At 43.9% G+C, this 61,979-nt stretch overlaps 1 protein-coding gene across 1 annotated transcript; it reads right to left on the reverse strand.

The window, feature by feature from the left end:
- Window positions 1-11,450: 11,450 nt before the first annotated feature.
- KRCC1 (lysine rich coiled-coil 1) lies at window positions 11,451-41,505 on the reverse strand. Its single transcript, XM_073649146.1, has 7 exons — window positions 41,329-41,505; window positions 19,374-19,480; window positions 18,631-18,732; window positions 16,897-17,080; window positions 14,924-15,181; window positions 14,015-14,108; window positions 11,451-12,688 (listed from the first exon to the last, which is right to left on the reverse strand). Exons 1-7 carry the CDS (start codon window positions 41,456-41,458, stop codon window positions 11,950-11,952), a joined length of 1,614 nt encoding a protein of 537 aa, XP_073505247.1. The 5' UTR covers window positions 41,459-41,505; the 3' UTR covers window positions 11,451-11,949.
- Window positions 41,506-61,979: the final 20,474 nt, after the last annotated feature.

Here is a 61,979-nt window from a genome sequence, read left to right on the forward strand (position 1 = left end):
GGCCCGCCCGTTCCCCAGACCTGAATCCGATTGAACACATCTGGGACATCATGTCTCGCTCCATCCACGAACGCCACGTTGCACCACAGACTGTCCAGGAGTTGGCGGATGCTTTAATCCAGGTCTGGGAGGACATCCCACAGGAGACCATCCGCAACCCCATCAGGAGCATCCCCAGGCATTGTAGGGAGGTCATACAGGCACGTGGAGGCCACACACAATACTGAGCCTCATCAGGAGCATGCCCAGGTGTTGTAGGGAGGTCATACAGGCACGTGGAGGCCACACACAATACTGAGCCTCATCAGGAGCATGCCCAGGCGTTGTAGGGAGGTCATACAGGCACGTGGAGGCCACACACAATACTGAGCCTCATCAGTAGCATGCCCAGGTGTTGTAGGGAGGTCATACAGGCACGTGGAGGCCACACACAATACTGAGCCTCATCAGGAGCATGCCCAGGCGTTGTAGGGAGGTCATACAGGCATGTGGAAGCCACACACAATACTGAGCCTCATCAGGAGCATGCCCAGGCGTTGTAGGGAGGTCATACAGGCACGTGGAGGCCACACACAATACTGAGCCTCATCAGGAGCATGCCCAGGCGTTGTAGGGAGGTCATACAGGCACGTGGAGGCCACATACAATACTCAGCCTCATCAGGAGCATGCCCAGGCGTTGTAGGGAGATCACAAAGACATGTGGAGGTCACACACTACTAAGCAGCATCTCCTTGTCTTGAGGCATTTCCACTAAAGTTGGATCAGCCTGTAATTAGATTTTCCACTTTTGATTTTGAGTATTATTCCAAATCCAGACCTCCATGGGATATTAATTTTGACATTTACATTGATAGTTTTTATGTTTTATTGTTCTCAACGCCTTTCACTATGTAATGAATAAAGATACCTTTAACCTCTTTGCGCACCGTGCCATACATATACTGGTGCACGTGAATAGAGCAGACAGGATCCTACTTCATACATGGTGGGTGACTGCTGTTATAAAGTCGGCACCTGCCTTTGACAGCAGCGATCGGAGATAGCTCAGATCGCTGCTGTTTAACCGCTTAGATGTTCAATCACTGACGGAAGCATTTAACTGATTAGTTCCTTTTCCAAAGTCTCCTCACTCTGACATGCCCAGGCTGGCTTGTCATTCTCAACAAAGAGAAACCTTTCCCCTAAGATTCCAATCTTAACCTCTAACCCAGCCAAAACAGGTGTCATGCTTTGCACTGATGAGGGACAACACTCCAAAACACTGTGTCTGCAGATTGAGACTCTGGTTTGGCTTTTATACTAAGTCACATGGCAAGGCTCATTAAAGGGTTGATATTGACTTGTAGGATTGCTACTTCCAATAGGTGGCGCTAGGGTTGTAGTCCTCTTCCTCTCTGAAGAGGCAATTTGCATATTTAATTTCCCAGAGGAGCATGCATAGCGTATAAGTCTCCTCACTCTGACATGCCAGGCCTGGCTTGTCACTCTCTACAAGGAGAAACCTTGTCCCATAGATCTCATCTCTCCCAACTCAACACACTTGCATGGTGCCAATTGGTAGAATGGCAGCTGAATTTCTACTGAAGGCCCCCGTCACCGTCATCTTCATGTTCCTATGAACTCCAGCTTGCAACTGGGCTTTTTATATATTGGTAAACTGGCGATATACTGTGTATTGTACAATTGTTCAAACAAAGGATCAAGTCCCCTCGGGGGAGGGGAAAGGTGCTACAAAAATGTGAAAAAAAGTGTTAAAAAAAACCCCTTCACACCAGTCTCTTTCTATCCCCAAAAATAAGCATATTGAATATTTCTGTGAAAATCAAAAAGCCAGAATTATATTGTTTTGGTCATCTCATCCTTCCCCAACTCTCATCAAAAAATGGTATAAAAAGCTTTCAAAAAGTCGCATGCATCCCAATAAAAACGACAGTATGGCACAAAGTCCTAATACAGCTCCATTGTCAGAAAAATAAAAAAGTTACGAGAATTGGAAAATGGCAACTGATCAAATTTTGTTTTTTACACACTTCTGAAATATTTTAAAGCACTAATATATATAAAAGAAACTATCCAAGCTTGGTATCGCTACATTTGTACTGACCTGGAAAATCAGGTTGCTAGATCATTTATCATACAATAAACGTAAACCTGAAAAAACACAAAACGTAATAGTGGCTGCTCAGCAGACTAATTTTTTTTTTTTTTAGTTCACCTCTCCGTTGAGAAGGTATTAGCAATCAAAGTATTTGGCACCTAATGAGTTAAAACCTTCTTGAACTTAACAAAAGTTATCAGACAGTTTTCTCTGGGGGTGTGTACTTTTCCCTGTATGCTGCTGACCAATCAGGAGCAGGTAGGCACACTGGAGAAAGGACACGCCCCCCACCATAACTTAGAGCAGGTCTCTCAGTGTGTGAGATGTAATGATACAGCTTTGATCTCCTGGTCTAACCTCCTGCATGATTAGAAAATGACGGGAGAAGAGCGCAGAAGGCTAATACTTTTCAAATAAGTTCCCTGTGGGGGAGGGGGAGCCGAGTTTAGCTGTGCCACATTACAAACCCTTCTATCAGCTCTCCTCTGAATGCAATGTCAGCTTTGCTGTACTGCTGCTTCCCCCTCACTGCCTGTCCCGAGATGAGCCAGTTTGCACTTACGTCTGTTTTGCACACAGCAACTTGTACTTACACTGTAGTGAGATCAGAACAGTGTCATTATTTCATCACTGTTCTAACTCCTCCTGTGTGAAATGTAACAACAGCCCTGATGTCACTGCAGAGCAAGGGCAAGTTGCTTGAGCACAGCAGATACAAGTGTGATTACATCTCACACATTGAGAAAACTGCTCTAAGCTATGGTAGGGGGCGTGTTCTTTTTCTACTGTGTTGCTGCCTGCTTATGATTGGGCAACATTATTCAGGGGAAGAAGTACACGCCCCCCAGTGAAAACAATCTGATAATTTTTGTTAATTTCAAGTGGCTGTTAAGTCATTAGGTACCAAATACTATGATTGCTAATATCTCCGTAACAAAGAGACGAAATTAAAAAACAAAAATAATATAATATATATAAATATTTTTTGTTCTGCAGCCACTATTACACCGTGTGTCCAGTTCAACATGAAAAATCTGGTAAAAGCTTTATTGTGCTGTACACGCTAGCAGAACTGCTTAGGTCAGTGATTAGCTGCAGTGGTTTACATTACATTCAAAATATGAAAACCACAGGAGAATGGACGCTGGAGAAGGGGGTGATTTAAAAGGTGAGTATTGATTATTATTTTTCTTCTTATTAAAATTCCTGTTAGAATATTTTAATCTCCTGGATAACCTCATAATTACTAATAAAAAAAAAATAAAGATAAAAAAAATAAGAATAAAATGGTAAAAATAAATATAAAAAACATTAACATTAATAACAAAGAACAGTCATATTTTACAGGAAGAAAATTATAACTGTACAACAAATTTCAGGCTCAGATGGGGTGTATAGGAGTTGTGTACATGGCAGGAGATGCAGAATGTTGATAAACTAACATGCTGATTGGCCTAACCACAGAATTCACCACATTAACATCCTATCTAGGATACATAAACTTCACAGCCTCTGCTAAACCGCTTAAAATGTGCTAGAAGTAAAATGTCTGTACAATTACATCTAGATACTAGAATTAGAATATATTAAGCTACTGCATTTAATGTTTAATTTCACATTCCCCTTTTCCTCACGGAGGATCATGGACGTATATGATAATCTGTATTTCATTAATGTATTTGCTTTTTCTAATACTTTTCTTCTTCTGCACAAAAGCTACAAGCTCCATGCAAAATAAATGAGAAAAAAAAGGAAGTGACTTGAGTTGAATGATTACATTTTGTCTGTCTGCAGCCACCACTAGGGGGAGCTCACTGCATATTGAACTCAATAAGCTGCTGTATACATCTATATGCAGAGAGCTCCCTCTAGTGGTAGCTGTATGTAAACAGAACTTTCCCATGATGATGTATAAGGAGCTGTTTTCTTGAATACCCTCTTACCATGAGCACATACAAACAGTGAAGAAAATAATTATTATTTGATCCCTTGCTGTTTTTGTAAGTTTGCCCACTAACAAAGACATGAACAGTCTATAATTTTAAGGGTAGGTTAATTTTAACATTGAGAGATAGAATATCCCCCAAAAAATCAAGAAAATCACATTTTATAAATTAGATAAATTTATTTGCATTTTGCAGTGAGAAATAAAGTATTTGATCCCTATGGCAAATAACACGTAATACTTGGTGGCAAAAACCATGTTGGCAATCACAGCAGTCAGACGTTTTTTGTAGTTGATGATGAGGTTTGCGCACATGTCAGGAGGAATTTTGGTCCACTCCTCTTTGCAGATCATCTCTAAATCATTCAGATTTTGAGGCTGTCGCTTGGCAACTCAGAGCTTCAACCCCCCCCATAAATTTTCTATGGGATTAAGGTCTGGAGACTGGCTAGGCCACTCCATGACCTTAATGTGCTTCTTTTTGAGCCACTCCTTTGTTGCCTTGGCTGTATGTTTTGGGTCATTGTCTTGCTGGAACACCCAGCCACGATTCATTTTTAATGTCCTGGTGGAGGGAAGGAGGTTGTCACTCTTGTCACTCAGGATTTTACGGTACATGGCTCCATCCATTCACCCCTTGATGCGGTGAAGTAGTCCTGTGTCCTTAGCAGAGAAACACCCCCAAAACATGTTTCCACCTCCATGCTTGACAGTGGGGACGGTGTTCTTTGGGTCATAGGCAGCATTTCTCTTCCTCCAAACACGGCGAGTTGAGTTAATGCCAAAGAGCTCAATTTTTGTCTCACCTGACCACAGCACCTTCTCCCAATAACTCACAAAATCATCCAGGTGTTCACTGGCAAGCTTCAGACAGGCCTGCACATGTGCTTTCTTGACCAGGGGGACCTTGCGGGCACTGCAGGATTTTAAACCTTTAAGGCATAATGTGTTACCAATGGTTTTCTTGGTGACTGTGGTCCCAGCTGCCTTGAGATCATTAACAAGTTCCCCCCGTGTAGTTTTAGGCTGATCTGTCACCTTCCTCATGATCAAGGATACCACACGAGGTGGGATTTTGCATGGTGCCCCAGATCGATGTCGATTGACAGTCATTTTGTATTTCTTCCATTTTCTTACTATTGCACCAACAGTTGTCTCCTTCTCACCCAGCGTCTTACTTATGGTTTTGTAGCCCATTCCAGCTTTGTGCAGGTCTATGATCTCGTCCCTGACATCCTTAGAAAGCTCTTTGGTCTGGCCCATGTTGTAGAGGTTAGAGTCTGACTGATTAATTGAGTCTGTGGACAGGAGTCTTTTATACAGGTGACTATGTAAGACAGTTGTCTAACTGGTCTGTAGGAGCCAGAACTCATAATGGTTTGTAGGGGATCAAATACTTCTTTCTCGCTACAAAACGTAAATAAATGTATCTAATTTATACAATGTGATTTTCTTGATTTTTTTGGGATATTCTCTCAATGTTAAAATTAACCTAGATTACAGAAATAGGATAACCTCATGGGTATATAATTATATCTCACATCAAACAACCCATAAAAAAATAACCTTTACTAGATATCATTAAAATATTGCCTTAAGGCACACAAACAAATACTGTATAACATAGAAATAGACATAAAATTTGTGAAAAGATGATCAAATGCTGTTAGCTCAGATGGATATATAGAAAGACATCAATCTATAGGCTATAACGTCTAACAAGACTACATGTAGTCCAGAGAGACCCAACCATTCAGAGTCTCTCACAAAAGCCTATTCTTATATAACAGTCATAGATCATAATAGTAAGATTAGCCACTAAGAGTACCGCTAGAATATATTACTCATTTATTTTGATTCAAAAAAGATCCCCGGTGGAGGCGACATCAGTACAATATAAGATGATTCCTGAATCCTCTAATTCATCTCAGCATATCACCTGTTAATGTGAATATGCTTAATAACTAGCTGCAGTTAGCAGTATAATCACCAGGCGATAGTAGCACTCCAAAATTACAAACTAATATATAGATAAATAACTTCCCCAAGCTGGGATATAATAATAAATTTTGTCCGTGGTTAAGACCATGTAAAAGCTTTACTGGGAGTATGGGGGGGGGGGGGGGAAGGCCTTCTTCATGAGGGATTTATAGCCTATAGCTTGATGTCTTTCTATATATCCATCTGAGCTGAGCTAACAGTATTTGATCATCTTTTCACAAATTTTATGTCTATTTCTATGTTATACAGTATTTGTTTGTGTGCCTTAAGGCAATATTTTAATGATATCTAGTAAAGGTTATTTTTTATGGTTTTTTTGATGCGAGTTAAAATTAACCTATCCTTAAAATGATAGATTGTTCATGTCTTCGCCAGTGGGCAAACTTACAAAAACACCAAGGGATCAAATAATTATTTCCTTCACTGTAAGTAAACCATGGTTGTCCGAGTAATGTTCTGCCACTCTAAAAGCACATTGGCAAATCATCAAGATCGGCTGCTGGCAGCTCCCTGTGTAATCACCACAGATCTGCTCGATGGGAGACATGTCCCAAGACACTAATAGCTGTGGGAGCAAGTTTAGGCCACGCAGTCGGCCCAATGTATCACGAGCAATATGCGGCCTGGAAAAATGGCTCCTGGCTCACTATGGAGGGATCTACAGGAAGTGTATGTATATTTTATATGTTCAGTGAAGACAGCAGGAAGTTGTACAATTAGGAATGGGCCATGAAGACTCCCATGTCATGTGCAGAACTGAACAGTCAGGTCACTTACATGCAGGGCGACCTGATGCTTTATATGTACAGATAGGTGTCTCGGATTTGGCTGATGACCCTCGACAGGTTTCAAGCTCTTTTAATGGGTCACACAGGGCACTTAACTATAGCTAGCACAAAGAGGAAATCATTAAATTGGCACATAAAAGTCACAAATTTTTGCCCAACATTTTCTGGAGGGACATAGTCTTGCACCTGAAAGAGGTGTAAATGATAGCAGAAGTGTATTACAGCGCATGATTGGAGTAACTCTTCTGATTTAGACACACAAGCAGTCCAAAAGATATGCCAAATAAAAATGTAAATAGCCTCTTCACCCAGCCAAACAAGTCCGCTACATTGCACTGACGAGGGGCAATAACCCCGAAACAATTGTCGACAAATTTAGCTCTTTTCTTTTCCGAGAAGATTTTGGTTTACCTTTATATCCTAAGTTAGGGGTGTTTTTAAAGAGTTGATGTTGACTTTTAGGATTGCTACCTCCATTAGGTCATGCCAGAGTCCCTAATCTCTTCTTCCCTGAAGAGGCTCTTCCCAGGGGAGCATTGCATGGTCTGAAGATTTCCCTTTACCAGTTTGGTGCTCTCTTCAAAGAAGACCTGCCACTAGACCAAAACTGGCCAGTTTTTGCTCTTATTTTATTCCCCCTGCTTCCCTGGGTATTCTACCTTTTGTTTTTATAACATACGACAACACAGGTCCAGAGAGATGGGGCTTTTATATTTGATGCTAATTTTTATGGTCTTTACTAAGTGGGCCGTGCTCTCAGGGTAATAATGCAGAGCAGCCTAGAGACACGTGGTTGAGGATTTGAGATCCACGACCCCTTGTAAAGACCATAAAATTAGCATAAAGAACAAGCACCATCTCTGGAACCATATGGCAAATTTTTTAAAAAAAAGAATAGTCAGGGAAAAAACAGTAAAATAATATCTAAACCTGGTCACATTTGACCTGGAGACAGGTCCCCTTTCATCAAAAACATGTCACCCTAAATCCCAAATCCATCAACAAGCATGCTCCTCTTAATGAACGCATCTTAAAGACTCCTTAATCAAGATACAATAGTGTTCAAAATAATAGCAGTGTGTTCAAAAACAAGAGTTAAGCACAAAATCCTTACACTAGTTTTTATTTCCATGCATTGGAAACATTGCACACTGTTCTAATTCAAAACATGGAGAGAAATGTATAGAATTTTTAACTACTTTACAAAAAAAAAAATGAACATTGGGCTGTTCTAAAAAATAGCAGCATCTGCATTTGTCTTTACAAACTCACAATATGTCTTCTCTTTTTTTTTTTGAGGATTTAGCATTCTGGTGAATCACTAACCTAATATTTAGTTGTATACCCACGGTTTTTTTTAGAACTGCTTCACACCTATGTTGCATAGAGTCAACCAACTTCTGGCACCTGTTATTCCAGCCCAGGATGCTTTGACTACATCCCACATTTATTCTGGCATCTGTTGGCTTTGCCTCAGAAACGGCATTTTTGATGTCACCCCACAAGTGTTCTATCGCATTAAAGTCTGGGGATTCGGCTGACCGCTCCATAACCTCAATTTTGTTGGACTGGAACCAAGATTTTGCTCGTTTACTGGTGTGTTTAGGGTCGTTGTCTTGTTGAAACACCCATTTCAAGGGCATATCCTCTTCAGCGTAAGGCAACATGACCTCCAAGTATTTTAATATATGCAAACAGGTCCATGATCCCTGGTATATGGTAAATAGGTCCGGCACCATAGTAAGAGAAACATGTCCATATCATGATGCTTCCACCACCACGCTTCACTGTCTTCAGAGTGTACTGTGTCTTGAATGCAGAGTTTGGGGGTCATCTGACAAACTGTCTGTGGCCGTTGGACCCCCCCCCCCCAGAACAATTTTACTTTCATCAGTCCCCAAAATGTTTCTCCATTTCTCTTTAGGCCAGTTGATGTGTTCTTCGGCAAATTGTATCCACTTCAGTACATGCCTTTTTTTTTTTTTAAACAGTGGGACTTTGTGGGGACTTCTTGCTAAGAGATTAGCTTCACACAGGCGTCTTCTAACTGTCACAGTACTCACAGGTAAATTGAGACTGTCTTTGATTATCCTGGAGCTGATCATTGGCTGAGCCTTTGCTATTCTTCGATCCATTCCAAAGGTAGTCTTACGTTTTCTTCCACGTCTCTCTGGTTTTGCTTTCTATTTTAAAACATTGGAGATCCTTTTAGCTGAACAGCCTATCATTGTCTGCACTTCTTTAGAAGTTTTACCTTCTCCAATCAACTTTTTAATCAAAGTACGCTGTTCTTCTGAACAATGTCTCGAACGACCCATATTTCTCAGGCTTTCAAGGAGAAATGCATGTACAACATGTGCTGGCTTCACCATTAAATAAGGGCCACCTGATTCACACCTGTTTGTTCCCAGAATGATTGACCTCACTGATTGAACTCCACATTGCTATTATTTTGAACACACGCCCTTTCAATTAATTATTCAAATACACAGCCTCAAGAACATGCAGATCATGAATGCTGAGTCAGGTGGCTTTCTTAGAATCTACGGCACCAACTGGTAAATTGTTTGACATGTGGTAATATAACTTATACCAAAAACAGTGATTAATCTGGTTAGTCATATTGGACTGCTATTATTTTGAACACTACTATAGGTATATAATCTCCCCTCCCCCTAAGTTTTCTTATTTCTTGAAGAGAGCTAATTTACATAATTTTTCCCAGGGAGCTTTGTATGTAAGAGATGGAAGAAGCATTAGGATAGAAATCTTTGAAGGAAATAATAAAAATGTAAAGGCATGAAGACATGCCCTACTCGATCAAATCTACTCGGTGACGGCAGTTATTCTCGGTCAACAGAGTTCCAACCATTCTACTGAGAGCAAAGAACACCGTCCCATAGTGAAGCTGATAGGAAAAAAAAATAATGAAAAGAACCCCAAAGAGGTGACCATTTCTGCCAAAAGACAACTAGTAGATGGTGTAAACTTACACTATTGACGCATTTTTACACTATTTAGTCTAAGGGTCTATTTAGATGAACCGACTGGCGACACTCAATAACCGCTGACTGGTAAATATCTACAGAACGGTGGTTGTTTTATAGCTAAATGATTGTAACAGATCGCTCACAGTGCATAGGCTGCCACTGATCTTGGCACCACAAGTCCTGTTTAAACAGGACGATGCGCTCCCCAGAACGATGATTTTTACGCAAGCTTAAAAATCATTTCACCTGACGATCGCGCCTTCTGTTTACACGGAAAGATTATAGCGAAACGAGCGTTCCTGGGAATGCTCGCTTCATGATAATCTATCAAACGAAGCTCCTTATGTCTGCACTATGACACCGTATTGATGTAATAAATGAATAATATCATGAAAAAACCCCATTGTGTGAGAATTTAGCTTTATATTAGGATTCATGCATATTGCTATGCCAAGTGCACTTATGGAGCATGGTGCATCAAATACCAAACAATATTTTTCTGCTGTTCCACTATGGCCTGACTCTAGATTTTCTGTACACCATGCACTGAAACGTGTCGGGGATGTACTGTACATGGCCAGGAAATGAATGGTGCTGTGGAGAGGTGCCCAGTGTAAACTGTGTATGTCGGCCACCTCTCCAAAGACACCAGTGGTGGTCGGTACCCTTGGCAAAAAAAGCAGCAAATAAAACCCAAAAGATGAGACAGCAGGAAAATAGGGGCAGGTAGAAAAGGTAAATACATTGCAGACATGCTTATTTTCACACTGCCTACACCCTATTTAACAACCTTTTAGGTTTAGAAGTCGTCCATGGTGAACTATTTTTGTAAAAAAAAAAAAAACAGATAGATCCCAGGGTTTCATGGGTCTTGGATCCTCAGCAATCAGTTGTAATATCTATGGGAACACAATTTCCTGCATCGGCACCAAAGGGTAAAATAAAGGATTGCACAGATTCCGTGAAAATGAATGGGTGGTGTAATGCTGGGTCCTCCTGAAAAACGGCTTCTGATTTGGGCTAATACATGAGATTCGTGAAGGACACTGAACGGCACATGGAAACGCCAAGTATTACAAGACTAAGCCGCTTCAAAAAAAAAAAAAAAAAAGCCGGCGATCATTTTTCGGAAGCGGCTTCGCTGGCGATTTTGCTACCATCTTGGCGGCAGCTTTTAAAGGTGGCTTCCAAATGAAGAAGCCTGAAGAATGAGCATGTAACTTCTTTTATTTGCTTCTAAGTTTCTGAACCATGAACCAAATAAAAGAAGAGACACAAGACTGAGCATGTGCATAAGGCCGTTATGACATTGCTGTCTTTTTTTTTTTGCGGCACTTTTTGCAGGCGGAATTCGGCTGAAAAAGACACCAAGTGCACGTACCCCGACGGGACATCTGAAAAAGGGTTTTGCAAATCGGACAACTCCTTTCAAAAAGGAAGAGGTGAAACAGATTGGCTGCAATTTAATTGAGTAGCCAATCTGCTATTTTACTGAGGAGCCCACGCAAACAAAGAACATAGGAGCGCGGATTGTCGAGGAATAAAAAGAATACCAAAGTAAGGAAATAAAACAACCAATTTATAAAGTTTAGGAAAACTTACGACTTTTTGTTTCCAGTAATTATTCCACAGGTTTCGATATCCAGAACTCAACCGAATTATAAAAGCCATTTAAACCGAAACGATGCGTTAACGGGCAAAAAAAATAAAAAAATCCAATTCAATAAAGTGACAAGGTCAAACTGCAGACGGCTCTAGGTTTACTCATAGAAAAAAAGTCACTCGTCATCACAAATGTATAAATCCCCCTTTTATGTAGTAGCAGCAGCAGCAGAAGACAGGGTGAGCCTAAACAAAGTGTATCGGAAATATAGATATATGTCTCGGAAAGGAAAAAGAATCGAGCCCTTAAATCTGGACTATATTAGATAAAGGAAAACAAAATAAGAAACAATTAAAAAAATAAATTAGAACTGTAACTCTGTGTGAGAAATCCTCTCTAGAGGCCAGGTCTCCTCAGTGGCCTCCTCCCATGGGGCGTTACGCCCTGATCTCACCCCATCTTACTGGACCCATGATTTACCATAGTATCTTAATATACTTTTATCTCTTATGCTATGTGCTCTCAGAACCCCAGTATGGACTCGTCCCACAACATCTCCTCTTCCGTCCTTTGGTCCGCAATCTTTTTAGTCTTTTTGTGTTTTTTGCCCTCTTTGTCGGCGATCTGCTCCTCTTTCTTCTTCTTGTCTTTCCGGTGTTTGGACTTATCCGCTGAACACTCTTCTGCTTTCTTCTCCCGCTCGTCGTCTTCTTTCCCGGAGTCGGACTCTTCCGTTTTCCGTTTTTTCCGATCGCTGCTGCCGTTTTCTCGTCTGGCTTTGCTGTGGTGAGGTTTCCGGTCTTTGCTTCTGTGATCTTTTTTGTGTTTTTTCTCCTTTTTGTGGGAATCGTTGCTTTCGTCTGAGGAGGAGAAGTCGTCGCTGGAGTCTGGGCTGGAACGAGGGTGTTTTCTGGGCGGGGCGGTTGGTTTGTTGGGTAATTTTGGCATTGGCTTTGCATGCCAGTAAGGCTTATCCCAGCTTGGCAAACGCGAGTCAGGTGGATGATGGGGATTGTATGCAGGGTATGGCTTGGGGTGAGGAAGAGGGGGATACTTGTAAGGGGCAGCGGCACTAGCTTTCGGATGAATTGGTGCAGGTAGGGGCTCTTCTTCCTCACCGCTATCAGACAGATCTTGCCTGAACTGAGTCTTGGGCTCCAGTCCTCTCGCTTTCTGTACTTTTATGTAATCTGCTAATTCATCTTGAAAAGAGTCGTACGTCTTCTTAGTAGTCTTCATTAGATTAGCCACAAGAGTCTCTCTGAGGAAACAAAGTGATAAATCATTGTATGACTATGGGATTGTATCACAGAACTATACGTATATACTTAGAGGGGTATTGCCATCTCTCTCATCTTCCAAGATCCTATGCCAATATGTAGTAGGTGTAATAATAATAATAATAATATTAGCAAATACATCCAGTTAGAAATGTAGCATAGTTCTTCTGATTAGCTATACCCTATGCACAGGGCATCACAGTAGCTTAGGTTGCCATGGTTACGACCATTAGCAACTAGCTAAGTAACTGTCACTATAGCAGTGGCTGTAACTATGGATACCAAAGTTACCGCAATGCCCAGCACGGGGGGTAAGCGACAGCTTATCAGGAAAACTATACTACATTTCTAATTGAAGGTATTTGCTAATATTATTATTACAGCTACTACATATTGGGATAAGATCTTGGAGATGAGAATACCCCTTAAAGTATCGTACTAAAGAATATCCGAGTATGTCACATGCATCCATGGTACGACCATCAACCGCTAAGATGGCGCTTCAGTATTTGATGATTAGCTGTTAAAGGGAGCCCTCTTCCTTTGTCTACATCCCTTAGGTGCTGATTAATGAGCCTTGATTGGCGTTATCACTAATCTCGGCTATACCTCGACTGATGTACTGATCATGTGTCGGGAAGCATGACAGTAAGTGTTAAGTTTCCCTGCAGCGCCACCACAGGTAAAAGTAAGTATTACACGGGTCCTCCAGAGACGCTTTTTGTCTCTCTCTGGCCATGAGATGAGGATCCTGAACAGAGTCCCCCCTCTATTAATTCAGACTGACCTTATATAGTGTACGGAAATGGCTTTTCTATACAAGACAGCTCCCTTTACAGGGTGGTCCGAGCGCTTGTGTTTTTTGCACGGTGGTCAGAAATTGCCTAGAGCAGCATGGTTGTGCTTGTGCCTTTCCATCCAATGTCTATGGGACAGAGAGACGCCGCAGCACATTGCTGAATGCAACAGATCAGTAATGGGACCATCACTCCTTTCGAATGGAACAAATACATACATTTATTATCTACTCTATCACCTCGATAACGAAACACATTTGTTTCTCTAATCTGATAGGGACACAGACATATGTGGTATTGGTCCCATAGACTGGAGAGGACTCATTGACTTCTATGGGGATAGAAGTCAATGCCAGGCATGCTCTGTCCCCTGTGCAGCGGTGATTGCGCAGGGACAGGAGGAGGTGAGCTGAATAGTATAGATAGAGGATAAAGGAAAAAAATACACAAAAAGAAACCCCATCCATAGAGTCCATTGTCAGGAGGTGACTCCTGATGGCTGTTACATACTTGATTTGGTGCTTGTTTCCTTGCATGTGGGACTGGTACATCTCTATGGAGGTGAGGGTAATGCTGCAGATCGGACACACAAATATTCCTTCGCCTGTAGGTGGGAAAGATGATAGGATTACATATCACAGGACACACAGACACTGAGTAACTCCAAAACTGGAACTACGGGAGTTAATATTTCCAGTTCTCTCAGAAAGTCAGGCTGTACTTACCAATGCCGGGTCACAGCACCGATGTAGGATGCCGGCAGACCCAGGGGCGGACATATCATTGGTGCAGCTGCACAGGGGCCCAAGGAGTAAGGGGGCCCATTTTGACCTCCAAACCAGGTGGAATTGTGTGTTATAATGAGCTATTGGACTGGAAAGGGCCCATATATTGTTCTTGCATAAGGGACCTTTTAGGTGTATGCCCGACAGTGGGCAGACCCCAGTGATAAAGGAGGAGGCAGCACTGAGTGTCCATGACGCGGGGGAACTCAGCACCCTCCAGGTAGTGGATTTTATTTTCTGGGATGTCCGGTTATTCCCCAAATAACCCTAATTCATCAGATACACTAGAGTTGGAGCCATAGGGCCAATATAAAGGAACACTACGGCCACAGCTGATACAAGGTGTAACACCCCGTGCAGAATCGGAGGGGTCCCGCACTAGATATAGCCCCGTATCAGTGTTGCCTGGAGAGTTATATTGGCTCTTGTAGGGTCTAGCATCTTACAGGCCACCCAATTCACTGCATGTGATACTTTAGTTCCCCTGCAGAATCTGATTGGTTAACAAGATCCCCCCTACGTATCCTTTCCCACTGGCAGGGGGTTTGGGCAGTTTTTAAGTCATGTGAAGACACAATCGACATATACAAATTCATTGCAGATGGTGTGCTACCTGTCAGTCATTTGTTCTTACCCCCAGAGTCCATAGGGACCCCGGTCTCCCCCAGCTCTGCCATCATCTTCCGGCGTGCTTCATTGCGGGCGTGCTTTTTGCCGCTGTAGTGCTGCTGGGCCACCTGGGGCTTGTTGAAGGTGGCGCAGCACAGCTTGCAGTACTTGTTCGGGTCACTCAGGTCAATGGCGTTATCACCACAGGAAGGATCCGCGCTCGCGTCCTGCTGGATGGATTTCTCTGCCGGAGGAGACAATGTGGGATCGGACTCGGTGACAGCTGCAAATGGGAAGAGCAACAGCTTTGACAACAAATGGCAGCACAGCTGTGCAGACAAGACGGCCTGTGTGCCCCGTAACCTAGACTGTACCAGATGACATCCTTTATTAACAGATGGTAATGTCCACTGCACAAAGTTATCAGACTTACCGATAAATTAATAATTTGTGCTCCCATCTACATGTCAAGTTCAAGTGAGCGCTGCGAGCTATCAGTTATCTGTACGCCCCATGCTCGCCAAGTACACAGGGCATACAGGCACCAACGTGGAGGGGGAACGCTACAAAATGGTTATTACTGCTTAGTATGAAAACTTTAAAAATAAATATATATAAAAAATAAATAAATCATGAGGATGCATATTTTTTTTTACTTTTTCTGGTTTACTTTGCACTTGTTTTTCCATTTACTGCGATCCTTTGCGATTATATGTGAAATCTGATATATACAAATCATGACCATTTGTTATTTGGAATAAAAGCATTGCTCAAATAAAATAAAAAATAAATAAAATGATAATAATTATCTGGCAATAAAGCTCATCTGGGGCTATGACCTCGCAAGGATGCAGCCATTTTGCAGGGACAGCGGTTTTTCTTTTATCCATTTTTTTATGGTTGTCAGAGCGGTTTAATTTTTCACGTTGCCATATAAAGTCATGTTTTTTTTGCAGGAGGAGTTGCATTTTATTTTAATATCACATTTGGGGTATATACGATGTGTTTAAAACCTTTTATTGGTGGAAAACAAATATTTTTTTATTTTTTTTACACTGCTTACCGTGCAGTAAAAGTGACTTTTCTTCTACGAGTCAGTATGGTTATGGCGAAACCAAATGTCCTACTTTTATGCAATAAAACCTATTTGTGTCGCCATATTGTGAGAGCTATAAACTTTTTTTTTAATTTTTCTGTCAACACAGATGTGTGATTATTGTGGGTTGATGTCTTCATTGGCTTCATTTTGTGATTTCTGTTTTTTTTTTTTTATATTACAAAATTTTTATTTTACATATTATATTATGATGTTTCAGAGAAAATATACTTTGAAGAATCGGCTGGGAACTGTAGTAGGCGACGCTCCCGGCTGACTCTTACCAACGTTGGTAGAGGTGACTGACTGTTCTCTTGCTACGGGAGAGACCTGTCAATCACCTCCAGCAGCGCTGGGAAGAGCCGGCCAGAGGCGGTGCCGGGCTAGTCTTCTCTCTGTGCCGCTGATGGGTTTCTTGCTATGTATACACACAGCAAAGACCCATCAGTCATCTGGAGTGGCGGCAGAAAAAGCTCTCTTCAAACTCTATTTTCTCTGAAACGCTCTGGCAATCGTGCAGCCGGGCTCTGATTCGTGTTGCCCGTATTTTGGGCAGCATGGACGAAGTGGCAGGTTTCCTTTAGGCCTATGGTTGGGTAAATAGGCCATCCAGAAATCAGCACTGAAGTGGGATTTAATAGGGGCTCCGCTCGGTGCTCTTGTTACCAGAAAAGGAATGGGTGGCCCTGCATTAGGGAAAGAAATGGAAGCTTCTTTTGGATGAAATAATAATTAAAAAAAAAAAACAACAACGCCTACTGGGTCTTGTAAGCCAAAAACAGGCCACTCCGTCAGAGGGTAAGCCACTGGCTGGCCGGTGGAGCGGTACAGCATGCTGTCAGGCACAGGGTTACATGTGTCCCTCTGCGGCGCTGATGTCCGTGCTGCCCATGTGTCCTCACCTGTTTCTGCCTGGGCGTTCTCCTCAGGGCCCGTCCACCACTCGTTGTTCTCTCCGTTCATCTGCCGCAGCTTCTTGGCATGAATCTTCCCTATGTAATGTGACTGGGCGACGACTGGGGAGCTGAATACCATGTTGCAGAGGCTGCAGAACTTGTTCTTGTCCAGAGAAGAGTCTTTCTCCACCTAAAAGGATATAATGGCATCATAACGGGGCTGTTCGTATCATCACAGCTGACGTGTCGCCGGATTTCGTAATACAAGCTCCATATGTTATTAAACCGATCTCTTAGTCCTGGTGAAGCCAGTGTACTTACTTTGACAGAATGGCTGTAAATTCCATTTTTGAAAATCTTCCTGCCTGACAATTCAAAAGAGCATTTAATGAATGCAGCCATTCTGACCTACATTTGCAATGCAAGTACACCAGCCTCATCAAGTCGAAGAGATCTATATAATAATATGCAGTTTGTATTGTGAAAACTGGTGACAGATTTGTGCTTAAAAAAAAAATATATACAAAGGAGAACATTGTTCTCCTGTTACATTGTAACATTGGAACAAGGTACCAATGTAATGATAGAAATAGACACGGCCCTTGTGCACTGAAGTCACATATTTATCACTGATCCTGTCTTACTGCAGGAACTCCCATCATTTGCAAGCACGACATGAAAATATTCATATCACTGAGTCGACAAATGGTATAATTAAGGGCAGGGGTGATTAATGCGCAACTGATCATCTTGTCTCGTCTTTTAAAGGGCAAATAATCTCTGTGATTGGTAAGCAAGTGATAGCATGAAGAAAAGTTCCTGAGTCCTCTCCAGGGTGGCTGTTCAGGAAAGAAATGACAGTAACAGGCTGAAATACATAAGAAGGGTGATAACATGATAAAAAGCTCCTGAATCCTCTCCGGGGTCACTATTCAGGGAAGAAATTACACTAACGGGCTGTAATACATAAGAAGGGTGATAACATGAAGAAAAGCTCTTGAATCCTCTCCCGGGTCACTATTCAGGGAAGAAATTACACTAACGGGCTGTAATACATAAGAAGGGTGATAACATGAAGAAAAGCTCCTGAATCCTCTCCAGGGTCACTATTCAGGGTAGAAATTACACTAATGGGCTGTAATACATAAGAATGGTGATACCATGAAGAAAAGTTCCTGAATCCTCTGCAGGGTGACTGTTTGGGAAAGAAATGAGAAGGGTGATAAAGAAAAGTTCCTGTACATTCTCCCTGGCGTCACTGGAGGCTGTCCAGTGAAGAGGTGACAGTAACAGGCTGTTATAGGTAAAAGGCGTGATAACATGAAGAAGAGTTCCTGAATCCCCCCCTCTGAGGTTCCTGGAGGCAGAAAGGGAGAGATAATACCAGGATGTGATACATAAGAATGGTGATAACATAAAGAAAAGCTCCTGTTACCGTTTCCCTTCCCCCATGGTAACTGCATCTGTGCAGAAGAGAGGTGACACTAACAGGTTACTATAAGTAGAAAAGGTGATAACACCACTGCTGGTGGTGTCAGTTATCGTCTGCCGCCCTGACGTTGTGTCGACAGCGCTGCACTCTATTACCGAGCTCAGTGGTCCTCTGATCGGCTGCAGCGGTCGATGTGACATCAGCGCTGCATCCCTTTAACATCTGACAGTTCTTTCATGTCCGCAGTTTATAAGTCAGTTCTCTTATAATAAATTTTTTTTTAGAAGAGGCGTAAAACAAAAACTTACATGAAACTCCACATGATCCACTTTGTGTTTCTTCTTATAAGTCAATTCTTCCAGCTCTTGTTTCAGGAAATACAAGCGGACTTTCTGAGCGTGCCTCTTACCCTGCAGCAGAGAAGACATCTTATGTGCAAGCCAAAGGGAATTAATGGGGGCTACGCATGGAATGGAGCTGTTTACATCCAGCGGTACTAAGTGTCGGGACCCTTCACTCTCAGGATCGGTAGGGGTCACTGTGATAATCCTAGCGATAGGACATCACTTTATAGGATTAAAAAACTCCTGGAACCATTCTATAATGAAGATTAGGCTTGCTGCGACTACTGGTAAATCGGAAGGGAACTGCTGTGACTACAGGGGAAGTGGGGTGAGGAGGCAAGCTGTGCCGACTGCATTAGTGAGGAGGAGTATGGGGTATACAATATTTTAATATTATATGGGAGAAGGACGAATTGGTGCAACTACCAGAGGAAGCTCTGGTCTGACTACTGGGGGGAGAATAAAACCTACAGTGGCATATATTATATATATATATATATATATATATATATATATATATATATATATATATATATATGTATATATAATATATGGATTATTGGACCCTTGATTTTTGGGTGCCAAATTTAAGGAATTTTGCCACATTTACAGCGTTATAAGTTCAAGTTCTTGTTACAGAATTGAAAAAAAAAAAAAAGCGCCCAGGAAACGATCGGAGGGAGAAGCATCAACCGTGTAGACCGTACCTCGTAATGCGCGTTCCTGTGGGCTTCAAACTGTAAGACCGCCCCGCACACCCGACAGAAGGTGTCTGTAAAAAGTTCCTTTTTAGTTTTTTCATCCAGTTCTATTTCTGTGAAAAGAAAATAACAAAGACATTCAGAAAATTATCGCACAGAGATCAAAAATAATATGCCCCCCCCATCCACTTCATTATATACACGTGGTCAAAATTGTTGGTACCCCTCGTTTAATGAAAGAAAAACCCACAATGGTCACAGAAATAACTTGAATCTGACAAAAGTAATAATAAATTAAAAATCTATGAAAATGAGCAAATGAAAGTCAGACATTGCTTTTCTGCTTCCACAGAATAATTAAAAAAAAATTAAGCTCATGAAATAGGCCTGGACAGAAATGATGGTACCCCTGAAAATAATGTGACAAAAGGGACATATTAAATCAAGTTGTGTCCAGTAATTATCATCATAGGTGTCTACAATCTTGTAATCAGTCAGTGGGCCTGTATATAGGGCTACAGATACTCACTGTGCTGTTTGGTGACGTGATGTGTACCACACTCAACATGGACCAGAGGAAGCAAAGGAAAGAGTTGTCTCAGGAGATTAGAAAGAAAATTATAGACAAGCATGTTAAAGATAAAGGTTATAAGACCATCTGCAAGCAGCTTGATGTTCCTGTGACTACAGTTGCACATATTATTCAGAAATTTAAGATCCATGGGACTGTAGCCAACCTCCCTGGACTTGGCCGCAGGAGGAAAATAGATGACAAATCAAAGAGAGGGATAATACGAATGGTAACAAAAGAGCCCAGAATAACTTCTAAAGAGATTAAAGGTGAACTTCAAGCTCAAGGAACATCAGTGTCAGATCGCACCATCCGTCGTTGTTTGATCCAAAGTGGACTTCATGGGAGACGACCAAAGAGAACACCATTGTTGAAAAAAAATCATAAAAAAGCCAAACTGGAATTTGCCAAACTACATGTTGACAAGCCACAAAGCTTCTGGGAGAATGTCCTATGGACAGATGAGACAAAAATGGAAGTTTTTGGCAAGGCACATCAGCTCTATGTTCACAGATGGAAAATGAAGCATATCAAGAAAAGAACACTGTCCCTACTGTGAAACATGGAGGAGGCTCTGTTATGTTCTGGGGCTGCTTTGCTGCATCTGGCACAGGGTGTCTTGAATCTATGCAGGGTACAATGAAATCTCAAGACTATCAAGGGATTCTAGAGAGAAATGTGCTGCCCAGTGTCAGAAAGCTTGGTCTCAGTCGCAGGTCATGGGTCTTGCAACAGGATAATGACCCAAAACACCCAGCTAAAAACACCCAAGAATGGCTAAGAGGAAAACATTGGACTATTCTGAAGTGGCCTTCTAGGAGCCCTGACCTAAATCCTATTGAGCATCTTTGGAAAGAGCTGAAACATGCCGTCTGGAAAAGGCAACCTTCAAACACGAGACAACTGGAGCAGTTTGCTCATGAGGAGTCGGCCAAAATACCTGTCGAGAGGAGCAGAAGTCTCATTGACAGTTACAGGAATCGTTTGATTGCAGTGATTGCCTCAAAAGGTTGTTCAACAAAATATTAAGTTAAGAAGAACCATCATTTCTGTCCAGGACTATTTCATGAGTTTAATTTTTTTTTAATTTCTGTGGAAGCAGAAAAGCAATGTCTGACTTTCATTTGTTCATTTTCATAGATTTATTTCATAGTTATTTCTGTGACCATTGTGGGTTTTTCTTTCATTAAACGAGGGGTACCAACAATTTTGACCACGTGTGTATATCACTTCTTTGCAGGTTTCCATCCAATCTATGGCTGTCTGGTTGCCCTTGGAAACAGACAACAGCTTATTCCCCCTCTGCTGTCAGACATGTGATCTATGTGCTGTCATTCTGGTTCCCATAATGGACTGTACCCCAAAAACAAAGTGAGAAAAAAAAAACAGAGAACTTTGCTTCTTTCTCCACTTATGAGCCACTTCTTTTCTTCCCCCCAGAACTCATCATTTACTATAACACACAGCCAAAAATTCTTGAAAGACCAGACAGTCCTTCCCCTACTGAGGGATCAGATTACATGCTGACCATATAAGACTAGGGAGAGAGGAGGTGGTCACAGCAGAGACACAGACAGTGCTGTTCTAGTCAGGGTTACATCTCAGCCTCACTGCGCGGTACTGCTGTATAACGTCGTGTTTCGGACCATGTGCCACATAGAGGCAGGAATCCCTCACATCTGTGTGTGCTGTGCATTGGAGACCTCAGCAGCTTTCAACACCCACCAGCTGAGAGACAACTGGAAATAGGAAGCATAGTCTACAGAGGGAAAAACCAGTGATGAATGCAGGATACAAGTCATATAATGGTCCGAAATAGTGTTATTCCTCATGTACCCACACAGCAGATTACTCTGAAAAGTCACCTGGACCTGTCAGCTATCCTTGGGTTGTTCCTCTGTTATTCCTTCTAGAAATGCATGAATAAATAGGAAATTCTGTGTCACCAACTGTGTGGTGTGGACGATGCATGGTGCTGCGCAACACAACAGTCACAAAAATATTTAGACTTATTGGAAATTTTGGTCACAGGTTGTGTGCGGCGCCATTATAGACCGCGATGCAAGTCGGGTGCAAATTTTTTGCAATTTGGCCATCATTTTAAAAAGGCAAATTGCAGCTATAAAATAGATGTAGGACATGAATTTTCCATGGATCTCCTGACCTGAAATTGACAGCCTCATTAGGCAAATATTTAGGTTGGGAGACCCATGTCCGGTCCATGCATCCTGGTCCCTACAACAAAGTCTATCCAGGCTCGGACTGGCCAACAGGGGGACAGGAGAATCCTCCGGCAGGCCGCCCCTGTGAAGTTGTGCTATGAGTAATGCTATTACACTTGATTCACAATTTGCAGAAAAAGGTATAATCTAATCATTCATTAAACAAGCTAGCCAAATTAATATTACATGAAAAGTAAATTTGTGTAGTAGTGTCAGATTATTTTTGCATGTAGCTGAACAGTGGTACCCAAGAATCAATGTTAAGAGCGGGCCTTTGTCAACCCAGTCCGACACTGAGTGTCTAAGTAAAGGAAGGTTGACTATGCTGCATGGTGTCCTGCTGGTTACTGGACAGGACGACCTCTGGAGGAGGACTGGTAGGATCTACCAGTTAAAGGACAGTATGGCAATGTCTGTGATGGGAATACCCCTCCACAAAAATATATATATATTTTTTTTCCATCATTCATTTTCTTCCTGAGTGCAAAGTTATGTAACTTTCTAAAAAGTCTAATGTTCTACCATTTTCCTTCTGCTCTTAGTTCTGATTTCTCCCTCATCTTGGTGTTAGGCTATGTGCACACAAAAAAACACCTGAAAATCACTTAAAAAATAAAAACCCGATAGCCTCTTCCTATTCATTTGTAATGAAAAAACACTTTGCTGTTCATGTTAAATGTTTTCAGCAATTAGAGAGAGTGGAAAAAAAAGGATTTCACAAAGGGCAGACAAACCGGGCCTTAGGAAAGCAGGAAACCACATGTAGAAGAAAAAAGCGCAGGATAGAAGCTGTGCTGTGAAGACACAGACATAGCATCCAGCCTATATTACTGGGAAAAACGCTCCCAGAGATGAAAAATCTGAAATTTGGATAAAGCTCCAAACTGCAAATCAGGGGAGGAGAGGGGCTGAAAATGAATGAGGATTGTATATAGGCTTAGTGTAATTGTATTAAAGGGTAGCGGACAGAAGATTCATGAATCAGAGTGTATGTTATTCTCTGAAATGCTGAAGGCGATAAAGGAGGGGGTCACACCAGACTGGTTTAGAAAAATTCCCCAAAAACAGTCCTGGAGCATCTTTTGTAAGTCCTCTATTGTTCTTCCTGGAAAAGTATGGAAAACTTACAACTGGGTGTTACCTTTGTACCCCCTACATACTCTGACACTTAGCTAATCGGTACTAATGTGGTTTGGAAGTAACCCCTATTGAGTATGGGGACGCCCAGCTGTCCCTTTATTTTTATATTTTCAGGAGGAACATCAGAGTTTTCAGAAAAGATGTTCCAGGGGTATTTACCAAGACAGACATGTCAGAAAAGGAACCTTTTTGCTATATCTTTCAGCTTTTTAGAGACACAATAGATTATAGCTCTGCACGAGGCAGGCAGAGGGCTGTCAGGAGTCTCCGGTGCCATCTGTACCCAGCTGTTGTAGCCTTTTTAAGCTTGCAGTATACTCCCGTGTGAGATTCCCGGTTCCCCAGGTACAGCAGACTCTAGATAGACCTCTGGGTAGATAGTATGTCACGGCAGCACGAGCCTGGAGACAACTACATGCACATAACGCTGGATAGTCATGGCACGATAGCCCGCCACTTGTCACATATGCAGGCAAATATTGGGACTACAATCCTGGTCCAGAGGCCAAGTCAGTGTTCAAAGTCCTGCAAACCGCATCCTAACATCCGCGGCTCATTACATTAGCCGGACCGATGGCAGCATGACGCAAACATGATAGCTCACCCGACCGCCTAGCCAAAAGAGGAGCCGCGAATGTTGGCAGGTAGGAGGCGTCCAGTGACCACAGAATAAGCAAATTTAATTGCACAAGTCTATTAATTAGCCAAACCACAGCACACAGTGTTGAGTAAACCCCCAAAAATTACAAGAACTCGTGTAAAAATGCTGCAAAAGCCATAATGAATTGGTTGCAAAAACAAAAATGTCTCAAAAGCAAGCTTCATTCAATTGTCTAGATTATCCAAAAATCTACACTACAAGAGCAAATTCACATGTAGATATTTTTTATGCTGGAGTGGCAATTCTGTATTTTTTGTGTGCTTTTTTTGGGGGCTACATCCATGAGATCTGCTGCTGCTGAACTTCCACAGGAAATCCACAGTTGTTATTTCCACACGCAGAGTTTGCGGTAATTTGACTGAATGTGTGATCGATAAATTAGCAAACTGTGCGTATGAAATCCTAATCAATTTATTCTGAGCATTTTGCACAGTTTTGCTCACTCTTGTGGCATTTGCTGATTTTTTTTTTTGTCAAATTCATGAAAATGACGCAATTTTGTGAAAAAAATAAATAAATCACATCATCCATTTGACGCGCACAACTGTAACATTTGCCCAAAAATATCTGTCGAACAATAAAAGAAAAATATAAAAAGTACTCTGGGAGGAGTGGGGGTGCCTAGGTACACATGAGCAAAAATTTGGCGACCTTTTTTTTTAAAAAATTTGCAAATAATGAATACGCTGCAACAATTTAGATGAAAAAAACTGTGAAAAAAAACTAAACAAAACAACAAGTAGAAAATAGACTTCAAAGTAAGATTAAATGAAGACTTTGGCACAAAAAACAGCCATAACCAGGAATCATAGACAAAAACTGGCTACAAATAATGGGCAATAATGGAGCGGGCCCTATATTTTTGGCGAATGCATTGTATAGAGGGGACCCTGACTATATAAAAACAAACAGAACAGAGGACAAGGGGTTATTAGAACTGTTAAAGAGGTTGTCCACTACTTTTTCATTGATGGCTTATCCTTAGGAAAGGTCATCAATGTCTGATCGGTCGGGGTCCGACACCCCCCTACGATCAGCTGTTATCGGCGGCCACAAATACTCACTTGCAGAGTTGTCCGTCTTCTGATAGTGGCCACGTCAGGGTACTGCACATCAACCTGATATTGATTTGAATAGGAGGCAGATGTGTAGTACCAAGCCCCAGCCACAATCAGAAGACTACCACTATCTCCGCAAGTTAGTATTTTTGGCTGGCAGCCACCGCCAACACCAATAGCAGCTGATCGGCAGGAGTGCCGGTGTCGGACCCCAACTGAACAGACATTGATGATCTATACTAGGAATAGGTCAATGGAAAAGTAGTGGACCACCTCTTTAAATACTGTCACTGAATTTAGAATCTGAAATCCATTTGGGTCCTCCGCTAGTAGCCAGAAGAGCAAGCCACACTGGCGGACTTGAAGTGGCCATACTACTTGGTTGCCTTTTTATTTGGATGGATACTGAGTAATCCACTAAAGGGTGGATCACATTATAGATCCATGCCAGTTCTAAGTGGTTTTAACTTGTAATATGGAGGAAGTGTCCTCACCACTCATGTTTTTAGGAAAACGTTTCACCAAGTCGAGAGTAAGCGATGGATGATCCGTCTCTATAGAGCTTATTAAAGGTAGACAAACGTGATGATTTTGTCTCACCGTCGAATTTGTATGAAATACTTGGCCTATGAATATTTGGTAGACTTGGGAGTGAAAAAGATCGAGCATGATGAATTGCAACATGTCCGATCATTGATGGTTAAGAGACATAAACTGACATTAGAGGTGTCTGACAGCGGCTTAAGGTGCATTTACACTGGCCAATAATCTGTAAGATCCTAAAGGCAACGACCCTACGTTCACAATAAATGTGTAATGTGAATGGGCTAAGCCAGTGTTCCCCAACTCCAGTCCTCAAGGCCCACCAACAGGTCATGTTTTCAGGATTTCCTTACTATTACACAGGTGGTGGGATTGTTGACTGTGCAGGTGATGGAATTATCATCTGAGCAATACTAAGGAAATCCTGAAAACATGGCCTGTTGGTGGGCCTTGAGGACTGGAGTTGGGGGAACACTGGGCTAAGAGACATAATGATGGTCCAAGAACGTTCGTTCATTGTGCGAGCGAAAAGATTCTTGTTCAGTCTTTGATAACTGAGTAACGTGAATAGAGCTTGATCGCTCGTTCAGCAATTAGACTGTCAAAAGTCAGAAGCGGAGCGGTCACTATTCAACCATTTCCTTCATGATTCTCGCCCTGTATAAACACTTGTCCGACATCGTTGCTCGTCGCGAGTTACGATCGCTTCGTCCATTTGCTTGAGTGACTTCTTACTCCCTGCTAAGAACACATGCATGCTCACCAAATGCCACCTAAAGTTTACGACCAACTTAAATGCCCCCAAAGGCATCAGAGAAAAGCCTGTCTGTAATAGACGATTTTGACGATGACGAACAATTGTTCATTTCACCCGACAATCAACCAATGAATGTCCGTTTTGCTCAAAAGACCGATCGCAACAATGGTTGTTCGTCAATGAACAATACCAACTGTTCGTCGGCCCATATCTAACTCTAAATTGTGTAGGAGAATTCACTAACTTTCCAAATGGTGTAAAAGGTGCCAGGCCGGAGCATTTACTCCACACATTGAAAAGCGTTGAGAAAAAGACCACACAGCCTTCTATAGGCACCTAATTTTTGGAGTGCTTTGTATTGATATATGCCATGCTTATTGCCAGATGATTAAAAAAAATCAATTTGGCTACCATAGCTGTCTAACTGGCTATTCACCTCTGCAATATTTCCCCCATGCCTGGACTTACCGGGGATGAAGGGAAGTTCACGTTAGTACACTGCTGCCCTTAGAAGAGTATAACCATAGTTTAGTAACTGTAAAGGCCCATTTAGACAGGCCAATAATTGGGAATGAACGTTCCTGGGAACGCCTGCTTTCCGTCTATCTTCCTGTCCAAATAGGCTATTAATCAGCTGACGGATGAGCAAGACACTCGTTTACCTGATGAACTCGTTTACATGTCCTGTAAATAGGACATGTGCTGATGACAAAATGATGTTCTACGCAGAACGATCGGATTAACAATGGTCTGATGGTCTACCGGAGACCCACTGCTTGACGGAAGGACTCCATAATATGGGGACGCCCAACAGAGGAAAATATTACTGTGCCATGTGGACTCCATGCACTTTATGCAGAACTCCCCCTATTCCATAGCAGGCGTTGCGTAGCACTACAAGCCTGTATAAACTATTCATGACTTTAAGATCTCTGCTTGCTGCCATTCGTAAGTTCCTTCTAGTGGGTAACAAAATATCAGATGATGGCCTGACCCCACCACCGATTAGCTCTTACCATGTTCCACAGCCACAGAAAGTGCACAAGGTATGAAGCCGGAAAAGCCCAGCTCCGTACATTGCTGCAGAATAAGTTAACTAAGGATCAGTCAGTGAGCTCCTTCTGACAGATCAGTAACTCTTATCTGTGTTCCTCTCAGCTTATTTAGGACGATAGACCACATCAAAGTTGAATGTGAAGGAAAACAAAGAGGATGTGAAAGCCAAAAGGAGCAACATTTTTAATGAAACCCAACTCCAAAAATTGTGGGTATAGGGGCTTCACAACAGCAAACGCTGGGGGACAGTTGTTAGGTTACAACTGGTCAATCCTTTTATTCTTGGTGAGATAAACCACTGCCAGGTCTCTCTGCATCTAACTCCCTCTGCCTACTTGATGAAGCAGAGTGTGCATGTGTACCGGGCATTTCGGAGAGACAGTATTCAGCCAATAAAATGTTGGGCAAGCTTAAGCCTCCTCTTACAAGGACAAATGTTCTGCCCGAGTCGAGCAGAGCTCATTTGGCTGCATTTCCATGGAGCGATCATCTGCAACGTTTACCAGGGACAATTTTAATGTTCATACAAAAACCAAAATCAAACCACAAGTGTTCCCTCACTTGGTTGACGATCATGTTTTCATGGGCCAATACTTGGCCGATCATTGACCAGAGTAAGAAGACCTCATCAAGAAACAATTTGCCCCAGCTATAGGGTTTCATCTTCCAAAAATGATGTACCGTGAGTTGGTTTGGGGTCTCGTTCACTAATGGGTACTTGCACGTGGTGCCTCGTAACCATAGGTTGTGACCTACAAATCCACTTTAAAAATTTTTTTTTTCCAACAAGCAACCGCAGAAAACGGACAGGGAAATATTCTCAAACTTTCCTCCGGGAATGCTGTTTTTCTACTAGAGTACAATGTCATTTTCAACAAGGCCTTTGCCAAATCCATGGAGGAGCAATATGCCGTGCGTTAATCCACCCTTAGATTTATCAGTTGATAGTCTCCAGAAGGCAGTGTGATGTGATCCACTCCTGACCATTCACACTTCCAGAATGTCAGAGGTCGGGTTATTCTATACAGAGGACACTCGGCACTACGGCGCTGTCTGGATGGACCACCAACTATTGAGTGACTCATCATACACAAAGGCTACAAAAACATCGATTTTGGTGAGACTGGACAACTAACTTATGAGTAAGAGAATCTCCCAACTGAGGATGTTGGGGGGAAAGAGGAATCGGGCACTCAATCCTTTTGTTTTTGGAAGAGATAAGCGGCCATGTTGGAACAGCTGTCGGCTCAATAAGTGTTTGCCCAACATATATATAAAAGCACCCATGAATATTTGAGAAACATTGGCCGAATCCCCAATTTCAGCGGGACTATTTTATGGGCTCGTACACCTTCTCTGACAGATGATGTATGGGGAAGAAGGCTCCGGCGTGATTTCAACACTCAATCAGATGTACTAATCAGTGTTGAGCGAGTATGTTCTGTTCCGAGTATACTCGGGCGAGCACCGAGTATTTACAGCTGCTCGGTGATATGGTTGAATCACTCCCGTGTGCATGATTTGCAACTGTTTGGCAGCTTTATTACATGTGAGGAATGTGTAAGAAATAGACATTCCTCACATGTAATAAAGCTGTCAAACAGTTGCAAATCATGCACACGGGAGCGATTCAACCTTATCACCGAGCAGCTATAAATACTCAGAGCTCGGCCCGAGCATACTCGCCAAAAGGGTTAACAGAACGTACTCGCTCAACACTAGTACTAATACAAAAGAAAATAGTGGCGCTCACTGAACGATTCAGAACTTCAGTTTTTAGGCACGAAGCCTAAAAACTAATTCAGTAGTAGGAGATGCACAAAGATGACGACAGCAGTTTCGCAATATACAATGCTTCCTCTAGCCTCTTGAGGAAGCGTTATATTACGCGAAATAGCCATTGCCAACTTTCTGCACCTCCTCTTGCTGAACTCATCTTTATGAATGCCTTGAAAAATTAAGTTGTTCGGTGACACTTTTTCTTTTGGATTAGCATGAACTTATATCAACCTGTATTTCTTGAAGTATGAGCAACACGGAAATCAGTGTGGACCACCTGTTTATACTGTACTCGGAAGAAAAAGTGGAGTGGTGCCGAACTTTTTCTGCTTTGGGACTGATCAACACCCAACCATTTTGTTCCCATGGTAGATAAGCTGCCGCCAGAAGAGTCCGGCTGTGACTTATTTCCATTTCTATTGGAAACACATGAATGCTCGCCAGAGTGTGTCTGTATTGGTCGGATCATGAGGGATCGTTCCTGAATATATATCGACGCCTTCACTGGGAATAGAAGTGTACTAGGGCACTGTCTATTGAGATGATCATATTTTCTGGAGCAAGGGGTATTGGTGAACTCTCTCGCTCAGGCAATGTGTATGCACGGTGGAGGCACAAGGGATAGGGGACCTGCACATGTAGGCATTCTCCGGTCCGGCACTGTGCATGGGAACCATCTTTAGCAGGAGTTGCCCACTAGATATTGATGACCTATACTTAGGATAGGTCATCAATATTAGTTCAGTGGAGGGTCTGAAACTTGGCACCACAGTGGGATATAAACCATGTACCGAGTTGAAACAGCATAGCTCCGTTCACTGAGTAATTGCCACTCCCGAGTACTGCAGATCAGTTCCTATACAAGTGAATAACACCTAAGCTGCAGTACCCGGGAATGTCCGGTAAGTAGTGTGCAAAACCATGCTGTTCTACTCCATATAAGGTTTACATCCAACTGCTGCCAGAGGTCAAAAAAGCTGATCGATCGGGGGCCACATGGATCTGATACTAATGACCTATCCTGACGGTGGGTTATCAATACTGAAGTAGTGGACAACCCCTTAAAAGGAACCTGCCAGCAGGTTTTTACTATGAAATCTGAGAGCACCATGATGTAGGGGCAAAGACCCTTATTACAGAGATGTGGCACTTTTTAGGCTGTGTGCTGTAGTTTCAATAAAATCAGTGTTTTATCAGCAGATTATCACTACGGACTAGGTGTCTCGTGCCCCCTTGTCCAGTCTTGCCCACAGCACTGATTTGATGCTTTCTGTCAATATACATAGCACACAGCTGCCAATCAGTGGTATGGATGGGGTTATACACAGAAAACTGCCAATCAGTGGTTTGGGCGGGGTTATACACAGAAAGCTGCCAATCAGTGGTTTGGGCGGGGTTATACACAGAAAGCTGCCAATCAGTGGTTTGGGCGGGGTTATACACAGAAAGCTGCCAATCAGTGGTTTGGGCGGGGTTATACACAGAAAGCTGCCAATCAGTGGTTTGGGCGGGGTTATACACAGAAAGCTGCCAATCAGTGGTTTGGGCGGGGTTATACACAGAAAGCTGCCAATCAGTGGCTTGGGCGGGGTTATACACAGAAAGCTGCCAATCAGTGGCTTGGGCGGGGTTATACACAGAAAGCTGCCAATCAGTGGTTTGGGCGGGGTTATACACAGAAAGCTGCCAATCAGTGGCTTGGGCGGGGTTATACACAGAAAGCTGCCAATCAGTGGCTTGGGCGGGGTTATACACAGAAAGCTGCCAATCAGTGGTTTGGGCGGGGTTATACACAGAAAGCTGCCAATCAGTGGTTTGGGCGGGGTTATACACAGAAAGCTGCCAATCAGTGGTTTGGGCGGGGTTATACACAGAAAGCTGCCAATCAGTGGTTTGGGCGGGGTTATACACAGCTCAGCATTCTATCAACTGCTCCACCTAGTAAACTAAGTGATACATCGCTAGAATCGGGGTCTCTGACCCGACATCCTGCTGCTGTCAGATTACATAGCAAAAAACTGCTGACATTCTCCTTAAAGAGGTTATCTGGTGCTTTGAGAAGTGAACAGTGCCTATGACGTCACAATGTTGCTCATCCATTTTCAGTTCTGAAACAGGAATGGTCAGACTATGTGCACACGCGGTCTTCATGCAGAGATTTCAGAAACTTCAAGTTTTTGAGGAGTTTTGAGATGGAGTTTCCGAACAGTTTCTACCCCAAAAAAGTCTAAAAAAAAAAACTCTGTGCACATACCATCACATGGGGAAAAAAAACTATCCCACTCAGGAGATCCCGAGCTTTGTTGAGTGATTAAGAATGCCCTTGAGGGGGAACATCACATATGCTCAAGATATTTGTTTTCAGTGGGGAGAACTTGGACATTTTTTGGAAGATTCCAGATCTCATACAATGTGATACGTAGACCCCCGTCACTTATGCTTCAAACAAACAGGTGTTGGTGCTCAACATGACTGGCTCATGAGTTTCATATCAATGTATGCATCATCATCATCACAAAAAAATAAAAGGCAAAAATATCAGTATATCATCTAAATAAAACACCAAATATCTATATTTTTATTAGAAGTCAGGCAAACACCGCTTCCATTTACGAGCTGTTATGTGGGGTACCGGGTTATCTGTAACATGTCCTATGTATGACATCAATGTAAAGCAAGAATCACAAACCGCAGAAAATATAAAAATGTCATAGCCCATAGTCAAAAGTGGAGGGATGGTTTTATTACACCATATATAGATGTGACGGAGGGGGCTCCCCAGACCCAAATCATACAAAAAACAACAACTAAAAATTGGATCCGAAGGGCTCCCAAATCACATCATATATGAAAGGAGTAAGCCTATACCATTGTTCAGCATTAATGGACTCTGAGGTTGGAGAAAACGTGGGCTGAAGACACTCCGAGGTCAATGGACGAGGTCTCCAAGGCTCTAGGTTTTTAGGCTGGAGCTAGATGATCACTTAATCACGTCACGTACCAGAGAACAGTTTGGGCACGCCTGGTAAAAATTACTGTTATTGTGAACAGTTAAGAAAGTTGAAGATGAAATGATGTCTAGAAGGCCTAAAGTTAAAGATGACACATCCCCTTTATATTTTAGGCAAAAAAAATAAATATTGTCATCTTTTACATTTTAAAATTACAAAAAGTTAAAATGGACCAATGCAAAAGTATGAGTACCCTGCATGGTTAGTAGCTAGTAGCGCCCCCTATTGAAACTATCACAGCTTGTAAACGCTTTTTTGTAGCCAGACAAGAGTCTTTCAATTCTCGTTTGATGGATTTTCACCCATTCTTCCTTGGAAAATTATTCCAGTTCTCTTAGATTCCTGGATCGTCTTGCGTGCTCTGCTACTTTGAGGTCTTGCCACAGATTTTCAATGATGCTCAGATCAGGGGACTGTGAGGACCTTTGTAAAACCTTCAGCTTGCGCCTTTTGAGGTCATCTCTTGTGGATTTGTAGAAGCCATCCTCTTCTCAACTTCAGCTTTTTTACAGATGTTGTTATGTTTGCATTAAGAATTTGTTGAAATTTCATTGAATCCATTTTTCCTTCTACCCATGAAATGTTCCCCGTGCCATTGGCTGCAACACAACCCCAAAGCATGATTGATCCACCCCCATGCTTAATGGTTGGCGAGGTGTTCTTTTCCTGAAATTCTGTGCCCTTTTTTCTCCACACATAACTTTGATCATTGTGGCCGAAGAGATCTATTTTAACCTCATCGTCCACAGGACTTGTTTCCAAAATGCATCAGGCTTGTTTAGATGTTCTTTTGCATACTTCAGATGCTGAATTTTATGGTGAGGACACAGGAGAGGTTTTCTTCTGATGACTCTTCCATGAAGGCCATATTAGTGCAGGTGTCTCTGAACAGTAGAACAATGTACCAGAATATACCTCCTTTCTGAAGGTCTTTTGCAATCAAACGGGGGGTTCTGAATTTGCCTCTCTAGCAATCCTACGAGCAGCTCTCACTTAAATTTTCCTTGGTCTTCCAGACCTTATCGTGACCTCAACTGTTCCGGTTAACTGCCATTTCTTAATCACATTTCGAACTGAGGAAAGGGCAACCTGAAAACGCTTTGCTATCTTCTTATAGCCTTCTCCTGCTTTGTGGGCCTCCACCATTTTTATTATCAGAGAGGTAGGCAGCTGCTTAGAAGAACCCATGGCTGCTGTTTTTTGGCACAAGGTTAGAGGAGGCTGGGTTTTTATAAAGCTGGGAAATTTGCATCGCCTGGCCTTTCCTAACAATGGTGAACAAGCCATAACCTTACCAGGCTAATTGAGGTCTGAAACCTTGGTCAAAGTTATCTGAGCACACATATCTCCAAGGGTGCCCAAACTTTTGCATACAAAGGAAATGTGTCATCTTTAACTTTAGGCCTTTTAGAGATTATTTCATCTTGAACTTGCTTAACTGTTCGCAATAAGTCATTTTGACAAGGGGTGCCCAAACTTTTACATGTCACTATACATAATGTGCCAAACCATGACATCAAGATCTTACTAACTGCATCTCGAACAGTTACGTCTGGCACAACTTCACTCTACAAGTGACCCAAAATGCCAGGACAACTGTCTTACTTCAGCCATAAAAAACTAGTTCTGACCTCCGATCTCCTTTTGGGTTCCGTGAGGGCATCTCCCACCATCTTATAAACAGCTTTACCTTTAGGCAATGGAGGTCAGGAAACATCCCGTTTACTTCTATTCCAGAGATGTCATATCTATATTATAAACCTACTTACATGTGGTAGATGTCTCAGAGGAATACTGCACACGAGAGGGGTTTGGCACAGGTATTGTACAGACACGGGGACCTAGAGGACAGGCTATACCCATTGTGTACCCTACCTGTTCAATCGCCCACCTAGAACATTTATTAATCGGTTCACGAGAATTCCCATGATATGGCTGAAGGTGAATGTAGATGGGGAGACCTGAACCAACCTACATTACTGGCTAACCCTCGCACTACTACTCATACTTTGGGTCTAATCTCCTATGATTCAAAGGTCTAGGATTTAATTTCTCCACTTCGGACCAGCAAGACACGTCATGGGAGAAGATTGCTGATGTAGTTCTCGCTGGTCGTATCCTGGTGAATCGACACTTATGTATTAGGGAATTGCTAATTGCCTCGGCTAATGGGCCAACAGGGAAGCGAAAGGGGACCTGAAATCTCTGTGGTTGTCCTTATCGGAAATCTCATACCAGTTTACACACGCTGTTATCCAATGCTCATTTCACTACATTACAATAACCAGAAAATTTTGACTGACCATTGGCGTATGGGGCCTCCGGATTCTCCACTGTCAAAAGTTGGGGGAAAAGGATCAGGCAGTTGGATTTTGAAAAGAAGTTTTCACTGGATTTTTTATTAAATACAGATCACCTCCTCCAATTGTCGCTGCTTCACTGATTCTGGAAGTTTTTTTTACTTTTCTTCTGTGCCCCTCTAGTCCAATATAACGGCTCCCCGGAAAATAAAGATGCAAATGTTCCCTTTAAACATTGGGCATATACCCCAGAACATCTCTGTAGGGGGCTTTGTGTTTTAATTGACCAGCATCAGGGCTCATGCAGACTACCATATTAGTTCAAATGTCAATCGACAAAACATCGGATCACACCCGGACCAACGTTATTCCACAGGGCCATGCGTATGTCCAATTCTTTCCTTGGACTGTCTCTATCCAAGGAAAAAAATCGCAGCATGCCCGAGTGGAAACCAGCGGACTGCACTCGGAGACATCAGAGTGTGGTCCGATTTCCATGGACACTCTGATCACACTCTGATCACACTCTGATCACACTCTGATCACACTCTGATCACACTCTGATCACACTCTGATCACACTCTGATCACACTCTGATCACACTCTGATCACACTAATCGGTCCGATCCTCTCGAATGAGAGAAAATACACTTGTGTGACCTTAGCCTCACAGGAATGAAACCAATTGCCTGTCATATACACCCAGATACTTATATGGAAAATTTGCACCATTGCTACCGGGGGGCATAACTTTGGAACTGAGGGGCACAGAAGAAAAGAAAAAACTGTTCCAGAATCACTGGCACCATTTGGAGGAGAAAATTCAGTGAAAGGTCCTCTTTAGCCCCATATTGTTTTGGGGGAAATAAGCTACCACCAAGTGTGGTAGTGGCTGACTCCCCTCAACCTACTGAGTGCTTGGCTAAAAGTACATGTATATGAAAGGGTTTTGGCTGATACCTATCTAATGTGTGTAGCCAGCCTTAGGGCTCATTCACACGTCTACTTTTCACGAACGAGCTCTGTGTTTGTCACGGATAGCACTCCTTCCTATGATAGCCTATGGGGCTGTTCACATGTCTGATTATTTATGCGGACCAAGTGGGCCGCTGTGCAAACTCGAAGAGCCATGTCCAATATTGACCCGAGTATAGAAACAAAATTTGCAACTCAAGTCTGTGAAAAAAAAAACTGGACATCACTCGAAAACGGACCGGCCATGTAAAGGTATTACTGGACTCGTCTTAGGAAGAGCTACATGTGCATACAAATAGTTAAGAGGGTGAAATCCTGCTGTCAGATTCCCTTTAATCTCTGCGTTTTCCAAATGTGATAGCCGGCAGCCATGTCAGCTCCTACAAACGGTGTCACCCATTTTTCCAGATATGTTGATGATTTGCACGGCTCTTTATCACTGAGTGGCTTGACAGATAAGTCACTCAAGAGTCCGAAAATAGGTGACGACTAGTGATGAGCGAACATGTTCTGTTAACCCTTTGACGAGCATGCTCTGGTGCTCGCCGAGTATTTGCGGTGTGCTCGAATGTTATGTTTGAGCCACTCCCTGTGCATGAATTGCGACTGTTTGACAGCGTTAATACATGTGAGGAATCCCTAACAAACAGGCAATCCTCACATGTATTAAAGCTGTCAAACAGTCGCAAATCATGTACAGGGAGTGGCTCAAACATAACATTTGAGCACGCTGAAGATACTTAGAAAACACCGGAGCACGCTCATAAATCTCAAGTAACGAGTATGCTCGCTTATCACTAGTGACGACCTCTAGTAGCCGACATTGCCAGCTGTCAAATATGAAAAAGAATTAAAAAAAAATAATAATAAAAAAAAAAAAAAAAAGAGTAAGAAATAACAATAGAAATTGTGGAAAGCTTCTGGAAAGTGCACAAGTCAAGGGTTAATAATTCCTGGTGAAGAAATAGATCGACAGACGCCTAATGTCTGGCCTGAGGTTTGTTGGAAAGCCCAAAGTGGACTGATACTTGGCTTCTAATCACACCCTAAATCAGGGATTTTCTCCGTGGTGGAAAACTACAACTCCCAGCATGCACTGAGCGCCAACTAGCTGCAGTTTTGCAAGAAAGCGCTGCCCTACAGGAGCAAAACATTTGGCGCGTTGGGGAATAACCTTCCCTCCAGTCAGTAGACATAGGAGGCTGTTTTATGGCAGCTTGTACCCCACTGATGGGGGTCAGTGTATGGTGGGAGCTCTGTGACACCGGAGAGAAACCGCTAAAGGTATCGCGCATTGCTAGAAGGCCGCAGTCACCGCCTGCCGGATGACTGGCGCGGCTACTGTCCTGGCCGGCATGCGTCACTCCACTCCGATGTCAGGAGAGCACTGCTGTACAAACCCTTAAAAGAGGTATCTAACATCACTAGAATCAGGGTCTCTGCCTCTGCATCATGCTGCGCTCAGATTAGGTGCCAAAAACCTGGAGACAGATTCTATTTAAAGGGGGAGAATTCAGGGGTCTGATTGATATTGTGTAAAGATTGGGAAAACTATATCTGATCGCAATCCTTTGATAATTTGCTGAGTTCCCATAGGACATGAATGTAGAGGGCTTCAAAAATTGTAAGAGCAATAGTCTCCAGAACGCATCGGGGACCTCATGTCTATACTGTGGCTGTGCCATAAATGTCCCAGATATAAGTAACCCTTTACATTAAAGAGGTTGTGCACTACTTTATCATTGATGCCCTATCCTTAGGATACTGAAGGTCATCAATGTCTGATCAGTCAGGGGCTGTAATCCGGCACCCCTTGCCGATCAGCTGTACTTGGTGTCGCCGACCGGAAATGCTCGATTGAGGAGCTGCTCCACCTTCAGATAGTGGCCGCGGCCAGTTACTGCACGTATTGATTTGAAAAGGAGGCGGAGGTGCAGTACCCGGCGTCAGAAGACGGAGCAGCTCCGCAATACAACAGTTCTGGCTGCCGACACCGAGAACAGATGATGGGCAGATCGGGTCCCAATTGATCAGACATTGATGGCCTACCTAAGGATAGGTCATCAATGATAAAATAGTGGACAACCTCTTCAATTTGTCTTCCGTTCCCTGCAGAGTGCTGCTCTAACCACGACGTCCAGACCTCCGATATTTGACTCCAACTGAACTTAAAGGGGTTTTCTAGTTTCGAACAACCCGTCCCCGGGCTGCATTTTATTTTAGTTTTATTTAACTCTGCTTTACTGCCCCTCCAGCACTGACTTTCCACCATTGCTCCTGATGCCTGTTATTATTTGCAGCGCTGTCAAAGCAGTTTGTCTTTTCTGAAACTGGAAAAACCCCTTTAAAAAGGGTCAGAACAGAATGAATGTTCAATCCAAGCACAGGCGCCTGGTGCTCCCCGGCGGGGGCAAACACCGTAAATGCCCCTTCCCACCCATCTCCATCCTCTCCCTCCCTTTGATTGACAGCTCTGGCTTCATAGAGTCAGTGAAGGGCAGAGACAGATGGAAACCAAACATGTGGGAAGGTGCATATAAGTTATTGGCCCTGCTGGGGAGCACTGAGCGCCTGTGCTTGGTTTGAACAGTCATTCTCTGCTTTAAGGCTACGTTCCCACGATGAGTTTTTGACTATGGGTATTTTTGAAAATAATGCAAATAACCTATTTTACTTAAGGGGTGCAGAAAATGTGCATCATCACAAACTCATTGTGGGATCGGAGCCTAAACCCCCACAAGCCTGAGCGCATCCCACGCACATAAACGGGGTTTCTGCAAAGCTACAGCCTCGGATCGCATTTTAACCAGACATGTGAACATACCCCACTGACCTACAGGGAAAACCTGCAAGTATCAGGTGCAGACTTGGGCTGAGATCTGCGCAATTCAATTTTCATGGGCAATGCTAAAGACTTCAGAGAAGGGTTCAATCACCCCAGAATCTGAGCACAAAGAGGTTATCCAGGACCAAGGTTTTTTTTTTTTAAGGGGTTATTGCCAGAAATAAAGATATCCCCTATCCATAGGATAACAGACACCTCGCTGATCACTGGCGGTCCGAATGTGGAGACCCTAAATAGAGCTGAAATCAGACACAGCTCAGGCACTGCTCCACGAGACTTTCCGGTCCGCCATAGACAATAACTGGGGTGGAGGTTGTGAATGTGCAGCTGTAGAGCCCTGACCTTGGGATCGCTGAGGGTCCCAGCTGTCAGACCCCCCCCCCCAGTGATTAGCACGTTTTCCATTATCCCAAGGATAGGGGATAACTTGTTTTTATGGGCTCAACCCTTCTTAACTTTACGATTATTCTGAAAAAAAAATAAAATACCCTTCGTGGATCTGCCTTTCCCATTTCACGTTCACGCTGAACTTTCCTCCCATTTCTCATCTAACTCTCTCTTCGACAATCAACAATCCAGCTTCCGCCCCCACCATTCCACCGAAACTGCCCTGACCAAAATCACCAATGACTTACAGCCAAAGCTAACAGACAATTCTCTGTACTCCTTCTTCTTGACCTGTCCTCTGCTTTCGATACAGTTGACCACTGCTTCCTACTACAGATCCTCTTTTCCTTTGGCGTCAAAGACCTTGCCCTATCTTGGATCTCCTCATACGTTTCTAACCGCACATTTAGCGTCTCCCACTCTCACAGTACCTCTTCACCCCGCCCCCCTCTCTTTTGGAGCCCCTCAAGGCTCTGTCCTAGGACCCCTACTCTTCTCAATCTATACCCTTGGCCTGGGACAGCACATAAAGTCCCATGGCTTCCAGTACCATCTGTACGCTGATGACACCCAGATCTACCTCTCTGGCCCAGACGTCACCTCTCTGCTGTCCAGAATCGCAGCATGTCTAGCAGCCATATCCTCCTCCTTCTCCTCCCGCTACCTCAAGCTCAATGTGGACAAAACTGAACACATCATCTTTTCCCCATCTCTTGTATCTTTCCCACCTGATGTCTCTATCACAATAAAAGACATCACACTTTCCCCTGTACTGGCAATCTGCTGCCTCGGATTAGCTCTGGACTCTGCCCTGTCCTTCAAATCCCACATCCAAGCTCTCGCCACCTCCTGTCGCCTCCAGCTTAAAAATATTTCCAGAATCCGTCCTTTCCTCAACCCTCAATCTACAAAATTGCTTGTGCATGCCCTCATCATCTCCCCCCTGGACAACTGCAACATCCTCCTCTGTGGCCTACCTGCTAACACTCTCGCACCCCTCCAGTCCATCTTTAACTCTGCTGCGTGACTTGTTCACCTCTCGCCTCACTACTCCTCTGCTACCCCCCTTTGCAAATCCCTTCACTGGCTTCCATTTCCCCAGCATAGCCAGTTCAAACTACTAACACTGACCCACAAAGCCATCCATAACCTCTCTCCTCCGTTCATCTCTGAACTAATCTCCCAATATCTTCCCTCAAGTAACCTCCATTCCTCCCAAGACCTCCTTCTCTACTCCACATGTATTCGTTCCTCACGCAATCGCCTCCAAGATTTCTCTCAAATATCCCCCATCACGTCCGATTATCCGCCACACTCGGATCCTTCAGACGGAACCTGAAAACCCATCTCTTCAAATAAGCTTACAGCCTGCCATGACCCCGCTGCCACCTCAAAACCGGAGCTACCGCAACCCCCCAACCTACTGTCTCCTTCCCTGTTCCTGTAGAATGTAAGCCCACAAGGGCAGGGTCCTCTTCCCTCCGTACCGTTCTATCATTGTTAGTTTGTGTACTGTAAGTGATGTCAGTATTTGGTATGTGGCCCCTTCTTAAGTACAGCACCGTGGAATCAATTGTGCTATATAAATAATAATAATTTTGGATATGAACCTGTTGGTTATCAACCTGCAAAAGTGCAAAATGATTATTCGTCGAATATATCAACTAGTGTACTAAGGAAAAATAAAGACCACCTGGCGGAAAAAGGGGCCGGGCTGCCAATAACCAGTACTGTGTACGGGGGGAGCAGCCATCGTCGTCCGTTCTGTGCAAACAAGCACGGAATACAGTCGCTCATTACCTGCCGCTCCACCCCCTCTCCCGCCGACATGTCTGACCATGTGCTGGACATAATGGGAGTCTCTCTAGCTTAGGGTCACCCCCCTTACATATCTGTGACGTCGCTTATCACAAGAACCCTGGAGAAAAATTAGATTTTAAAGGGATCAAAAAAATAAATCTTGGTCCCAGACAACCCGTGTAAGGGTCAGACAGTCACATTTTTTTTTCCTTTTTTTTTGGCCACAAATTAAAAAAATAAACACAGGCATACTCGCCCCCCTCCAGCACCCTCGGGGGATCAGGCTCGGGCCGCAGCGATATCTGACCCATTCATAAGCCAGAGCACCGCTGCTGCCTGTGATTAGCTGCAGCGGTCAGGTGACTAATAGAGTTTTCCGCTATTAATCACCTGACTGATATGGCTCTGTGGCCGGCGCTGGATCCAGAGGGGCCACAGGAGGCGAGAAAACTCAATGCACTGTCGGACCCCCTTCTCTAAGCCCCACAGCGAGGTTTCGCCCATGTGGAACACCCACAGATGATACCTTGTGGCTGTGGCCGCCATGGCGGTGTCACATGAGCGCGGGGTATATGAGGACATTACCAGACGCGACATTTTGCAGCATTGTTACCGGTGACCTGATCTCCTTACACACAGTCCTGAGCTCTCGGTCTCTTTGGCTTCCTGGTGTTTTTGTGACGTCCCAGACATTCCCTTTAATCAGCTCCTGGCCCCCAGGAGAGGTCAGCACTACAGGTGCCAGCATGCCCCTGCCCTGCACGGAGGAGCCGCTGCCAGGGAGAGGCCTGTGTGTCCCCACCACCCTCCTCCACGGTGTTCGGGGCCTGTCCCTGCCGGGGTCACTCACACTCACCTGTCTGGCAGGGGATGGTGGTGTGGGCACTACTACTAATGTCCCCCCCCGCCATGGGCACGCTAGAGGGGCTGCTGCTCTGTGTTATACTCTCCACTAGCTGCGGGATGATCGCACCCTCCGTCGCCATGTTACAGGCACTCTCTGAGCTCTCCCACTTCCCCCACCCTCCCAGGGACTGACCGCACCGGGGTGTGGACACCTACGTCACGCATGACGCTCACGAACGCTCTCACAGGCGGTTATCTGGGGACTTCCCAGGGGCCCTTTCGCGCTCTGACCGGAAGTGACGCGACGTTACTTGCTTCCGGCGGCCATGTTGCTTACTGGCAAATTACAGTGTAATAACGACATTACTCCTCACAAATCATATCGCTTCTTACTAACAGCGGAACTCAGCTTCGCTCTGCAATGTCTTCTGTGACTCGTCTAGATCTTTTTTTATTTTTTTTAGTGGGGTCGATTTTTTTTTGCATATTTCCCTCTTTTTTCAAGGGTCATAACTTTTTTTTAAATTTTTTTTCTTTTTTCAAGGGTCATAACTTTTTTTTAAATTTTTTTTCTTTTTTCATGGGTCATAACTTTTTTTCTTTTTTTTTTCTTTTTTCAAGAGTCATGACTTTTTTTTTCTTTATTCAAATGTCATAACATTTTTAAGTTTTTTTTTCTAAAGTCACAACTTCTTTTTCTTTTTTTAAGGGTCATAACTTTTTTTACATTTTTTTTTCTTTTTTCTAGGGTCATAACTTTTATTTTAACGTTTTTTTTTTAACTTTACATTCTACAACGTTGCATTAGGGCTGCTTTTATTTTTCTAGTTTTGAATGACACCGTTCACTTTATTAGAGATACTAAAAAAATGTGATGAAATGGTGAACAAAAAAAAAATAAAAAATTCCGCCAATGTTTTTTTTTCCAGGTTTTGCCTTTTACAGTGTTTGTTGTGCGATAAAAATAACCCGGCAGCGCTCTTCTCCACGTTGGGACGATTACGGCGAATACTAAAACTTGTTTAGGTGTTTTTAATTATTTAAAAAAGAATTTTTAAAATATTTGTAAAAAAAAATAAAAATAAATAAATTGGGGTCAGATTGATGAAAGATTTCACTCTAGAAATTCTGGCGTAAAAGCTTTAAAAAGTAGGAAAATACTTTAGATGTTGCTCCTAAATCTTGAGACTTTTGGTGCCTTCACGGCAGGTTCTCCCAGCTCCGCTAAAGTGGGCAGAGCGGGATTGGGATCAGATGAGGGACACGGTGACGCTCCAGACTGGAGGGAGATTTCTAGGGTAGCCCACGGAGTCGTACGCCATTCTTCAGATGCTCAAGATTCATGAAGAGACCTGCACCTTCAGGACTTTTGACCAGCGCCGCTCTTGATGAACTGGGCCCTTTCGACTCCGATTTGTCATTTGCGGGTTTTTTTGTCTTGTTTTAGTTGTCATTTTTGGCGCTAAATTCATCAGAATGGCGCCCGCTATTTTTTGAATTTGGCGCAAAATCAAAAATAGTCTTGAACTGCTTTTGCGACTATTGTTGTTTTTTTTGCGGGAAATTGTTGCTGTACTTGGAAATCCAGCAGAGGGGAAACTGGAGTGAAATTGACACCAAATTTTGCGACTGTCACAATTGATGAATCAGGCAAAAATATCTCGAGTCACTAAACTACACCCGCAAAGCAGAAAACAATGAAAACCAGCGCATATAGAAAGATAGTGCAAATAAAATAAAAAGCCGTAAAAAGCCGCAGTGTGAACATACCCTTACACTGTTAAATACGGACTGCACATTGATGGCACCTGTGTGCTGGCTGTGATTTTCATGGACCAATAAACTAGCATTGGCAAGTTTGATCCATGGTTTTTATTATGAACATTCATGGCTCCGTTATTTTTGCGGCCCACAAAAAAATAATGGGTCCATGTTCTATGTGTAGAAAAAACACAGAACACATAAGTGAAAAACGCACGTCTGAATAAGGCTTTAGTGGCAGCTATGTAGGTGGTTAGCAGACAGTAAAGGCCTTCCGACTACCCCCTCCTCCACAGTAGCAACTCTCACAGCTAATAAGCAGAGCAATGGGAGACTCGGTGTCATATGGTTTCCTTGGCACAATGATAAATTACGTGGCCAGGTGGGTGGCTTGCCACCTAATTCCTTCTAAAGCTCAAACCTGTTGTAAGGTGGCTAATGGTGGGGTAGTCGAGGGGAGGTATGTATCACAGAAATGGCTGTCCTCTGTGATGTAACCCGGAGTGTTTCTCTAGTGCAAGTAAGCACTAACAGAATCGTTTGGTGCACCTGGGAGCCGGGTTGCGGGTAGCTGTGAAGAGTTGGGCGGGTCCAGCTACCCACATACCTCACCTCTGGGTGTGGTTAACAACTTATTTAATGGAGGCTGTTGTTTGACACATGGTCTGTGTGTCTGGAGGGAGAAGGCCTCCTGTGTATGGTTGTCTCCAGACTTGGCCATGTACTGGATGCCTACCAGCCTGTGTGACCACAGCGCTGGCTAACCAGAGATGTTGCTAAAAGGACTGTTTTCTTTGTTTTTGACTGCACCTAAGGCTGTTTGTTTGCATTTTGCTTTTGACCGGTTTATGAAGAAAATAAACCGTTCTGGACATTTAAATGAACATGCCTCCTGCTACTGTTTGCCTCCCACCACACCTAAGTGAGTACAGTCCCTACAATTGGTGGAGAATGCGGGGAGCGTTCCCAGCTGAGACTTGGGACTGCTACAGGAAGGACTGCATGTCCTGGGTTAAGTCTGTCGCAAGCCAGCAAGCATCGCCAGACAAGATGGAGGACCTGCTGAAACACCTGGTCCAGTCGCAGCAGCAGGAGACCAACAGGCTGTTGTTACAGCAGATCCAGCAGCACCAGCAGGAGCAGTGGCAGCAGATGCAGCATCTGGCAACCGCCATCCAGGACAGGACGAGCACCCCAACCCCAGGTCCGTCTGATGACTCCCACGTCCGGAAGGCGGTAAGACGAGCCTTGCAGAAGATTACCCCTGGTGATGATGTGGAAGCCAGCGAATCCAGAACCCTTCCCCCTAGCTCCCAAAATAAACAAAAGTCCCGGCCTATAATGATAGGGTGCAACAAGTCCTGGATGACGCCGACCTTGTGGAACTCAGTACCGTGGGCCGTTTCAATGTCCACTCTGGCCATTGGGTAGTCCTTTGCATCACCATGAATTCAACGTACGCCGACTTTTTTCCCTGGGATCAGTTGGAGAGGAAATGTTGCCCTCACAAGGGTCACCAGACTCCCGGAGTCTAGCAGTGCTGTTACCTGCCGCCCGTTCACCTTCACGGGACACGCTTGTGGCCCCTTGGGTGGACAGTTCACACTGCAGGCCGGATATGCATAATATGAACAGCGGTGTCCCATGCTGCAGTCCATCTGCTCGGTGGTCAGGGGACAACGGGCTGCTATATGAAGATGGAGGCCTGGAGACAGCCTAAAAGTGAGTGTGATGCACCCAACACCTGACTGCACACTGGGAATTTGACATTGTTTTCCTGTAAAGTGCCAGAGCGTAACCGGACAGCATCTCGGTCATGACTACTGCTCTTGGCAAGTTTACACTGCGATGGAGCATTGTCCTGCATAAAAATCATGGCTTTCTTGAAGGATACAGACTTTTTCCTGTATCACTGCTTGAAGAATGTGTCTTCTAAAAACTGGCAGTAGGTTTGGGAGTTGATTTTGAGTCTTCAACCCAAAAAGGTCCAACTAGTTAATCTTTAATAATCCCAGCCCATAGCAGGACCCACCTCCACCTTGCTGGTGTCTGAGTGGACATGGAAGTCTGAGCCCATTACTGATCCAGCCCCGCCCCATCCATCAAGTCCATCATGAGTCACTCTCATCTCATCAGTTCATAAAACCTTTGAGAAATCTTTCAGATATTTGTTGTCTCAGTCTTGATGTTTTCACCTCTTTGTCTTGCTCAGTGGTGGTCGAGTTTCATCCTCCTCAGATATGTCTCTGAACACTGAACACCTTGTACTTCTGTATCTTGCTCAGTGATAGTCGGGCTCAGCCTCCTCACCTTGGCCATTTCTCTGAGCTCTGATCACCTTGTACCTCTGTGTCTTGTTCAGTGGTGGTCGAGCTCAGCCTCCTCACCTCGGCTGTGTCTCTGACCATTGAACACCTTGTACTTCTGTGTCTTGCTCAGTGGTGCTTGGGCTCAGCCGCCTCACCTCGGCTGTGTCTCTGACCATTGAACACCTTGTACTTCTGTGTCCTGTTCAGTGGTGGTCGGGCTCAGCCTCTGCACCTTGGCCATGTCTCTGATTACTGAACACCTTGTACTTCGGTGTCTTTCTCAGTGATGGCCTGGTTTCAGCCTCCTCACCTCGGCCGTGTCTCTGAGCACTGAACACCTTGTACTTCTGTGTCTTGCTCAGTGGTGGTCGGGTTCAGCCTCATCACCTCGGCCGTGTCTCTGAGCACTGAACACTTTGTGCTTCTGTGTCTTGCTCAGTGATGGCCTGGTTTCAGCCTCCTCACCTCGGCTGTGTCTCTGAGCACTGAACACCTTGTGCTTCTGTGTCTTGCTCAGTGGTGGTCGGGCTCAGCCTCTGCACCTCAGCTGTGTCTCTGAGCACTGAACACCTTGTACTTCTATGTCTTGCTCAGTGGTGGTCGATCTCAGCCTCTTCACCTTGGCCATATCTCTAAGCACTGGGCACCTTGTACTTCTGTGTCTTGCTCAGCGGTGGTCCGGTTCAGCCTCCTCACCTTGGCCATGTCTCTGAGCACTGAACACCTTGTACTTCTGTGTCTTGCTCAGTGGTGGTCGGGTTCAGCCTCCTCACCTCAGCTGTGTCTCTGAGCACTGAACACCTTGTGCTTCTGTGTCTTGCTCAGTGGCGGTTGGGCTCAGCCTCCTCACCTCGGCCATGTCTCTGAGCACTGAACACCTTGTACTTCTGGGCCTCTTGGGAGGTTGCAGTCCTGGAATATGACAGTGTAAGAGGAGGTGACAAAGCTCCTGAAAAATCCAGACGATGTGTATGATTGGTGCGATAAAGCTGCCATCTGCTCTTCGGATGGGACCGAGCGGAACTAACCGGAACAAGAAGAGTTGCAGGGGGGACGAGTTCAGATGCAACACCCAGTCAGGTTCCACTGATGATAGAGTTCCTGAATATAAAGGGTCTGCGCGCCAGACTGAAGTGGGTTTTGGCACTGAGAGAGAGAGGTGCAGACGTGCACAGGAGAATAAGCTGCAGCCAGAGTGGCAAGCCTCAGCAGGAAGTGTGTGCCAGCAGGGTACTGGCCGCTTGCAGGTGGGATCCAGAAGACACCAAATCAGATCCTGGGTGCCGAATATGCCGGTCAAGACCTGAGGTCCCGATATACGCCGATCAAGACTCAGAGTCCAGACTGCACCGGTCAAGACCCGAATCCCAGACCTGCGCCAGTCAAGATACTGAACCCTGATGGCGCCAGTCAAAATCCAGAGCCAAGCCCTCTTCTCCCCAGATCCGTGAAACAGCCGTCGTCAGTCAAGCACCGAAGACCCGTTAGGAGACTCTGCCCTGAATAGGAAGCCTGCCATGGTGGAAGGAAGACACAAGTGAGCCGGCTGTCGTTTCCTTCACTGACGTACGGTACAGGAGTTGGCCTGGGCTAGGACAGCAGACAGGGTGGGGGTCAGTTAGAGCGAAAGAGGCTCAGCGTGCATTAGTAGACTCTGTCAGGAAGACTAACAGCCTAGCGGGAAAACCCGGTAACCCCTGCTAGGGCCATTGTTTAAGGAGGAACCAGTGTAGTAGCCCCCACTGGGACGGTAGTATCACCCCCTCAGAGGAGCACTAGTATAATCCCTGAGAGACTTTTTCTGCCATTCTAATTGTACTTTACAACTCATTATACAGTTATATGAAAAAGTTTGGGCACCCCTATTAATCTTAAGCTTAATGTTTTATAAAAATTGGTGTTTTTGCAACAGCTATTTGAGTTTGATATATGTAATAACTGTTGGACACAGTAATGTTTCTGCCTTGAAATGAGGTTTATTATACTAACAGAAAATGTGCAATCTGCATTCAAACAAAATTTGACAGGTGCATAAGTATGGGCACCTCACCAGAAAGGTGACATTAATATTTAGTAGATCCTCCTTTTGCAAAAATAACAGCCTCTAGTCGCTTCCTGTAGCTTTTAATGATTTCCTGGATCCTGGATGAAGGGATTTTTGACCATTCCTCTTTACAAAACAATTGCAGTTCAGTTAAGTTTGATGGTCGCCGAGCATGGACAGCCCTCTTCAAATGATCCCACAGATGTTCAATGATATTCAGGTCTGGGGACTGGGATGGCCATTCCAGAACATTGTAATTGTTCCTCTGCATGAATGCCTGAGTAGATTTGGAGCGGTGTTTTGGATCATTATCTTGCTGAAAGATCCATACCCTGCGTAACTTCAACTTTGTCACTGATTCTTGAACATTATTGTCAAGAATCTGCTGATACTGAGTGGAATCCATGCGTCCCTCAACTTTAACAAGATTCCCGGAGCCGGCATTGGCCACACAGCCCGAAAGCATGATGGAACCTGCACCAAATTTTAATGTGGGTAGCAAGTGTTTTTCTTGGAATGCTGTGTTTTTTTGCTGCCATGCATAACGCCTTTTTGTATGACCAAACAACTCAATCTTGGTTTCATCAGTCCACAGGACCTTCTTCCAAAAAGAAATTGGCTTCTCCAAATGTGCTTTTGTATACCTCAGCCAACTCTGTTTGTGGCGTGCTTGCAGAAACGGCTTCTTTCGCATCACTCTCCCATACAGCTTCTCCTTGTGCAAAGTGCGTTGTATAGTTGACCGATGCACAGTGACACCATCTGCAGCAAGTTGATGCTGCAGCTCTCTGGAGGTGGTCTGAGGATTGTCCTTGACTGATCTCACCATTCTTCTTCTTTGCCTTTCTGATGTTTTTCTTGGCCTGCCACTTCTGGCCTTAACAAGAACTGTCCCTGTGTTCTTCCATTTCCTTACTATGTTCCTCACAGTGGAAACTGACAGGTTAAATCTCTGAGACAGCTTTTTGTATCCTTCCCCTGAACAACTATGTTGAATAATCTTTGTTTTCAGATCATTTGACAGTTGTTTTGAGGAGCCCATGATGCCACTCTTCAGAGGAGATTCAAACAGGAGAACAACTTTCAAGTGACCACTTTAAGTAGCTTTTCTCATGATTGCATACACCTGGCTATAAAGTTCAAAGCTCAAGGAGGTTACAAAACCAAAAAAAGTGCTTTAGTAAGTCCGTAAAAAGTAGGTAGGAGTATTTAAAACAAGAAAATGATAAGGGTGCCCATACTTATGCACCTGTCAAATTTTGTTTGAAAGCAGATTGCACATTTTCTGATAGTACAATAAACCTCATTTCAAGGCAGAAACATTACTGTGTCCAACAGTTATTACATATATCAAACTGAAATAGCTGTTGCAAAAACACCAATTTTTATAAAACATTAAGCTTAAGATTAATAGGGGTGCCCAAACTTTTTCATATAACTGTATGTTCTGTATTGTATAATCTACTTGTGTTTATCCTTTTTATACTGTTTTAGGGTATGTGCCCACGATACAGAAATGCTCCGGATTTTTCCTGAGCGTTTCTGCATCTCTCTGGCAGAAAAAACGCATGCGGATTGTACATGCGGATTGTACATGCATTTTCCTGCCAGGGACATGCGGATGTGAAGCGTTCTTCACTTGCATTTCTGCATGCGGGTTGACAAGCGCTTTCCAAACGATTTTAGCATCACTTGGAAAGTGCTTGACAACTTGGTTACACTATATAAATCCATGCAACCGGCATATATAGTGTGACCGTAAAAGAATGGTAAAAAATAAATATTATACTTACCTTCTGATGGCCCCCGGTGTCCTTATCCAATGCGTCCTGGCTTGCCGGCAGTTCGCGGTGAACTAAAAGGACCTGTCATGACGTCATTTAGTCATGTGACGGGTCACGCGACAGCCGACGTCAGCGGTCACGTAACCCGTCACATGACTAAATGACGTCATGGCAGGTCCTTTTTAGACCATCACAAGCTGCCGGCAAGCCAGGACGCATCGGATAAAGACACCGGGGGCCATCAGAAGGTAAGTATAATGTATATTTTTTATTTTATTCTTTTTTTAACAGGTTCTATGGTACCCGGGTCCGGAGGAGCATCTCCTCTTCTCCAGACCCGGCTACCATCCACACATTGAAACGCATGGTATCCGCATCTGCAGATGCTGTGACGCGGATGTCATGCGATCCAATGCAAGTCAATGGCAGCGAAAACGCTGCGATTCCGCAAAATAATTTGTAGTGCTGCGTTTTTTTCCGCAATGATAACCCGCAGAGGATATTTCCGCAGCATGTGTACAGCACATGGAGATTATCATTGGGGAACATGGCAGGCCTTCTACCAAGCGTTTTTTAAGCGTTTCTGCAGCAGAATTGCCTCTGCCGAAACGCTTACGAAAACGAATAGTGGGCACACAGCCTAACTGTTTCATAATTACTGCAAGCTCCCACCTTAGCGAGGGAAATAAATAGTTCATTGGCTGCTCCTGCCTTGATTCTATCAGTAAGTTAAATCTCTTTTTTGGCCCATTTTGCCTGAGAAAAACAAGCTGCCTAATACAGTGGCTTGTGAAAATATTCAACCTCTTGCCATTTTTCATGTTTTGCTACCTCACATCCTGGAATTTCAATGATTTTTGAGGGTTTGCATCGGTTCATGTAAAGAACATGCCGACAACTGTGAACATTTGGTTTTCTTTTTATTGTGAAGCAAACAACAAATAGGACAAAATAACTGAAAACTTTAGTCTGCATAAGTATTCACCCCCCTAAAGTCAGTACTTTGTAGAGCCTCCTTTTAGTGCAATTACAGATGCAAGTCACTTTGGATAAGTCTCTATGAGCTTTCCACATGTTGCCACTGGGATTTTTGCCCATTCCGCAAGACAAACCTGCTCCAGCTCCTTCAAGTTAGATGGTTTCCTCTGGTGAACAGCAATCTTCAAGTCTGACCACAGATTCTCAATTGGATTAAGGTCTGGGCTGTGTTTCCCCTTTAACTGCACCTGTTTGAACTCGTTACCTGTATTAAAGACACCTGTCCACACAATCAATCACACTCCAACCTCTCCACACTGGCCAAGACCAAAGAGCTGTCTAAGGACACCAGTGACAAAATTGCAGACCTGCACAAGGCTGGGATGGGTTACAGGACAATAGGCAAGCAGCTTGATGAGAAGGCAACAACTGTTGGCACAATTATTAGAAAATGTAAGATACACAAGATGACTGTCAATCATCCTCGGTCTGGGACTCCATGCAAGATCTTGCCTGGTGAGGTAAGGATGATTCTGAGAAAGGTCAGGAATCAACCCAGAACTACAAGGGAGGACCTGGTCAATGACCTAAAGAGAGGTGGGACCCCAGTCTCAACAGTCTCGAACATTACCATTAGTAACACACTACACCGTCATGGATTAAAATCTTGTTAGGCATGCAAGGTCCCCCTGCTCACGTTAGCACATGTCTAGGCTGGTTTGAAGTTCACCAATAAACATCTGGATGATCCAGAGGAGGCATGGGAGGAGGTCATGTGGTCAGATGAGACAAAAATATAACTTTTTGGTATTAACTCCACTCGTCATATTTGGAGGAAGAAGAAGGATGAGTAGAACCCCAAGAATACCGTCCCAACTGTGAAACATGGTGGGGGAAACATCACACTTTGGGGATGCTTTTCTGCAGAAGGGACAGAACAACTGCATTGAAAGGAGGATGGATGGGGTCATGTATCGCAAGATTTTGGCCAACAACCTCCTTCCCTCAGTTAGAGCATTGAATATGGGTCATGGCTGGGTCTTCCAGCATGACAGTGACCCGAAACACACAGCCAGGGCAACTAAGGAATGGCTCCGTAAGAAGCATTTCAAGATCTTAGAGTAGTCTAGCCAGTCTCCAGACCTGAATCCAATAGAAAATCTTTGGAGGGAGCAGAAACTCAATGTTGCCCAGCAACAGCCCCAAAACCTGAAAGATGTGGAGAAGATCTGTATGGAGGAGTGGGCCAAAATCCCTGCTGCAGTGTGTTCAAATTTGGTCAGAAACTACAGAAAACGTCTGACCTCTGTAATTACAAACAAAAGTTTCTGTACCAAATATTAAGTTCTGTTTTTCTATTGCATCAAATACTTATTTCATGCAATAAAATGCAAATTAATTATGTAAAAATCATACAATGTGATTTTCTGGATTTTTTTTAAGATTCTGTCTCTCACAGGTAAAGTGTACCTACGATAAAAATTACAGACCTCTCCATTCTTTGTAGGTGGGAAAACTTGCAAAATCGGCAGTGTATCAAATACTTATTTTCCCCGCTGTAGCGTTTACCTTGGTGGCCATAAAGCTAAATTTTGGTCTCATCTTACCAAATCATCTTCCTCCATAGACTTGAGGAGTCTCCCAGGTGTCTTTTGGCAAACTCAAAACAAGCCTTACAATTTTTGTGTGTAACTAAAGACTTTTTTCTGCCCACTCTTCCATAAAGGCCACCTCTATGGAGTGTACGGTTTATTGTAGTTGTATGGACAGATTCTCCAGTCTTTGCTTGGGAACTCTGCAGCTCCTTCAGGGTTACCTTTGGTCTCTGTGCTGCCTCTCTGATTAATGCCCTCTTTGCTCGGGCTGAGAGTTTTGGTGGTTGCCCTCTCTTGGCAGGTTTCTTGTGGTACCATGTTCTTTCCATTTGATGATAATGGATTTGATGGTGCTCCGGGGGATCATCAGAGATTGGGATATTTTTTTAGAACCCAACCCTGACTTGTACTTCTTAAGAACATTGTCCCTGACTTGTTTGGAGATCTCCTTGGTCTTCATTGGTCTTCATGGTGTTGTATGGTTAGTGGTGCCTCTTGCTTAATGGTGTTGTGGCCTCTGTGGCCTTTCAGAAAAGGTAAAGTGTATATACTGACAGACCAAGTGACACTTAGATTGCACACACGTGGACATCCTGACACTAAGCATGTGACCTGAAGGTAATTGCTTGCACCGGAAATTTAGTGCTGATGCATCACACAGAAATCGGATTACAAAAATACTTAAACATGGGTTGTAATGTAACAAAATAGGTAAAAAGCCAAGGGGGTGAAAACTTTCGCAAGCTGCTGTAATTCTGCAACCCCTGATAAAAGATGTTGTATCCTTAGGCCTCATCCCCCTCATTACACAAATACATGTGACCTGCCTCATCCCATAATAATTCAGCTTTCTACAGCGCAGAGGTGTAAAGTCTGCTTAGAAATGATGATATGATCACAATACTCACATGCCTGATAATTCTGCACATGGTGTAGCAGTCTATGCAGACGCCCCTGGCTGCTGCACGTATTGTTGGCGTTGGATTTGTGCCCTTTGCGGTACCTTATGATTACAGTGTGCAGTGATGGCTTCTCACCACCTGTCACCAGTGCGGGTTTCTGTGTCGGGATTACAGTGAAGCACACACGCCTATTGTCAGATATTTTTAGGCATTACACTTGTGTTTAGGGGTCTGGACTTGAGTGGAGCTGAGCTGCAGATAAAGTAGGAATTCGGCTTCTGCAATTTCCACTTAGGGCTGGTTCTATTAATAATTCCTCTTTTGTACCCGTGTTGGGCCACCAGGTGATGCATAATGCAAGGCTGTATTTACAGGGGAATAATAACAGTAGTAATAGTATATAGCATGTGCTATAGTATTTGGTGGACAAATAGTTGATGAAAAAGAAGCTATAATCTCATGGGCAATTCCAGAATTCTAGCACTTCCAAACCATCCTAGCCCTAGCAAATGTCTAATGTTGGCTCTGAGTATTCGCTGCTTACTTACCTATGTTTTGCCTAGTCTTCTGCTCTCTTGATTCCCATGATAGATCAATAAATCAAATCTGTGCTTCTAAAAAAGATCTAACCTGCTCCCGTAGTCATTTTTAGATGTCACTTACATCGAGGTGGCATGGAGGCCAATGGCAGTAGTGACTCTCGTGTACACTTATACTCTTCCCCAAAAAGAGATACAGGAGCTACGTGTGTAGGACCATGTTAAAGGAGTCTGCAGAAGATTGGGAGCAGAACATAGAGGTCTTCTGCCCTAATTCACATTGAGGTCGGCTGACACAAGGTAAGGTTTAATATTAGAGACAGGTTAGGACCGTACCGGCTGGGTACACCTTGTCGCGGTGGGATGGTTTTTTCGCTTTGTTGATCAAAATAGCTTTAACCAAGTACCCTATGTTATTTATATGTACTATTACTTTTTACTTATTTATTTACTATAGGATATATGCTCAATTTCTCTTTTTTTTCTCAGGTTTTGTCTTTGAAATGGCCACAGTGTGAACATGCTCTTACACACTGCACATATACAAACTTATGCTCCGGCTCATTTCTTTGGTTTTGCTGTTTTTAGAACATGGAGGTGAATAGCAGTTGGGTCATTGATAGGAGCAAAGTTGGATTAAAGTCGTCTGATGAAAACAAATTATTATTAATCCACAGGATAGGTGAAAACTTATTGATCAATGGGGGTCAGAACTGCACTGATCAGCAGAACAGGGATTTTTTTTATCCTGATGGAGAACTTTTATCCGCACAACAATGAAATGGCAGGTCTTCATGGGGCTGGGAGAAAAAGCAGAGCGTAGCGCTCAGCAGCAGGCCCGACGTCAGCACCCGGTGCACCCGGGCCCTGAGCAGGTAGGGGGGCACACTCGCCGTCAGGCACCCAAGCGCGCCATGGGACCCATGAGCGGAGGAGAGCGGTGCCACTCGGCACAATACTATCCTCTCCTCTTGCCTCCGCAGCAGGTCCCGATGCAGCTGAGGAGTACGGAGCTGAGCAGCGGCAGCAGGTGAGGTGAGTATTTGATTTTAAATTTTTTTGTTATGTATGGGGGCATTATATGGGGGGGGTGACATCCTGCATGGGACATTATATGGGGGGTGTGACATCCTGCATGAGGCATTATATGGGGGGGGTGACATCCTGCATGGGGCATTATATGGGGGGGGTGACATCCTGCATGAGGCATTATATGGGTGGGTGACATTCTGCATGGAGCATTATATGGGGGGGGGGGTGATGACATCCTGCATGGGGCATTATATGGGTGGGTGACATCTTGCATGGGGCATTATTTGGGGGGTGACATCCTGCATGGGGCATTATATGGGGGGGAGGTGACATCCTGCATGGGGCATTATATGGGGGGGTGACATCCTGCATGGGGCATTATATGGGGGGGTGACATCCTGCATGGGGCATTATATGGGGGGGTGACATCCTGCATGGGGCATTATGTGGGTGGGGGGCGGCCTGCATGGGGTATTATGTGGGGGGCACAGCCTGCATGGGGCATTATGTAGGAGCCAGTATTCTGTATGGAGCGTTATATGGGGAGCCAGTATCCTGTTTGGAGTGTTATATGGGGGCTAGTATTCTCTATGGAGCATTTTATGGGGGCCAGTATTCTTCATGGAGCATTTTATGGGGTCCATTATTCTGTATGGAGCAATATATGAGGTCCATTATTCTGTATGGAGCAATATATGGGGCCCATAATACTGTATGGAGGACTTAGTGGTGCCCATAATACTGTATGGAGGACTATACTGTCCGGTCTGCACTGTGCGCTGCGAGGATTCGCCGGTTTCTGAGCTATTGTAGAATTTACAATAGATATCGCTCATGTAATGTAAGAAGTGAAATCTTTGACATTGTACTATATATATATATTTCTCTGCGGTATCTGTGCATCATGAATCGTGGTATGTGTTAAAGGGGCCCACTGAGACTCTTTCGCCCAGGGCCCAGAAAAACCTGGAGCCGGCCCTGCTCAGCAGCCCTATAGGAAATGAATGGAGCGCAGGTTGAGCATGCCTAATGTCGCTCCATTCTGATGGGGATAGAAGTGCTCCGTTCTTCTGATCAGGGCAGCACGATGGCTCAGTGGTTAACAATGTTATTTTGCAGCCCTGGGGTCCTGGTTTCATATCGCATCAAGGACAACATTTGTCAGGAGATTGTATGTTCTCCCCATGTAAGCGATAGAGAATTTAGAGTGTAAGCCCCCAATGGGGACAATGATGATGTCTGTAAAGCGCTGTGGAATATGATGGCGCTATATAAGCAAAGCATATTTATAATGATCAGTGTGGGTCCCGACGGTCAAACCCCCATACAATCAGTAAGTCATCACCTATTCTGTGGAACCCCTTTGAGCCGAAGCAAAAAAAATAGTTCACCGGGAACCCTAGACACCATAGGACTTGTAGAAACCATCAAACTTTTCTTTCCTTGCAAACATTACCACCATGAAATCCGTAGCTTTCTTTTTAAGGTCAGACATGGCTAGAGCGTTGGCTCGCAAAACTTTTACTTTTTCAAAGGTGTAAATCAGAAGGTCTAGAGGCCAGGGGAGCAGTCACTTGGGTAGTTCACATGAATGCCACAAACTTGAATCCTATGGACACAGACACTGCCACCATCCACACAGCCAATCCAAAGGCAGCAGGGGCACTGCAACTGAAGGCATTTTAGAAAGTAGACAATCCCTTAAAATTTTAAAACTGATTCCATTATTTTTCATACCAGGATGTCAGGACATATAACGGTCATCGTGGCTAAACTGGCTGTGTCAACAACACATTAAAGATAATTTTGCCAATAAACTATATGGTGTCACAATTATATGTAGCTTCTGGCAACATACGTATAAACCGGGGTGCCTTTTCTAATTACTTTCCTTGTACCCTGTGTTTGAGATGTTCACAGTTTCATCTCTTTGGGATGGTAGATAAGTTTCTTGAATGCTGTGTGGTAAGTCGACTCGCTCGGCTGCTTCCGGAAGTAGACTCAGGAATCGCGTTTTCTCTGCAGGCTTTATTATATGGCATAAAGCCTTGCAACTCCAGCAAAAATAAACATGGCTTTACTGGCAAAAAAACAAAAGATAAACTATAGCACAGTCCATATGTGTGTGTGTGTGTGGTTCGCTCACACAGGTTATGTCCAGCCATCAGCTCCTCTCTGAGCTATAGCTGTCCAGTCTGGAGACCTTGCCTCTCCAAACACAACACAGAGAAAAAAAAACAGGACTGAACATTTAAAGGTTGCTCAGCCACACCCTGAGGTGAAGGTATGGGGAATGCTTTCCTCCCATCTCTACGTCATTCCCATAAAACCACGCCCTTTAAAAGAGGTAACCTCAAGCATATAACATGCTGGCAGAAATTCAGTAGGTCTCAGTTCACACAGGAAAGCATCCTGAGTGACACATACCTCCCCTCGCATCTAACACCAGTGACTGTCACAGCTGTTTTAGGGCTCATTTCGACGTCCAATTTTCATGTACGAGTGCTGTCCGTGGTTTTCACAGATAGCAATTGTACCTGTGATAGTCTATGGGGCCAAAATCACTGAGACATGTCTGATTTTGATTCAAGGGTCTGATCAAAACTGTCAATGAAAGTCAATGGGTCCATGAAAAAAGCGGACCGCACTCGGATGACATCTGAGTGCGGTCCAATTTTTACAGACTGTTAAAATGATGAAGGTGGAGAAACCTTTTTTTTTTTTTTTATTTCTCCATGCACGAGAAAAACGGATTGTTATGATCTGCTACAAGCACTAAGGAAAGAAAGGAGATCTGTCCCTACAATAGAACTAAGCTAGATCCCTACGATGTAACAGGGAACCTGATCCTGCGATCAGACCCGCTAAAGTCCTCGGCTAATCTGTACGAAGACCTATAGATGCAAGGGAGGGATCCCTACAAGAACTAGGGACTGGGATAAAGTTGGACAGCTCCTAGCAGAAATTGTAGCAGTAAAAGGCAAACACACAACATAGAACATAAAGGTCCGAAGACCTAGCAAAACTGACTGAGAAAGGTAACTAAGCACCAGGCTAACTTAAGAGTAGAAATTACAAAGAAGTCCAGCAAGGCCAGGAGGGCGGAGCAGGATTAAATAGGCAAAAAAGGTCATGTGACCAGCAAGATAGAAAAAACCTAACAGGAGAGTTCTAACAGTACCCCCTCTTCTATGAGGATCCTCCGGATCCCCTAGGTCCAGGCTTATCAGGAAACCTCTTGTGAAACGCTCTGACAAGTCTGGAAGCAGAAACATCATCCGCCCTCACCCATGAGTTATCCTCGGGTCCGAAACCCTTCCAAGCGACGAGATACTGCAAACTCCCTCTATACCATCTAGAATTTAGGATGCGGGAAATTTCATATTCCCCGTCCTCCACCACCGGAGGAACAGTGGCAGAGGCGTCTCCATCCAACACATAAGCTCTTTTCAACAGAGAAACATGAAACATCGGATTAATCTTCCAGGAGGTAGGAAGCTCCAACCTAACAGCAGATTGGTTAACTACCTGAAGCACCTTAAAGGGCCCTACAAACTTGGGACCCAATTTTTTAGAAGGAATCCTCAACCTCAGATTCTTAGAGGACAACCAAACCATGTCACCAATAGCAAACAAAACCTCTTGCCGTTTCCTATCAAAGTACCTCTTAGATTTTTTGTTAGCCTCCTGAAGATTAACACGCACATCCGTCCAAACTCCAAATCACCGGAAAAACTCTCCTCCTCAGGCACAGCCGATACCAATTTGGACAATGACCCAAAAGACCGATGTCTCCCAGAACAACCAAAAAAAGGCGAACAACCAGCAGAAGAGGATGTATGGTTGTTAAGAGCAAACTCAGCAAGTGGCAGAAACTCAGACCACCGCTCCTGATTGTCTGACACAAAACAACGCAAGAACTGCTCAACATCCTGATTCTTCCTTTCTGTCTGGCCATTAGACTCAGGATGATATCCGGATGAAAACGACAAATGAACTCCCAACCTGTCACAAAAAGCACGCCAAAAACGAGCCACGAACTGAGGTCCCCTATCAGAAACAATGTCAGTAGGAACGCCATGTAGTCTGACAATTTCCTTGACAAAGGCCTTAGCGAGTGTCTTAGCGCAGGGCAGTTTGATGAAAGCAACCAAGTGACACATCTTGCTAAAACGGTCCACGACCACCCAGATGACTGTGAAACCCTCAGAGGGGGGAAGGTCAGTAATAAAGTCCATAGCCAGATGTGTCCAAGGTGCACTAGGAACCTCCAGAGGGCAAAGCAACCCCGCTGCAGGAGTATGTGAAGACTTAGATCTAGCACACACAGTACATTGACGCACCCACTTAATGAATTCCTTCTGCCATCCAAGCCACCAAAAACTACGACCCACAAGTCTCTTGGTCTCAGAAATTCCTGGATGACCTGCCAACCGAGACTTATGACACTCAACAAACAAATCTCTCCTAAAGGTCCTAGGCACAAACAACCTCCCATGGGGAGTGTTAGATGGGGCATTCTCCTGAGCTTTAAGAATCTCATCCTCCAAAACGGAGTCCAATGCAACAATCACAACACCTTCTTGTAAAATGTTCTCCTCCTCCTCCTCAGCACCGACCATGGGAGAAAAGCTGCGAGACAAAGCATCAGCTTTAACATTCTTGGTACCCGGGATGTAAGTAACGGAAAAATTAAACCGCGAGAAAAAAAGTGCCCACCTAGCCTGACGGGCATTCAAGCGCTTGGCAGCATCAAGATAGATCAGATTTTTATGATCAGTGAAAACCTGAATGGGAAATTCCGCACCTTCCAAAAGATGGCGCCAGTGTTCAAATGCGAGTTTAATAGCCAGCAATTCCCGATTACCAATATCGTAATTAAGTTCAGTCTCAGAAAATTTTTTTGAAGAAAAAGCACAGGGATGTAATCCATCCTTGTTTTTCTGAGACAACACCGCACCGACCCCCACCGAAGAAGCATCAACCTCAACCAAAAACGGCTTAATCACATCAGGCTGCATAAGGATGGGAGCAGAGGTGAACCTCTCCTTTAGAAACACAAAAGCTTCAATGGCCTCAGTAGTCCACTGAACCGCATTAGCACCTTTCCTGGTGAGATTGGTCAGCGGTTTGACAATAATAGAAATTTTTTTTATGAATTTTCTGTAATAATTGGCGAAACCCAAAAACCTCTGTATCGATTTCAAACCAATAGGCCTAGGCCATTCCTGAACCGCCTGAACCTTCACAGGGTCCATCTCAAAGCCCTCGCTGGAGATAATGTAGCCCAAAAAACTAATTCTCTGTACAGCGAACTCACATTTCTCCAGCTTAGCAAAAAGCGAATTGTCCATTAATAACTGTAATACCTCACGTACGCTCCGCCAATGAGACTCCAGATCCGGTGAATAAATCTAAATGTCATCCAAATACACAACCACATTTTTGCCGATCAAAGGTCTAAGGATGTCATTAATAAGATTCTGAAAAAATGCTGGAGCATTGGTAAGACCAAAAGGCATAACCAGATTCTCAAAATGACCCACAGGAGTGCTAAAAGCAGTCTTCCATTCATCACCCTCCTTCATGCGCAACAAATTGTATGCCCCCCGGAGATCAATTTTAGAGAACCACTTGGCCCCCACTAACTGGCTAAACAAATCTGGAATCAATGGCAGTGGGTAAGGATTACATACAGTAATTTTATTAATCTCACGAAAATCCAGACAAGGACGTAAACAGCCGTCCTCTTTTTTAACAAAAAAAAAATCCAACAGCCACAGGAGACTTAGAGGGCCTAATGTGACCGGCGGCCAAACTTGTCTGTATGTATTCCTCCAAAGCCTTTCTCTCAGGAATAGTAAGATTAAATAAACGACTTTTAGGAAGAGTCGCTCCAGGGACAAATTCAATGGTACAATCATAGTCTCTAGGGGGAGGCAAAATTTGTGACTCCTCCTCAGAAAAAACTCTCCAAAAATCCTGAATAGGTACAGGTAATTCCCCTTTTTCCACCGCAGCAATACGTCCGTTACAACACTTGTCATAACACTTAGGGCTCCAGGACTTAATTTCATTGGTATACCAATCCAGTACAGGATTGTGCAATTTTAACCAGGGTAACCCCAAAATTACTGGAGAAGGCAAATTATTTAATACCACCAAATCCAAATTTTCTTGGTGAATACCATTAATAGTGAGGGGAAATTCATAGACCTTGTGAGTAACACTCTTCAAGGGGGAGCCATCGACAGAAACCACAGCAATAGGGGATGACAAAGGTTTGGGTTTTAATTTAAGTTTTTCCAAGAATCCCCCATCAATCACATTCAGAGTAGAACCACAATCCACAAATATCCGAAATTCAATTAATTCTTCCTGAGCGGCAGTAGTAGTAGAAAGAAATACCCCCTTAGTATTTAAACAGGCAATACGGGCGTAACTGACCTTTTTTTTTTCTTTGTTCATACGAAGCACACAGTTCTTAATAAAATGGTCAGATTTCCCGCAATAAAAGCACAAACCTTCAGAAGATCTGTGGTCTTTTTCCTGAGAGCGGGGTGCCTTCGCCCCAATCTCCATCGGCTCTCCAATGTCAGTACAGACCCTCTCAAGACTCGGAGCTGACATGGCAGAGGATTTACTCTCATTAACCCTTGCACGCAGTCTCCTGTCCACCCGTATAGCTAATTGCATTGCCTCCTGCAAGTTTCCAGGTGTGGGATAAGCAATCAGCAAATCCTTAACCCTTTCACCTAGCCCCGCAAGAAACAAACTTTTCAAAGCTGAATCGTTCCACCCCACCTGGGCAGACCACCGACAGAAGTGAGAACAATATTTTTACACATTACCTGATTCCTGCCTCAAACGTCTCAATTCAGTCTCAGCTGATGAGACACGATCAGGATCATCATACAACAAACCCAAAGCAGAAAAAAAACTATCCACTGATCTAAAGCATGGATCACTAGGTTGGAGAGAAAAGGCCCATCCCTGAGGTTCTTTGCGCAAAAGTGACATTATGAACCCTATGCGCTGTGATTCATCACCAGAGGATCTGGGTCTCAAACGAAAATACAACAAACAAGCATTTTTAAAGGAAAAAAATTCTTCTTGATCACCAAAAAATAAATCAGGCAAACGTACCTTTGGCTCCACAAAATGCGCTCCAGAGCAGCTACTCACGTGTTGTTGGAGCTCGGCCACCTCCAGAGAGAGTCCCTGCAGGCGTTGAGCCAAATCCTGAACCGACACCATGATGGAAACTGGAAGTCTTTCCTAAGAGATATTTTTGGGCTGGACTTACTGTTATGATCTGCTACAAGCACTAAGGAAAGAAAGGAGATCTGTCCCTACAATAGAACTAAGCTAGATCCCTACGATGTAACGGGGAACCTGATCCTGCGATCAGACCCGCTAAAGTCCTCGGCTAGTCTGTACGAAGACCTATAGATGCAAGGGAGGTATCCCTACAAGAACTAGGGACTGGGATAAAGTTGGGCACCTCCTAGCAGAAATTGTAGCAGTAAAAGACAAACACACAATATAGAACATAAAGGTCCGAAGACCAAGCTAAACAGACTGAGAAAGGTAACTAAGCACCAGGCTAACTTAAGAGTAGAAATTACAATGAAGTCCAGCAAGGCCAGGAGGGTGGAGCAGGATTAAATAGGCAAAAAAGGTCATGTGACCAGCAAGATAGAAAAAACCTAACAGG

The sequence above is a fragment of the Phyllobates terribilis genome, unplaced genomic scaffold (assembly GCF_046119375.1).
Source record: "Phyllobates terribilis strain yellow unplaced genomic scaffold, ASM4611937v1 Scaffold_1__5_contigs__length_1240528914, whole genome shotgun sequence".
NCBI lineage: Eukaryota > Metazoa > Chordata > Amphibia > Anura > Dendrobatidae > Phyllobates > Phyllobates terribilis.

Coding starts and splice junctions, on each gene's coding strand:
- KRCC1 (XM_073649146.1), bottom strand. CDS start 41,458: ATGGCGACGGAGGGTGCGATCATCCCGCAGCTAGTGGAGAGTATAACA. Junction 18,733..19,373: donor ACAGGAACGCGCATTACGAG/GTACGGTCTACA, acceptor TCTCTGCTGCAG/GGTAAGAGGCACGCTCAGAA. Junction 12,689..14,014: donor GGAAACAAGCACCAAATCAA/GTATGTAACAGC, acceptor TTGTTTCCTCAG/AGAGACTCTTGTGGCTAATC.